Below are 69,445 nucleotides of genomic sequence, written 5' to 3'. Positions count from 1 at the left end.
TATAGGAGGTTATAAAAGCGCTTTAATATCTACTACTATAGCTTAGAGGGCGACTTTAGCTTCTTCGCCTAGAGGGCCTTATCGATGTCCGCTAAGCTAACTACGTAGACCGCTATATTAGCCGCTGCCCGGCCTTCCTCCCGCTCTAACTATCGTACGGTTCCTATAAAGATAAAAGTAAGGACTTCTTATACTAAGTATAAAGCTCGTACGCTTAGTCCTACGCCTATAGAACCGTCGTTATAGCGGACCTACTATTATATAGGCCTAAACTATAGCTTCTTTTAGTACGGAACTAAGTATAACTCCGTATATAATAACTAAGGTTTCCTAAGGATTAAGGGAAACTCTAGTTAAGGGATTATATAGGCTACGATAAGCTTATAGTAACCGTCGACCTTTATAGCTAGCTATATAATACCCTTAATTACTATACCCTTTATCGCGCCTAAGGCGCCCTTTACTTACCTTAGGGCGATCTTTTCTACTAGTACTTATATCTCTTATATAAGCGCCTCGTTAACTACGGCGTAGTACTAGTAGCCCTTATCTATAAGGGCGGCGATAGGTAAGGAGTTATTAACTATAACTTATATTAAAGTAGGCTCCTCTTTTATATAGGCGGATAATTCCTCCTTCTCCTTTACTAGTGCTAGTAATTAGGGCTCCGGAGCCCGTTTTTACTCTAGAGCTACTTTTTTTCCTCTAGGCCTAAGGGAGCGGAGTCCTCTTTATCGTTTAAGGCAAAGAGTAGTTCTATCTTCGCTACTTAAACTACTATAGGCCGCTTAGCTAAAAAGAAAGGGCATTTTAATATAAAGTATATAGACGCGCTATAATATAGGTAGCGGCCGTTAGCCTTCCTTTTCCCGATTTCCTCGCTTATTACTTACTTCGCCTACTACTTAGAGAGCGGGATAATATAGGGGATATTTAAAGACGACTTCCTACCGCGTTTAGCTTAGTCTATATAAGTAGCTAATATTAGGGTATCTCCGTTAGTATTAATAGTCGGCTATTCTTCTTATAAAGGGGCGGTAATCCCGTTACCGCTATACGGCATGCGCTTATAAAGCTTCTAGAAACGCGGCGTCTATTTATAGCCCTATACTACCTTTATTAACCGGCTTACGTACTCGCCGTAGTTAGTAGGTATAATTATAAGGATAAGTAGCTCCTATAAGGCCAGCGTAATCGAGTTCCGTAACTATATAAGCTTCGCGCTATCTTCTTATACTATAGTTCCCGTTACTCGTAAGAGCGTCTCTTTAAAGTTAAGGAGGAATTCGCTAAAGGTCTACCCGTCCCTCTACTTAAGGGTCTATAGCCTATCCTACGCTTTCTCCCGCTCCTATACGTTGCCGAACGTATATATAAGGTGTTAGAAGAAGTCTTATAGGTCGCGTCTACCTTTAGGGCCGCCCTTATCTTAGAATCTAGAGATCCGCTATATCTAGGGCTCCGGCAGCGTATAAAAGAGCGAATACTACGCTATATTATAATAGCCGTTTAGGCCCTATTTCTCGTCTATTATAAACTTTATTTATAGCCGGCTAAGGAAGAAGTAGAAGGACTTAGGCTTACTATCCTAAGTCGGCTAGGAAAGCGGCTTTTATATTAGTAGTACCGCCGCTATAACCGGTATTACTAAGGTTATAGGGGTTAACGCTAGTCTTATAGACGGCTCCCTTAGTATAGCGAGAACCTCGTTCTTCTCGCTAGCCGTCGCGCTTCTAATCGCTTCTAGGATAGCTATAATACTTCCTATCCGCCTAGGGGGTAGCGGGGTGCTCCCTTAAGGAAGCGGCACCCTTTTTAAGGAGATATCTATTAAATCTATTAGTTAATAGCTTATACTATTACGGAGTAAGTAGAAGTATATATATAGGTGCCGTCCGTAGGATAATATTAATAAGCTATATAGAGCTCTTTTATACGCGGCTAGCCCGCCCTTATACTTATAAGATCCGGCCCTTTATATATAACTATATAGCTTAGGCCGCGGCCTAAGCCTATTACCTATAATAGTTAAAGACTCTTATACTTATCGCTTACTTTAAACCTTTCTACTAAGGCTCTCCTTTAGTTCGCTATCTCCTTTTATCTTACCTACGCCGCGATAATAGTAGTTTATAGGAAGTCGGTTACCTTTTTTATCCTTTAAGCGAGCTCCCTTACCCCTTTTACTTCTAGCGCTAGCGGCCCCTCCTCCCTTACTATTTAGACTAGCTTAATATTATATCTATATATTGTAAAGAATAAGCTTATACTTATTATCGACGCTATATAGTTATTTAGTATAGCTTATATATATAGTAGCTATGCTCCTTAGTTATCCTAGCTATAGTAAACGTATACCTAAAGGTATACCTATACTTCTTAGTTCGCGCGCTTAGTCGACCTATCTATTTATAGGTAGTATACTAAACTTAACTTCCTTTATACTCTTATTTATCTATAAAACTCCCTTTAAAAGCTTCTTATTTAGTTCGTCCTTTTATTTAATATAATCGACCTTAGTATCTTATAGAAGCGGAAGTAAGCTTAAAGGAACCTCGTTGCGTATACTACTACCCCTATTATTAGTATTACTTTAAGCGTTACCGCCTTCGTTAGCCGGTCTATAATTACCTAAAAGTACTTCGCGCTTTTTATCTTAGTTAGTAGTAGTTCGACTATAAAGTTTATCGATAGGTATATAAATAGTTAAGATAGCGGTAGTAGGGGCTTTAAGAGTCTCTTTTAAAGTTACTTTTATATATACCCCTTCTTATATAGTTCGTAGTTTATAACGAGCCGCCTTACTATCGCTAACTAGCTAGGCTAAAAGAATTCTTAGGCTAGTATTACTAAGGTCCCCTCTCTCCCTAGGTATCTTACTACTATTAAGTTATATATCTATTAGGCTATCTATACCTAAAGTATATTTTATTCCTTAGCCCCCTTTCCTTTATTATACTTTAGTTTCCTTAGTACTTATAGCCTCTCTTAAAAGTATAACCGTCTCTTAATATCGATTATATATTTACTTAGCTATACTTTTAGTTATTATTTTAGTACTAGCGATCTCTCCCTTTTATATACTACTTAGAATACCGCTTAGTATTCCTTATCTTTCCTTAATGCTTTTATTTATTCCTTTTATAGCTCTTAGTCGTTAAATACTAGTATAAGGTTAGCCTATTCTTAGGGTATATTTTAGCCTAAGTTTAGGTCGAGTTCTAGTCGGTTATCGCCCTTATTCGCCTCCTCCTTAGGTCGTCTAATAGGCCTCCTTACTCTATTAACGTACGCTATCGCGCCTACCCCTCCTCTACCTACCTATAGCGCCGCTACTACCGCCCTATCTTAGGCTAAGCGTCCTAGTAAGTTAGCGTATTAGCTCCTAGCGGGGACTAAGCGGCCCTATAAGTATATAGTCTCTAGAATTATCTAGACTACCCACCCTATCTCCCTTTTATCTATTTCGCCCGCCGGCTAATCCTACTCTTAGTAGGATAGCGTATTAAGCACCGCTACTAGCCTCCCTAGCTAGAACTTTAGTATAAAGTTATAAGATATAAGCTCTATCGCTTATTAGCTTTATCTCTTATTTAACTTCTTCTTTATTATAAAGTACCTTAGGTTATTATAGTTAGTTAATACTATAAAGGTAGGTATATTCTAGAGTTTTACTCCTTAGAAGTCTAAGTACTATATAACTATAAGTATCTACTTATTATAGATTAAGTAGTTATACTCCGCTAGGTTTAGTCTTTTTAAAAAGAATCCTACTAAATATTATATACTATTTAGCCCTACCTATATTAGCGCCCCCTTTATTATATATCTAAAATAGTCTGCCTCTAAGTATATTTCTCTCTTTAGGTTATAGAGTTATAGTACTAAGGCGTTATAAAAGGCGTTTTAAATAAACTTAAACGCTACTTAGTACTTATCTATTTACTTAAAGATCGCGCCTTTCTTATAAAAGCTATCTAAGTATACTAATACTTTTACGTAGAGTAGTATAAAGGCCTAGTAGTAGTTTACGAAGCTAAGGAAGCTCTAGACTCCTTTTACGTTTTAGGGTACCCGCTACGTCCGTATTACTTAGATCTTCTCTAGGTTATATTAAACCTTACCCCTTACTTATACGATAAAGCCTAGGTACTTAACCTCCTTTATTACGAAGTTATACTTCCTTAGGTCTAATATTAGGCCCGCCTTTTATAGCTTCTAGAGTACCCTTACTACCTTCTCTTAGTAGTCTTAGAAAGACCTTAATAAGTAAATTAAGACGTCGTTTATATATACTATAACGAACTTATATAGATATTCCCTTAGTACCTTATTAATATATCGTTAGAAAGTAGCTAGCGTCCTTATTAAGCTAAATAAGTATACCTACTACTTAAATAGTTAGAACCTTATTTAAAAGGCTATCTTAAACTTATAGCCCTTTACTATTTAGATCTTATAGAACGCTGCTATAACGTCGAGCTTTATAAACTACTTTACCTTTATAAGTATCTATAGTATCTTTATAATTAAAGGTAGCGCGTACCTATTTCTCTTTATAATCGCGTTTAGGGCCTAGTAATTATAGTAAAATCATAAGCGACTATTTAACTTTTAGGTAAAGAGTACTAGGGCCGCGGCTAAAGAGCTATTTAAGCGGATTAGGTTTACCTCTATTAGCTTGCTTAAGGTCTTCCTTAGCACTAAGAGTTCCTCCCTTAATATATTATAGAGGGGTCCCTATAGTAAGGGGGGCTCTACCCTATCTTTATCTAGTATTAGGTTAATCTTATAGTCTACCCCTAGCCTATATAAGGGTATCTCTAAAGCCTTCTTTAGTATAAAGAGGTCTAGGTATATATTTAGCGCTTACTTTAAGACGTAGTCCGCTAGGTCTACCGCTGTTTTTAGCTAGAGTGCTCTCTTTATATCCTTTATCGTAATCGCCTAAATATCGACTATCCTTTACTTTCCCTTATTATCCCTTACCGCCCTCTCCCTTTAATATTCCGCTATAAATACTACCGCGCTAACGATCTTTGCCCCTTAAATCTATTCTACCCTCCTTATTACTTCCGATCCTTATAGGCCTATCTAGAACTTAGCCTTACTATACTAAATCTAATCCCCCGCTATATTATATATTACTTAGTTCTTCTTTATTTATAGCCTTCCTAGGAATATATCGTAGCTTAGCCTAGGGACTATATATATAAAGGTCTACTTTATATAGCCGTTAATATCTATCTTAAATACTATAATTCCTTTCGTTTATAGGGCTAGAGTATCTTTTAAGAATAGCCCTAGTTATCTTCTCCTTTTATCGGCGAGAAGTATCTATAGCTTCTTTACTACCCTCTCGCTTACTATAGTATAGTAATTATAGCTAGTATCTACGAGCGTATTAAGTCCCTTCTTCCTATTAATACTTACCCTTAGCGTTACTAAGCCTAGTATAAGATAGTCCCTCGTTAACTTTTAAGCTTCTTACTATTTCTCTTTTACCCTTAGCGCCCGACTTTATACTAGGGTTCCCCTTTTTCTAAGTTATTATTATCCTCGGCGTCCCTCTCTTCTTTTATTACGCCCGCCCTCTAAGGTTCCTATCTCCTCTTTTTATAATAGAGCGCGATATATCCTCTAACTCCGTAGTTAAAGTACGTTTAGTTCTCTAGCTAGCTCTACCCCTCCCTTTATCTATCTAGGGCGTTAATACCGGTTATTAAGGTATCCCTATCTTTATCCTTCCTTTCCTAGGGGTATATATCCGCTAGTCTCCTTTAGTTTAAGGGGGGTTATTTTATTTACTAGACCCTCTTTAGCTTAGCCGCTATTTACGCTACCTAATTAGTATAAGCGGCGAAGCTTAATATAGGGAGGTCGACTATAGCTAACGCCTTATAGAGCTAGATTCCTAGAGCCCCTTCTAGGAAGACGATCTAAACGTTATATAGCTAAGACCTACCTCTAGCTTTAAAGAGTCTTTACTTAAACTTTAAGAGGAACGCTATAAACGTTTAACTTTCCCCTTATTTTATTATCTAGATCGCCGCTACCGCGTATAACTAGATATCTATATTAAGGTAGATTAAGTCGAGGTACTTTAGGAATTCCTTTTAATTATAGCCCCTCTCCGCCCCTATTCTATAGTATATAGCGACCGTTTATTATAGCCCGGCGTCTAAGTAGTTATAGATAAGGTAGAAGATTTCCCTTAAGCTTAAGAAGAATTCTTCGTTAATCTCGTACTTTTCTTATATATATTATACCTATAAGGTATAGTACCGTCGTTATCCATCGAATTTTCCTAGGCTTAAGAGAGGCTTCCTATAGCTATTCTTCCTTACTACCTCCCCCTTAGTCGTAGGCGTCGCTGCCCCCCCTATCGCCCCTAAGGGCAGTATTAAACTACCTACTCCGCCCCTAGCCCCCTCCTATATACCTATCTATATTAGTTTATCTATCCTTTAGTATATCCTCTTAATCTAGCTAATTAGTTCCTATATCTATAGTTAGCTTTATATTACTTAATGCCTTATCTCTACCTCTCCTACCTATAGCGAGAGTATCGCTTACTCTATTATTAGCCGGGCGTCTAGCCCTCCCGTTACTACTTCTTACCGTCCTTAGGCCTATTCTCCCTCCTCTAGGTCGTTAGGATATTTATATTATATCCTTTTAGTCCGATCTCTCTCTAGGCTTTATAGCTTTATTTAAAAGGAGCTTTAGATATATTAAGGGCCGGCGTATACTTAGTATAGTAGTATAGGGCCGAATAATTATTTATCTAAAGCTAAGGAGAAAGGAGGAAAACTCTATCTTAGTCGCGACGGTTATCTATCTTCCTTAGTCCCTAGCTTAACCCGTGTTCGGGTGCTATTTAGCCTAAGTTCGGGTCGAGCTCTACCCGTACGTAGGTCTACTTCGGCCCGACTTCGGTGCGGTCGCTATAGTATAACCTTAGCCTTCTATAGGCGTAGCCCGTAATAGTTAGCTTCCTTAAGGATTTCTTCTTACTTAGCTAGCTATAAAGAAGCTAGTAGGTTCCTAGTAGAAAGGGCTCCTAGGTAGGCCGTATAGGTCTTCCTAATACGGTTAGTTATATATCCCCTCGAGGGAGCTATTAAGGTCTCGAGCTTTAAAAGCTACTGCCTAGGAGTCTCTTCCTCTTAAAGAGAGATTAGCTTTACGGCACTAACACATTCCGTTATTGCCGTATAAGTAGTAGTTAGTAGCTTCGTCTCGTAAAGGTATTCCTTATAGTAACTCTCGTAGTTACCTAAGGTAGTAGAAAAAGCTCTCTATTATACAGAGGTTAGCTCTAAGAAGAGGGAAGCTCCTTCTATAAATTCCGTTGCTCTAGGATAAAGAGGGGGCTCGAGAGGGTCCTACTTATTAAAGAAGACTAAATTATAGATAGTTCTATCTATACAAGCCCGTAGCTCCTTTACCTACTTATCTTAATCTTAGGGCTCTATAAGAATTATCCTACGGACCGTAGGGGCGGTAGAGGAATCGTTTTTCGATATTATTACGGGGGAAGGGTAGAAAAGTTAGTTAAAAATCGGCTTTTTTAGTAAGAGGGGTAAAAGGAAGCTATAAGGGATATAAGAAAGGTGCCTTTTATAGCAGCCGGAAGGTATAGGAATACTATTCCTCCTAGGCTTATAACTATCTATCGCGAAGCGTAGCTTAATTTCGTAGTTCTCGGAGATATCCCTTAGTAAGAGGGACTAAGGAAGCTAAAAAATAGGTTTTAAAGAAGGAGCTAAAAGGAGGTATAGAGAGGAGGGTAGGGGTAAGAGGGGAAGTAAAAGTAGCGATAGCTTCTTATAGAGGTAGCGAAAGATAAGACGGATATACTAGTAACGGCTAAAAAAAAAGGGAAAACCTAGTAAAAAAGCTCGGTAGTTAAAAGGATATTAGTAGCTTCTTTAAGTAAGATCTTCTTTATTAATTAAGATACTAGATAGGTATAAAGAGGGGCGTTAGATAGAGGAAAGAAGGAGAATTAAGAAAATATAATAATTACTCCCTTACCGTAATTACTACCCCTATAAGAATTAAATATCTCTGCCCTACCTATCCGACCCCTTACTTTTAATTTTACCTTTATGCATTTTTATATACTTCTTATATCTCTCTTCGCGAGAGTTATAAGCCTAGGCGGAGGGGTTACCCCTCTAGGAACTTCCTAGTAACTACGTACATACTTCTTCTAGCTAGCTTAGCGCGCACTACCTAAAAGGCCCGAGGTTTAAGTCCCGCCGGAGCAATTACGCGGTATTAGCATAGGGCCTGCCTATATAAAAATTCCCTCTATAGTCTAGGATATCTAGGTATCCTAGGACGAATTAACCCGGCATCCCTAAGGGGGTGTATCGCGTACTCTATATACGTTAATTAACGCTATCGCTTATATCTAATAGGCGGCTATTGCTTTTTTCGTGATAAATATAGTATATTATTTTCTTTTATCTAGGTCTACTAACGCTTATATAGGCTCTACTAGCTATAATTATATAATTCGAAGGGTATTATATTAAGTAGGTATACTACTATATAGTATATCTCTAGCTATAGCTCTTTTAAAAGCTTTAAGTTAAGCTTTATAACCCTTACTTTTTCCTTTACTATTACCCTTAATCTCTTTATATAACTATTTTACGTAGGTATTAAAGGGGCTAACTATATAACTTATATCCCTCTATTAGTTATATAATCTATTTATTTTATTATTAAAAGAGCCCTTTCCCTATTAGTTACTAATAACGTTATTTTAACTTTATACTAGGTCTTAAGTAACGCTATAAAGTTATTAAAGATATCCTTAATACCTATTATTCTTTCTATTAGGTAATAGAACCTTATAGATATATCTATATAAGTAAATAAAGCGAAGTTCTTTTCCTTATTATATACTATTATAAGGCTAAGGTAAAGGTTAAAGCTAACTTATACCCCTAGACCTTTAGGCCTTAGTAATAGTATTTTTCTTAAAACTTCCCTCTTAGCTTTCTCTATTACGTATATTTAATAGCTATATATTATAGGGCCTTAAAGCTTAGTACCTAGGCAGGCTTCTAATAGCTTCTCTAGTAATCTTAGACTAGGATGCCTAAGGCGGCGATACTATAGGTTACCTACCCCCTTAGTTAGCGGCTTAGGCGCTTATATAACTATAAATACCCGCTTCTTATACTATAGGAGTATTCCTATTATAAATTAACCTTCGAAGTCGGTTAGTTTAATATAAACCTCCTTCGTAGGTTCTAACTAGAAGTATCCTAGGAGCTAGTTCTAGAATATCCTTACCGTTATCTATAGCCTAGCTAAAAAGACGCTTATTAGTATTTCTAAGATAAAGTAGGTATCTAGTAGAGTTATCTTTCTACCGTTAATTATAAGGATAACTACTATTCCTATTCCTTATACCTTAAAGGCTTAGTCTCCGACCTAGACTTTATTATTAGAACCCTACTTAAAGGTTCCTTCCTAGAATAATCCTAGGTTATTAAAGAGGTTAATATCGGCCCTTAAGTTATATATTAATTTATCGGTAAGTAACGGCGTTCCCTTAATAGCTATATTTACCCTAGATAGAGTAACTATATTAATAGTCTTTCCTAGCCCGTTATTACTAATAATAGTATCTACTAGCTCTCTTCCTTTAGGGTAGGAATTAAGGGTCTAGGCTAGGCATTTTACTTTCTCGTCTAGATAGTCCTTTAGCTATTTTTCGATATTCTATTTAGCTAGATTACTATATTTTTAGCTTAATAAGGGTTTCTTATTATATATTACCTATAGTAAGTAGCAATTTTCCTACTAGCTTATTAAGCTATTAACGTGCTACTTATAGCTAACGTACTTAGCTTAGGTATCTACTTTCCTAGAGATTTAATTAGCGCTTCCCCTTTTTATAAGTAGTTATAACTTCTTCCTATAGGTATATTCTTATTTAAAGTTAGCGATTAGGTTCCTTAGGAGAAGTTAATCTTTACTATATCTTTTATTATAGAGGTCGAGAGCCCTTATTATTATAGACTAATAAAGGTCCTACTCGTTTACTACTATAAGAAAATCCTATCTAATTCTTATATTATTAAGTATATTAACCTTAAGGTCTCGTAAATCTATAATAATTTAGTCGAGCTATTCTACCTACGCTTTTTAGTCTTATATACCTCTTTTATTAATAGAGGTCGTATATCTCTTATAAATTAGCTTTTTCTCCTTTACCTCTAAAGGCAGGGCTTACTTCTTTAATTCCCTAATTTTCTCTCTTAGGCTATTATATATTAAGGTTATCCCCTAAAGCCCTTTACTAATCGTTTTCTTAATTAATTCTTTAAGTACGATTAGGGCTTTCTACTAGACCTTATAGCGATCGAATTATAGCTAGAACCTTTTCTCGAGGTTACGAAAGGAGTCCTTTATATCTTAGTATCGTTCGTTATATCCTATTCGCCTCGTAAGGAACGTAGCCTCGGTTTTATCTTCTCGTTAGGAAGGTCTCCCTCTAAGGTTAATAATAAATTGCTCTTAGTCCGGCTATTAGGGCTATTTAAGCTCCTTTATGCCGTCTAGGTTAGTATATTCCTAAATCTTATAAGTCTAGGCCTACGATTTAATCCCCTTAATCTATAGGGTCTAATCGAGGCTTTCCTTTAGTCTTATAATATAATTATCCCCTCTTACTTCCTTTAACGTTATCTTAGGAAAATTAAGGGTTCTAGCTTAATAAATAATATCCTTCTTTAAGGGATACGTAATTCGTATATTTCTAGTATTACCCCTTAGTATAGCTAGGTTCCTTGCCTTAATACTACGATTTAAGCGTTATAATAGCGTTAATAGCTCGTAAATAGCTTTAAAGGTAATATCGGCGGGCAAAAGATAATCTAGCCGTATAGGCCGGGCTTATAACTCTTAAGCAGGGGCTTAAGAGCATAGTAAAAGAAATAGGGGCATAGAAAGGTAAATTTAGTAATTTATATCCTAGTCTATCTATTAGGATAAGGGAGGGGCTTATATAGGTATAGTGACCACATATAGCTAGCTAAAAGAGGCATTGAGATATTCCTATACCTAAGTCAGGCCTGCATAATGTCCTTGGGCTAGGGGAGTCATGTTGGTCAGGCAGGCTTCCTTGTGCATGACTATTGGGTCCATTGGGCATGACTGTGGCCTCTTATGCCCACTCTCCTCAACAGTAGTATAAGTAGAGTTAGACTCGGAATCTTCGCCTCAACCTGTTCTGCTATATACTTACTGACTGATAATTCTCGCAAGATGATATGATTATATTTGGACAGGCCAGCAAGGCATCCTTTAAGTAGAAGTGCATTCTCTCATTGAAGAAAGCTTAAGCGAATTTCGCGACCATAACTGACGTCTAACTCCGGACGTCTGGCCAACTGTCGAACATTGGCGCGTTTAAATCAAGGATCAGCTGCATTAGCGACACATAATCATACTGCCCACTTCTATAAAAACTTGGGCATCTCTGTGAAGTCTGTTAAACTCGTTCAGGAGAGAACGCTTAGCAAGGATGCTGCAGTCAGGGAATCACAGGCCCATAACGGAATTTATATTGTGATGACGTGTCTACGTCCTTACGAGTGCCGAGGAGTTAAACCTATACCTGGGGGCATATCCCTGCTGTCCATTTCTACTAGAAATGGTCATTTCACTCCACTCACTCATCCTTAATAGCAAGTCGAAAAAGGTGGCATAGCGGCTATCTTGGCACTACTTCGCCATTTCACTCAGACTCAGCGTCTATGTCGAGTTTGCCAGATCTATGTGGCTCCTTTGCCAACACAACTTAACCAAACTCATTTGAAGTGAGCTTCCCGGCCTATTCCAATGCCCGCATACCCCAGAGGACGTCAATGGACACCCCGGTTGGCATCCAAATCACCTTATATTCGATGGATCCATTCGATGCGTCTAATACCTCTCCCAAAGGTTAGCACTTGTGTTTCTGACTGCTGGTAGTCAAAACGCGTTTCTTCTGCGCACAATATGTAGCAATGACAGCAGCACAAACGTCCTCTTCTCTTGGCTCCGGCGTGGCCGATGAGAACACGAGTGAACCCGTTGAACCCGTCACACGCTGCGTTTTCTCTTGCACCATCTGCGGATGTCTCATTTTTGATTACGAGAATTTAGACTCTCCGACTGGGTTGAATCAGTCTCGCATTCGTGAGGGTTTCGTCGTGACTGCTGTTGGACGGACGGGAGCTAATCGCACATGAACAGTCTTGTCGGGCCGCAAGGGCATCGCAGTTACGGGAGTCGGCTTTTACAATGACGCCGACGCCGGCGATTTTATAGCCCCTCCCATCTTCACCTCCCGCTGGAATGACAAGTGATACACGTCTCCAAGTCGTGACAGCATCTGTGTGGTCTGTCAGCCTGCGTTCCGCGGTCAACACGACTTTCCCATTCATGAAGCCTGCTGGTCGCTTCTGGAGATTGCCTATGCTCCTCGGCCTGCCCCCACCAGGCACTCTTTGATCTTTGCAAGTCGCCACCCTTTCTATCTGAAGGGACCGGGCTTAACTGGGGTCTCGATTACGACGGCCTGCTCTCTGTCAACAACCAAGGCATCGGCGATACCCTTGGGAGAACCGCATTGCCGACCCAGACGCCTTCTCGGATCCTGTCAAACTTGCTTACCATGTCCCAGTCATCCGTCAGCTCCCCTCTGAACCAACAGGTCCAGGGAATACTGTCATGGCATGGATCGAGCCATCTGACCACTCACCTTCCAGCCCTGACACAGCCAGGTTGAGGTGGCCAGAGACAACGGGCGATTTGCGGCCAGAAATCCGCATCGGGCCGTACACTGGCTTTGAGTGCCTGATTGCGCACTGATTTCGGCCATGATGCTGATTGTGGAAGCATTGCAGCATCGTAATCGGTTGACGGCGCCGGGGGCAATCTCGGAGACGATTGAAGCATGACATGTCCATGTTGGCGCGGTTTGTCCCACTGCCATGATCGTCCAAGGGCGGAAATATAAGAAGCCAGATCGCCGGACGGCTGGTTGGGTTCTTCAGCCGTCGACGCATCGTGGCGCCAGTTCAAAGACCGACCCAGCCAGTCCCGCCAGGACCCCCGAGCAGGGACGGACGGACGGCTGCGCGGCGAGGGCCGAGGGGTCAGAAGGTTCGAGGGGTGGGTGCGGGTGCGGGTGCTCTGTGCATTGGCACTGGCTGTCGCTGTGACTGGAATCGAATGTCGGTGGCCTGAGGGTGAAGAGGGTGAAGGGGGCAGCCAATGCAAAGACAGCGCATCGTCCGATGGGGGCTTGATTCTGCAGTGGCTCCAATAGCGGCCTACAGCGGGCCGGCTGTTTTAGCTCGGCCGCTGAAAATGCTCTGCAAGACCCCGAGAATCAGCTGGTCAGTCCGGGGCTACGAACCCTGACGGTACGCCCCTGAGCCCCCCTGTCGTGTTAGTGTTTTAGGGGGCGCCTGCAAACCTTCAGGTCCCTGTCCAGTGCGTTTTGAGTATCACATAAGCATCAGGCGTCGTCGGCTGATCGCCATCAGACAGCGTGGCTTCTTCTTTGTCCTCGTCTCGACCTCTCGCTCCTCGTCCCTTCATTGACATACCTAGCCAGCCAGCTAGCTGCTCCTCCAGAGCCCACCACCACATACTCTGTGCCGGCAGCTCAAGGGCTTTTTTTGCGTTCCGTCGATAATCTCGAGACGTCTTCTCCGCGACCCAGCACCTCCCACGGCATTGAACTCGTCTCCCCGTCACCATGAAGTCGGCCAGCAGGCTGTTCTATCTCTCCGTCTTTGCTCTCTGGGCAGCGCCCTCGGGCTGCTCCACGCCCCAGGCCGACTGCGCGGTACGATGCGCTTTGCCCCTGAAACCCCTCCTTGCCCTCGGCTGACGCAGCTCCAGATCTCCCCCAAATCCATTGTCAACGACGCCTGCGCCTCGTATGCCACGCTCGAAAAGCTCAATGGCCAGGTCAAGCCCGCCCTCGACAACCTCGTCTCCTCGACCGACTTCTTCTCCCACTACCGCCTCAACCTCTTCCACAAGCGATGTCCCTTCTGGAACGACGAGAACGGCATGTGCGGCAACATAGGATGCGCCGTGGAGACGCTCGACAACGAAGAGGACATCCCCGAGGTCTGGCGCGCCAGCGAGCTTAGCAAGCTCGAGGGGCCTCGCGCCCGCCACCCCGGCAAGAAGGAACGGCGGCAACACCCGGACCGCCCGCTCAAGGGCGAGCTCGGCGAAGGGGTGGGCGAGAGCTGCGTCGTCGAGTACGACGATGAATGCGACGATCGCGACTACTGCGTGCCCGAGGACGAGAGCGCCGCCTCAAAGGGCGACTACGTCAGCCTCTTGCGCAACCCCGAGCGCTTCACCGGCTACGGCGGCGAGAGCTCCAAGCAGATCTGGGACGCCATCTACCGCGAAAACTGCTTCCAGCGCAACTCGTTCCCGCACTCGGCCAACCTCGGAATCTCCCCACGGGCCCCCGGCCCCGCTGCCCAGGACTTCAAGCATGTCCTGGACGCCGCCGGTCGACAGGCACAGCTCGAGGCCAAGCGCCTGCAGCGCCCCAACGTGCCCTTTGTCGCGCACACAGGCTACGAGGTCGAGGACGAGTGCCTCGAGAAGCGCGTCTTCTACAGGGTCGTGTCGGGCATGCACGCCAGCATTAGCGCCCACCTGTGCTGGAGCTTCCTCGACCAGATGACGGGCGAGTGGCAGCCCAACCTCTCGTGCTACCTCGAACGGCTGCACGGCCACCCGGAGCGCATCAGCAACCTCTACTTCAACTACGCCCTCGTTACCCGGGCCGTGGTCAAGCTCGGGCCCCACATCCGCAGGCCGCAGTACACCTTCTGCACGGGCGACCCGTCCGAGGACGAGGCCACGCGGGCCAAGGTGCTCGAGGTGACGCAGCAGGCCGGCGGCGTGCCGCAAATCTTTGACGAGAGCCTCATGTTTGTCAACGGCGAGGGCCCATCTCTCAAGGAGGACTTTCGCAACCGCTTCCGCAACGTCAGCCGCCTCATGGACTGCGTCGGCTGCGACAAGTGCCGCCTCTGGGGCAAGATCCAGACCAACGGCTACGGCACGGCCCTCAAGGTCCTGTTTGAGTTTGAGAACAACAGCGGCGAGATCCCCGTCCTCAAGCGCACCGAGCTCGTCGCCCTCTTCAACACGTATGCCCGCCTCAGCGAGTCGCTCAGGGCGGTTGGCAAGTTTAGACAGATGGTGGCGGAGCGAGATGGGGGAGTCTCGCCGGCCGTTGCTACGTCGCCCGGCCCTGACACGGTCGCGAAACCAGACAAGGCAGCCCACAGCGTCAAGTCTGAGAGGGAAGAGAAGCCCGCGAGGGAAGAGAGGGAAGGGAAGGGAAAATCCGAATACCTGGAGGACGAGGAGGACGAGGCGGTGCGCGAGTTTATTGCGCTGCGGCTGCGGGGTCCCAAGAGCGACTCGTTTGGCGACCGGGTCGTGCACGAGATTGAGCGGCTCCGCGTGGCCGTCAAGATCGTCGTCAACGGCTGGCTGCGGGCACCCAAGACCTTGTAAGTGCTCTGCTCTTTCGCGCCATGTGACTCGGTGACCAAAGGTGATGGCACTGTGCTAACCTGTCCACAGCTGGCACATCATCTCGACAGAGACGGTGCGCCTGTGGCAATTTTGGGTCGGCCTGCCCGTGAGCCCGCGGCAGTGGAAGATTGAGTTTCCAGACGTAAACCGGGATGAGCTGTGAAAGGAGACGGTAGGTTGGAAGCAGGGCGTATGCATCTCACCGGAGTTGGCTGTTTTTCTCTCGCATTCTTGTATCCTATCCTCGATGGACTTTGCATATAGGTGGGAGGATACCTGGATGATGGTTATTTCTTCGCTTCGGACACGACTTGGTGTTGTGCGTGGGTCCCCCAGGGGTCAATGTGACGCCGTCTTTGCTCGTCTTTGTCGGGACCGAGGAGGGCGGCTGTGCTCCTCCGATGTGTGTCGCATCCCTGGGTCATGGTTTCTATTTTGCTTCCAAGGTATGTTGTCTGGGGCTGGCTGACCGACTACCGAACTTGTCTCACGGCAGAGCGGGAACGACGACAGGCCTGGTTCGTCACTTGCTCGGCGTCGGTTCGCTCCTCTTCCTGTGGCAGGCCATTGTGTTGAGCCCCGTCCACTCATGTCCACGCCCCTTTCTGACGCCGCACCGCTTTCTGTTTTGTCCCGTCATGGATGACCTCGTGCTGTCCACGTGTAGCCGCCCGCATCGTCCCTGAGCAGGTCACATCTGGATCGTGCACTGATTCAAGGATATCCTGTCCTGCAGTCTGTCTTCTGAACCCGCTTTGTTTAGCCAAGGCCACAATGGCGAAGCCGTGGCACTGATCGTGATTCAAGGACTGGCCAGCAAGTGGCCCTCGCTCCCGCCATTGTCCTCGTCGTGCTCTCGTCCTTTGGAACTGCGCTGGAACTCGGACAGGCTGGGTAGCTCGGAGCAACGCCCTGGTCTAGACGACGTGATTCTGTTGACCGACGGCGGGTATAAAGAGCCAGCTCCCTCCCGCCAGACTTGCCGATTTTTTTTTGCTCCTTACCTTCTTCACATCAAGGTCCAGTCGGGAGGAGAGGGGATATGGGACCGGCCAAACATATCAAAAGGTCGGTTTCCTTTACTGGCGACAGAGGCTGCATTGGGTTTCCGGTATGCGAATCCCATCGCCACGCCCTGTTGTCGCCGCCCTTCCCAATCCCGGCTGTCTTCGCCAGCCCGCATCTACGGGCTCCCCACCGCCGCTTTCGGGAACACCATCGACGCCCGAAGGAGCGGGTGGGAGGTTTCGGGCGTGTCTCCCCCCAATCTTGAGCGAGTTTCGTCGGCTGCCTCGACAACGGATGAAGGCAAACTCGCGACGACACGCCCTCGCTCTATTCAGAGAGGGCACTGGGGCTTGACCGGTCCCGATCCTGCTGCTGATATACAGCTCAGCGATACAGACCCTACAGCTATGAATGGCCGCGCCGACGTCCAAGGATATCAAACTTGCCAGCCCCGACGCCACACACATACACGCACGGCGGCGCCTCGGTGTCGACAAGGCCTCAAGCGACTGCAACGGAGCATTTATACGGACCTCCGCGCCGCGCCCTCACTCGAGGAACGTCTCAAGGGGCTTGTTTCCTTGGAGCTGATGCGGAACTGGCCACTCGATATTGGTCCTGGCATCGTCAAGGGTGAGGAAGTCGAGGAGAAGACGAACCACCCCGGCCGTGGGAAGGGATGCCGACAAGGGAGAGAGGGGCGTAACAGCAGCAGCATCCGCCGCCGCCTGTTGACTTCCTCGTCTCGCACCGTCGTTCGTCTTCCCGGTTGTGCCGGATGATGGAAGGGGGCAGGGTGCGGAGGCGACGACGGTCGCCACCAATGACTCATGGTCGAGACGACGCTCCTGTCTGAGGCCACGGGAACGAGCTATCCTATAGACGACACCGATATGTCGGAGGTGATGACGGTCGCTAAACGCGACTCATAATCGAGATGGCGCACTTATCGGAGGTGATGACGGTCACGATATAGGACTTACGGTCGAGACGGCGCTCCTGTCTAAGGCCACGGGAACGAGCTATCCTATAGACGACACCGATATGTCGGAGGTGATGACGGTCGCCAAACGCGACTCATAATCGAGATGGCGCACTTATCGGAGGTGATGACGGTCGCGATATACGACTTACGGTCGAGACGGCGCTCCTATCTAAGGCCACGGGAACGAGCTATCCTATAGACGACACCGATATATCGGAGGTGATAACGGTCGCTAAACGCGACTTATAATCGAGATAGCGCACTTATCGGAGGTGATGACGGTTACGATATAGGACTTACGGTCGAGACGGCGCTCCTATCTAAGGCCACGGGAACGAGCTATCCTATAGACGACACCGATATATCGGAGGTGATGACGGTCGCCAAACGCGACTTATAATCGAGATGGCGCACTTATCGGAGGTGATGACGGTCGCGACATACGACTTACGGTCGAGACGGCGCTCCTGTCTGAGGCCACGGGAACGAGCTATCCTATAGACGACACCGATATGTCGGAGGTGATGACAGTCGCCAAACGCGACTTATAATCGAGATGGCGCACTTGTCGGAGGTGATGACGGTCGCGACATACGACTTACGGTCGAGGCGGCGCACTTTTCGGAGGCCCCAAAAGGATGAAGTAGACGAAGCCGATGTGGAAATGTCGGCAAGTCTTGTTGTCCGATGGACGCGAGAACCTGCCGCCGCACTCGGCCTGGAACTCAGGCAAGACAGCCAGCACCTGGGCCGCCACCATCTTGACAATCTTGACAATCTAATTGAATCACCGCCTCGTGCGCTGCAAAAACCGCAGTGAATATTTCATGGGTTTCATTCACAAGCCACCAACCATATGGCGCGCTGCAAACACTGCAACAAAAACTTTGGGAGTTATGGTTAACGCAGCAAAAGCCATGGCTGCTCCGGCTTGGGACCCTAGATACCCAAACACGCACCAGAAAGGGCAGCTTGGTCGGTGCGGAATACAGCATCCTCGCCACCAGCAGATTCTTCTTCAAAATAACATGGGCACTAAATACTCGGGATCCATCTCGATACACAAGTCGAACAAAATTCAAAATCTGCCGGTTCGCGGCATTCAAGAAGCACCTCGCCGTCGGTTGCTCCTGGTCGCGAAACCGTCTTTGTGATCTTGGCGTGGCAGAAGCCAATGCCAAGATCGCATCGCCGCTTCGAAAGCACAATTAACAGACGTACAACAAAAGTACCATTTCCTCCGGGATAACTCAGTCAGGTTAGAGAGACACGGCCTCATGGTTCTGCGAGTTATCAAGGTCAGGGCCAACTGCAAGCGAATTGGTCTATAGGAAACAAACACAAGAGGTTGTTGTCTATTTAAGATGGAAATTATACTCAAAAGCATCAATAAACGGCCAAACCGCGTATAATTATTGAAGGTTCTAAATATATGCGCACTTCGTACGGATACTGCTCTACAAGGGGCCGGGAAGCAAAAGTGATAGTGTCTATGTCATGTCGACAAAAAGAATGATACCTGAGGGATTCGAACCCTCGCCTATTACTAGACCGCGAAAGATGCGAAGTGGGTGTTACCCACTCCTGCCACCTGAACACGGCGCCTTAGACCACTCGGCCAAAGTACCATTTCATCTTGTATGTATAGGCTCTAAATAAATGGTACTATATACTCTTCCGCTATTTCGCTTCCTCGCTAGTATAGGCCCCGATATTAGTCGCATTCTCAACGGTGTTAGTTAATATTTGCCAAGTCCAGTATTTACATGACGACTACTCCGGAGCATGTTCAGAGTACAAATTCCATGGTCCTACCTTTCCCGGTGCCTCTTTCCACGCATCGCCGAGGCCTTGTGGACGCTCGTCACCCGGCTCGACATGTCTCTGTGTCATTCCCACCTCGATAGCACGAACAAGGCAGCCGGCGACAAGACATACCAACCGAATGCCGCTTAGTCAGTAACTTGATCACATGACCTCTTACGCAGTGCGGATCTGACTTGATCCTTGCTCCCGCCGGGCCTGACAGTTTCCGCGGCCGATTTGGTGGGGCCCCCGCCCACTTCTACCGGTCTGCTCTGTACGTACCTACAGAACGGTAGACCAACCCTTCGTCATCTACCCATGTCTTCATCCGACCGAGGCAGCTGTTGCAACTCGTGCGCAACCTCTGCGACTATTAACAGGACCGCCCGGCCGGCGAGTTGGCCGCCGTACCCAAATTTTCCGAGGTCAGGCCCGCCCTTACCGCGCCAGCTGATGATGGTATGCCCATGGACGAGTGAAGAAAACGAATCTGCTTGGCCGAGACGATCGAAGCGTTTTAGACGAGGAACATGCACTCCAACTGGCGCTCAACGCCCTCTTGTTTCCGCCTGTACGTGAACCTGTGCCCTAGGGACATATAATCGCTAACGGTAGCGTAGATTTCTTCGCACCTGGTCACGCGGGCTCAGCCAAGCAGCCTTCTGCCACCACCACCCAGTGTACACGCAAGCGAGGCCGCGACTCCCGACAGTCTGGCTGGATGGATGATGGTGGCGACGGTGAAGATGACAACCATTCTCCATCGGGGGATCGCCTGATCAGTCGCAGCCGGAAGGAAGCTAAGAGGTGCCGACAACGCGATGGTGAACGATGCATCATCACTCGGATATTCGGACAAGGCGTGGAACATCACTTCACAAGTGGTGGTCAAATCCCTACTTTAGGCTCAAGTATTCCCGTTGCGCGGCGGCAGACTTCTTCCCGCCCAATCGGGGGACCGTCTGTTCGGGCCATACGTTGTAGGTCCACATGGAGGAGAGCGAATGGCTGGAAAGCACCATACCGTGAGGATTGAAAAAGGGAGATGCTGTAGGGTAGCTGTCGGCAAGAGGAGGATATATTCCGCACCAATGAATGCATCGGTTGGAGCGTTCCACTTTTGCCTCGTCAAGCGGATGATTCCCGACATCGGTAATTACCGTCTTGGCGGTTTAGGGCAGTGGGGGCCCCCACCAAACAATCCGCCGCCAGATGTGCCGACCAACGTGTAGGGATAACCTGTGGGCTCAACACTAAAGGGTGCGCCGCCTAAAGGTGGGAGGATTATAGTGACTGAGGCGGCTAAAGGCGCCAAGGCCTGCAGTCAATATGTAAGACCTACAAGAATTACGGAGTACGTTTTCGTATCCGTACATGTATTACTTGGCCATGGCTAACAAGCGCACTGCTTACGCTAACAGGCTCACAAAAGTGGAGAGATGTGGCTGTAAATACAGTACTGTGCTGTACCTACTACGTATCTAGATAATCCTGATGACCTTCCCTTTAGGCGTGTGCGCCACAGCTCTCCACCCTTTGTGCGCCTGTTAGCGTAAGCAGTGCGCTTGTTAACCAAGGCCCATGAGTTCTTGTCAGACTAAGAAACTAACCCCTGAATGATTTTCCTAGCAGCAAGACGTATAAAGGGCATGGCTTATATATAGGGACATTTTAATAATGCCTCGTTTTAGCTGGGTAGTAATAACCCAAGCCTATATTAGCCCCTCGCATGTCTTACAAGATAGGCCAAGACATGCATTTGCTGTTTTCACCTATGTATGGCCCCTTTCCTCTGTTGAGAGTTCCTAATATCTATTTCCGACCAATTTTATAAGGAAATCTAGTAGTCTAGGCATATTATATCTTATAGTACCATCCAAGCAACATTAAGCCATCAAGAAAAGCAGACAGAGTCAAGCAAGGGGTCCGGTTAAACTGGCCAGGTCGAGGGGTCCAATTTTGCCTCACTTGGCTGATGGACACACTGTCCCACAGCGTCCATATTGTCGTCCCTGGTATTGAACGGGAAAAGGACTACCCGGCTGACATCCAAGCTGGCGATGCTAAACTGTAGGCATGAATCGCACTCGCAAGCTCGATGGCCGGCCGCAGACTCGTGACGGCAGTGACGCTTCTGCGCTTGAGCTCGCTCGTGTGAGGACAAAGGCATCCGAGGTAGGTCGTAGAGAGCCGTCGATATAGACGGCATGTTAATGGCACTAACCCTATAATGTCACCAGATTCGACTTGAAGGCCGCGCCAACCAGACCATGCCTATTTCTAAGCGCCTTAAATCATCCATAGAAAGAGAGATGCGTAAAAACTCACCACTTCTGGGCAGACTTGGCAGCGGGACACTCCGAAAATTGGATGCTCTTCGATAGCCGAAATTGACGACATGCTAAAAATGAGCAATATGAGTGGCCAAGACGAGAGAATAAGATCGCCGCCAGGTGATCTTGTCCCTCAATACCCTAATTCAGACGCTGGGTTATGCGTGCCAAGTTCGTCCGGATTTCGCCAATTTTTCGGCAGGACCTATATATAGTTCAACAAAATGGTCCGTTGGTGGCTTGCGGTGTACAAAGGTTGACGTATGGTTGGCGATGTGCTGTTGCAGCTACGGCAGTGCTCCACATTCCCTTGAAAGTTTCATTGTGAATGTTGGCAGCGTGGTCCAGAGCAGTCCATAGGCCCAGGACGAAGGGTTGGCAAAGTTTGACAATGCTACTGCCAAGGGTTGCGTCACGGCAGCGATGCCGTTGTGTGGAGCCGATATGATATCTACAACAATGATGGTCACGATGATTCCCGTCTCGGTGACGAGAAGAAGTGTATTCTTCCTTCATGATCTGTACGACATGTGGTTCCCTAGAGTCTGGGCTGGACAGGACGACGCTACAATCCTTTTGCTTTGCGTCTTGTTCATCGACACGACTCTCCTCACGCTCGGCGCTCTGTGTAGAGAGCGATCGAATCGATGGAAAAGTCGGTCTCCGGCCTGTAACCTCTCTAGTCTACAGTCTTCATCGTCATCTTCTGGTAGTTGAGCTTCACGTTCTTCTCCACCACAACCCCCATCTGCGGGAAGTTTAGTTTCCGTAGTGCCAGGATTTTGTAAAGTAGAGCGAGACCTAGAAGACGATACTATGGCCCTCAAGGCTTATACAGCTGACTCCTGTACAGTACTGTGGACAAGGCGAGCCGTGTTGAGCTCTCCCCCCGTCACGATATAACATAGCCTGAATGCCAAATCGACAGAAAGCGAAGACGAGAGCGGGGCCCAAGGCGAAGCTCGCAAGAGCAGCAGCCAGAGTAGGGGCAGAGGGCGGGTAAAGCCGTCGAGCATACAGTTAAGTCAATGCATCCGGCCCAATGCGATAATTGAGGCGAGTTATGCTCTAATGCATAGATGATCCTTTATATGATCCTGAGTCTATTCTGTTGAAGACGAAGTCTTAGGTAAAGAATACGGCTCGGCGTGCGCGCCGAGCTAAGAGGAATTCGAGTAATTCTACTAATAGGCCGGCCCTTGAAGGCCAGGAACCGCAAGGCCGCTGTCGATACTCCGCGGGACGACAACCGGCTCGCCTGGTGGTCGGTCCGAAACTTATATCACCATTCTTACGCATCTTTACTGGACGTAGGAGGCCCTCACGATGAATGCCCGAGGATAACGTTCGAGAGCAGTCGTATTAGCAGACCATCCCTAGAATGCCTGACCTTGGTCTAAGCAAGGGTCTAATAAATATGCATACCGTCAAGCCGGCAAATATACCGCTACATCCGGAAAGGCAGGGTCCCGATAGAGGTGTTAATGCGTATTACAAGCCTCTCCTTGTCCTGACACATGCATACATTCCCCGCATAACTCAACTCTTTTGAAAAGCCTTGGCTTGCTCAACCACGGAAAGCTAAGCTTCTTTAGGGAGTATTAGAGCCATCGGCGAATCCAACTGTTTATTCCGTCTTGGCCACTAAAAAGCCTCAATGCTCGTACGCCTCTGGGTAATCTCACGTATCGAATCCTCCTCTTATAGAGTGCCCGGCTGAGTTTCGTAGGCCAATAGGCAATGCTACCTTTCCCTCGTCAATATGACCTCCAGTATGCCTATGGCCGGCCGGGGTATCTTGACGAGTCAGCCGGGCTTGGGAATCATCCATACTCGGAAGCGGTGCGAGTGCTGGTTTATGCAGCATCGTCTGTTCTTGGCCCGCCTCCACTCCAGCGGATTTCGCAGGCTTACAGGAAGAAGGCATCGAAACTTCCAGTTCTCTATATATACCCGCGTCTTCATCTTCATGGTCCAGACGCTCCCTCATCAGTCTCATCTGCCTGGCACTTCTTTCGACGCCAACCTCCCTCTATAAATAAGAGTCTTGCCTCCTGGCGACGAGTTGGCCAATTCTTACCACGAGTCTTCACCACCGTCCTCTGCCGACCGACGTCCTTTATAAGCAACAATATGGTTTTCACTACCCAGTTCCTCACGGCGGCGCTAGCCTTGCTGGCTTCGGGTGTCCGTGGCGAAGTCGGATGCATTGCTGGCATAGACCAGTCCTATTACATCTCCCCGTCTGGAGAATGTTGTACCACTGACTACGCTGTGGCCGGGATCGACGGTGCAGGTCAGGCATCTAACATCCAATGCGGTGACAAGCTTGGTACTCCTGGATATTTCGAGGGCGTGCCAATGTGCAACGGAGTTTCTGCCTTCGAATTCCAATGCTCTAATGGGATTCATGCCAGTCTAGAAGCTTTCCCTCAGTCGGGCAGATGCGGTGCTGAAATGGAGGCGCCAGCTTCGGGTGACCGTCCCAACGACGAGGTCGGATGCTACAGTGGCCGGGTCTACGTCAACGCTGGGGGATGCTGCAGCACCGACTACGCTGTGGCCGAGCGCGACGATCAAGGCCGCGTACTGAAGGCTTCATGCGGCAACACGGCCAGCATTCTGGCCCCCGACAACCTAGAGCCTGAACATCTCAAGGGCGTGCCGAAATGCAACGGAGCCGTCGACAAAAGCTGGTGCCCTGGTGGGATGCATGCCACTGAGAATGCTCTGATGAGATCGGACGTGTGCAGCGGCACAGGATGCTGTCCCCGATTCAGGGAGGCCCGCGATCACGACGGCGTTTGCCGGTGGAACCCTCTCAACTTCAGTAACAAGAAGACGTCTAAAGCGTTCTGGGAGGCACGGGACCGTGACGGTTGCACGCGGGAAGGGGAACTCGGCGCCTGCTGTCCCGACCCAAAGCACTTTAGGAACGCCAAAGGAGTGTGCAGCACGAGGAACTCCCGTGGAAGAGAGGTGGAAGAGCGGTTGGTTGCCCAGTGGCGCCGCTCGGATGGGTGCGATGATGAGTAGTTGGCTGGTATACACCGGCGAGACTCCTAAAAGCCAAGATTATTACTATTTATATAGATAGGAGTCTCTATCCGCACCAAGCCTCTACTGCTTGTTTTGCACGCGCCCCCGCCCGCTGACCAGTAGGATTCGTGATTGTCCTTGGCAGATAATATCGAGTTCGACAACTGCACCCGTAGTTGTGGTCCGGGGAGGCCGACTGTGAAGGAGGGGATGAATGACGGACTTGTCGAAGATTCTGCTACAGAAAGGGGTGGAAGGCTAGGTTACTTCATCTCTTTCCGAGCCTACCGGTCTATCTCCTTTTCTCCCTTTCCAGCCGCTTTCTCTCTATTCCCGCCTCCGGTTGCCTTGGACTCTTCCTTCGTATTATCCGTAAGTTAATACCCGTCCGTTTATTGGCGTCTGCGATGCTGACAGGCTACCCTACAGCGCCTGCATATTCTGGCAGACCATCGAAAGCACAACTCTCCCCTGTAAAAATTCTGTCCCCTGGAGGGCTGTTAGCGGCTTGCTAGCTGGGGCCAGATTTGCAGGCGACCCGACCGCGCTTCAGCTGCGGGGTCCATCGTGACCCTAACAACACAGAGGAAGACCTTAGGAGAGTTCATATTCCTCTGCGAAGCCGGTCTCGACAACACGTCCACTCGGACCTCATGGCTCTCTTCGGAACCAAGGAGCTGTGGGTATTGGAAGGTCCGCCCTTCTAAACAACGGTGGCCGGTCGCGGAGGTTTTCTCCCTGAAGGCAAGCTGCGCGACAGCCTCTGATTCCTTCTGAGGTTTTTCCTGCCGCCGCTCCTCGCTATTTCCATCGCTTGGTTACTGGAGCATGGACTGCGACAGCAGCCTTAGCAAAGGGCGAGAGAATTCTGACCGGAAAAACCAAGGGTTGACCATTGTGGCGATTGCCACGCGCCTGGAAGTCCCGCTGACGGGAGACAGGCTTCGACAAGGAGCGCCAAAGAGCCTGAAATGCTGGATGGACATCTGGGAGGACTGGCCGCGGGGGCCCTGGTGGGTGGCCTTTCGGTGGCAGGAATTCTAGATAGTCTAGCTCAGCACGTCCTGTGCCCCGTCTCGGGGACCTGAGCGGCCTAAAGGCCGCTGGACGAAAAATACAACACACACACACAGACCATCGAAAGCAAGCGTCACAGGCAACCGGATCCAGAACCCTGACCGTGAATGACGACGTAGCCATGGCCATGTCGGATGCGTGCGCGGCGGAAGGCCGCCTCGGGAGGGATGATGGACGAGGAGGGTCCTCATCGTTATCACTTATGCTGTCATGCGGATACTGATTCACGGTAGATTCCGAAGAGAGCCTGGCTTGTACGAGACTGATGGATGCTTCGAGAAGAGAGCACTCGCTGTTCATCATTTGTGCTGTCGTGAGGAGGTAGAGTTCCGGCGGTGTTTGGCTGTGCCTTGTGCGATGATGCATGGACGGACGAGGACAAATAAATGATTCAGAAGAGAGCGCTCGTCCTCTGCCTCCTGTCCTGTCGTCGGGATAATACCGAGTCACTGCAGAGCTTCAACCGTGTTTCAAGGCACCACCATTGTCCGCTGGGAATCTCAACCGTCAGTATATATACCGCACCAGCGTTCTACTTGGAGCGGTTGATGCTTTCGACATGAACCCTTGAGTACCATCGGCATCCGTCCCTCCCGATTCGCCCTGCAAACATTGCCGAGTCCGGTTTTCTCGTGCAACAAGACCGAGAAGGGAAAGAGGAAAGCAACGCAAAGCAAGTGAAGAATGGCAGCTCGCATCGGCGTCTCCGTCATCATCCGCAGCACCAGGGGCGAGTTTCTTGTCGGCCAACGTGTCGGCGGCTATGGAGCAGGTGAGCAAGCACACACGCAGTGCAGAGACAGCGGTTCCTGAAGATCCCTCAGGCTCGTGGCAGCTGCCCGGCGGATACGTGGGCGCGGGCGAGGGCCTGCTCGCCGCTGCCGTCCGAGCGACCAAGGAGGAGACGGGCGTCGACGTGGAAGCTCTCTGGGTCGTCGACACCACCTATGGCCTCTTGACGCAGGAAAGCGAGGAGTACTTGACCTTCTTTGTCTACTGCACCATCCAATACGTCAGGGCTGTGTCCGAGGTGAGCCGGCCACCAGAGCCCCCCCAAGACCGAGTTGCTGACGCCCGCAAAGGCCAACGAGCCCGAAAAGCGCGTCGGGTGGGTTTGGAGGAGCGTCGATGAACTGCAGAGCCTCCCCCTGTTCCTCCCGCTCTCTCGTCTCCTCGAGCACTCGCACAACCTGACCGAGAGCAGGGGCCTCAGCGTCAGGCTCCCTCCAGACAGCGTGGCAGACCGGCCCGTCATCACCATCAAATGGGATCATGCCGCTCGGGGCGGCTGGAAGCTGGATGGTCTGCGTGCCACCTTGACGCTCCCTGCGAGACGCGACGTGACCATTGTTGACGCGGCCGTCGACGCCAACCGCCGCCTCGACGCCGTCGTAGTCGTCCGCGGCTCCGAAGGCCAGGGCAGGCAGAAGATGGCGGTGCCGTTTGCAACCGACCTTGTTTTTTCCAACTTCAAGGACCGCCACGGCCAAGGCTTCTGCGATCAGTATTTGCTCGAGGCCGTCAACACCGACGTCGAGGGAAACTACAAGCTTTGGCTTCGGTACTGAGTAACGGGATTTATGCAGTTATCGCTGTATGCGTATATCGATACCCCAGGCCTCGCCCGAGCTCCCCTCCAACCTCGACGGCGCCTTTCTTCATTAATAGCACTCCATAATAACGAGCCATCTTCACCAATATCGCCTTCTGCTTCTCTTCGTGTAGATTCATACTGCGCAACTCTTGCTCCTTCTCCTCGCCGTCGCTGCCTGTGTCCGACTCTCCTCCCTCCGCCGCCGCTCCATCCGCCACCTCGCGCCATCATCGTCATTCTCTGACATGCCACGACCGACGAGGACACCCTCGCCGAGATAACCACTGTCATCGCCGACATCGGCCCAGCAGCATGCCCGCGTCGCCATGTCCGCCCTCTCCGAGCCCCGCCGACCGCGTCTCCTCCCCCAGAACCGCAAGCTGCGCCATCTCAAGGGCCTCTCCCTGCGCAACCTTTGCTTTGCGCCTGCCAACCGCTGCACCGCCGACGACGCCGCTCTGCCCCCGAGCCCCAGCGCGCTTGGAACACTGCGCAGGTCGGGATCGCTGCAGCCGTCGCGCTCCACCGACAGCCTGCGCCTCGAGAGCTTGCGCTCCGACAAGCGCTGGCGCCCGCCCCAGACCCGCAAGATCAGCTTGAACCTGGCGCATGCGAGCCCGGCCTCGCGCCAGAAGAAGCTCGAGGCCTTGGTCAATGGCTCCCTAGGCCATGTCTTCTTGTCGCTCCACGTCGGCCGCGACCCTGAGCCTGTCTACGTGAGCGAGATGCGTCAGAGGTCGGCTGTACGTGCAATCTCGAGATTGCGCCCTTGTCCCGTCTCTAACCCTTCGAGACAGAACTTCAACTTCCAATTCTTCGACCTTGCCACTCAGGGCCCTCGCGTCTCCAGATCCTGCTCCGTCACAGTCCGCGTCTGGTCAAGGCGCCCCAATCAGAGCGCCTGGGTCTTTGTCCTCGACGAATTTGTCGACCTGCGCCAGCTCAACTTCATCGGCACGCTCCTAGACCGGCGATTCCCGCCCAATGCCCTCATCTTCCACCTCGAGGATGGCCTCTATTCCCTCGACTTTCCTACCAGGGCTGCCGACCCCAAGCAGGCCCCGCCGGCCGCCACCTCGTCGTACAACTCGCTGATGAAGCTGGCCAACCTCGAGAGCTCCATACAAGATGCACTCGAGACGCAAGAAAATTTGATGGCGCAGATAAACTCGATACTCGAGCACTCCCCGCCCAGCGCCACCGAGGCGGCTCAGGAAGAGGTTGCCCGGGCCGAAAAGTACCTTGCGAGGCAACGGCGCGCCAACCGGCTGGCCGAGGAACAGCGGAACGAGCTGCGCGCCTCGCTCAGCAGCCGGCGAGCGGCCATCCTCGCGGGCAGAGAGGCGCAGGCCAAGGTGGAGGCGGACATTGCCAGCAACCGGGAGAAGCTCGAGGCCTCGGCGCAACTGCTCGAGCAGACGGAGCAGCAGATCCACGGGCAGCGCCGGCGCATCTGCTCGGAGCTGTCCGAAATCTTCCCCATCACGCCGGTGCCCGATGCGCCGCCCCTCTCCTTTCGCATCTGCAACCTGCCCCTGCCCAACTCGACCTACGACGCCGCGACGGCCAAGACGATGGACGAGGACGCCCTCTCGGCCGCCCTGGGCCTGGTGACGCTGCTCACGCGCCACCTCCAGCTCTACCTGTCGTCGCCGCTGCCCTACCCGCTCCACGCCTTTGGGTCGCGCTCGCTGGCGCGCGACGACATCTCCCATCTGCCGGACAGGCCGACGCCGCGGCGCGAGTTCCCGCTGTACCTGCCGCGCGGGGGCTCGACGACGGGCCAGTGGCGCTTCGAGTACGGCTGGTTCCTGCTCAACAAAGACATCGAGGCTCTCTGCTCGTCGCAGGGGCTCCGCGTCGTCGACATCCGTCACTCGCTCCCCAACCTCAAGTACCTCCTCTACGTCTGCAGCGCGGGAACCCACGACGTGCCCGAGCGCAAAAAGGGCGGCGTCCGCGGCCTCTGGGCCGGCAAGCTGCGCGGGCGCATGCCCGTCACCCCGCCCGTCGACGCCGAGAGCAGCAGCAGCGCGGCGGGCACCCCCCCGCCTGCTGGGAGCGTGGACGGCGGCGGCGGCGGCGGAGCCTGGAACGGGCTGTCCAAGCAGAGCGGCTGGGGTGACGTGGGCGACGCCGACTTGCCGTTTGGCAGCGGCGAGGCCAAGTTTACCCTGCGGACAAAGGGGCTGCGCGAGAATGTGGCGGGGTAGGGAGAAGGGTGCCCTCTTCTCTCTGTATATATGTGTGTGTGTGGGTGTGTGTTGTACGAGCTGTATACGAGGAGTGGTCTGCGTGGACAATGCGAGCGATGTGAGAGATTTATCTTTTTTTTTGTCCCTGACCCTGTTTCTCCTTTCTTCCTTTACCCCCAACCCCCTTTCGACCGAGATACCCGGCGCAGGACTGGAGCCCAGCAAATAACGTGCCATTGTCCTCCGCAGCTCTCAGCACGAAGTAGCAAGCGCCAGCCCCCTTCGTTGGGCGTTTGTATCGAATACCACGTATCGACTCGACGGCCGCGCACTCGCTGCAGATGCTTTTCCGCGCCCCGTACCTGAAAAGACGCCGTGCTGCCATATGCTACCTCCAAGATGAAAGAAAGTGAAGAAGAGTTTGCGTAAAAAGTAGTGTACTAGGTGTGGTGTAAGAAAGGGGCGGATCGAACTTGGGCGCCCCCGACATGCACCGTGTGGTCGGTCCCTCTTCGTGCCGTAAACGACCGGGCACGACCGGGGCACGTCGAGTAAATTAGACTCCCAACATACCCAGGAAGACATGGGGAGTAGACGGGATCGACAAGGGCAGCGGACGAGCCCGCGCTCAACCCCCCTCGGGCCTCGCAAACTTGACGCTCTTGCGCCTCTCGCGATCGAGCGGCGCGCTGGCGGGCCGGCACGAGGGGCTTGAGCCGAGGATGCCGCCGCCGCTCTCGCTCACACTGCCAGGGCCGCGAGAGAGCAGGGACTCGCGCGCGGCGCCGACGGCCTTGCTCTGGGGCACCACGTCGTGCGCATCGCCGCGGACGCTGGCCGCGCGGGCGTGCGGGCTGGCGCGCCTGCCAGGGCCGTGTACGTGGGCGGCGGCGGCGGCGGATGCGCGCTGCTGGTGCTGATGATGAGGCTGTGGCGGCGGGTGGCGAACGGACAGCGGGGAGAGAGGAGACGGGGGCAGCGGAGCGTGTGACGAAGAAGACGAAGCGGCGGCGGGGCCGGGCGGGTGGAGAGACAGAGGCGCAGGAAGAAGCGTGGGAGGCGGCGGGGGCGGCGTCTGCGCCGAGGCCGACGCAGGGGCGGGAGCGGGAGCGGGCCCGGGCAGCGAGCGGAGCGGGTCGTCGCGGACGCGCGCGGCCTCGAGGGCGGCGCGGGCGTGCTCGTCGGCGCGGGCCGTCATGGTCTCGCCGCGGTACTTGCCCGGCAGGCAGGCGTGGCCGCACCCATCGAGAGGACAGCAGCCGTCGCTGAACTTGGCCGCGGGCGATGAAGAAGCTGCTGCTGCTGCTGCTGCCTTGTCGGGTGACGCCGTGACGGCGGCGTGCCACGTCTGCAGGCACGAGGCGTGGCCGCCGTGGGCGCACCAGGGGCAGCACCACCACTCGGACAGCCACGCGGCGCCGTTGTCGGCGCCATCGGCACCGGCGGCGACAATCTCGTCGGGGACCTGCGCCGGTCGTTCGAGCTCGCGGTGGCCGCACACGGCACACGGCGCCATGACACACCGGCAGCGCTCGCACGTCCACACGGCCTCGGCACCGGCCGCCGGGTTCACCTCGCGTGGCTTGCGGCAGTCGGGACACACGAGACCGACCTTGACGCCTTGCTGCGCCGGTGAAAAGATGGCCGCGTAGGGACCACCGCCGCCGCCGCTGCCGGCGCCCCAGTCGGGCAGCCCCGCGGGCCAGCCGCCGACGCACAGGTTGCGCAGCAGCGCGGCCTCGACAAAAAGGCCCATGCGCGTCAGGCGCGCGTGCTGCTGCTGCACGACGGCGCTGGCCTGGGCCTCGTCGACGGCCGATGGGGGCACCAGCGGCCGAAGCAGGAGCACCATGGCCGAGGCGTTGAGCGCCGACCGCTGCGTCTCAAAGGCCAGCGCCCGCGTCACCAGGGCGATGGGGTCCAGCGGCGGCGGCGGCACCGCTTTGCCCCGGTCCGGCTGCAGTGGGTGCGGGTACGGCGGGTCGTCATCCCAGGGGAGGTAGTCGCTCTCGACGATGTGAGGCCGCGGGTCGTGTCTCGGCAACGTCGACGTCGCCGGCGTTGGCTTGGCGGGCGGCGGACTGGAGACGTGGGTGACTTCCATGCCGGGAACAGCGTTGCCTGCGGTTGGTGACTCCGTGTCGGCAGGGGACGCGTCGGCGTCAGATGAGAGTGGCTGGGAGGGATACGTGTCGGCCGTTGTCTGTGAAATCATAAAGACTTCTTCGGGCGTGTTGGCGCCCGCCGCCTGGTGCCCGCCGTTCCTGCTGGGCGCCGTGTAGGTCCGCGATGCGGTGGGTGCTTCTTGCTCGCCCACGGCCTCGCCGCGGATCCGGCTGTCGTACTCGACGCTGGACGCGGCGCTCGACCTGTCCGTGTCCGATGCCTGCCTTGCCATGATGCTGGGCCGGGCAAAGGCGCCGCCGCTCGACGAGCTCCTCGCCGCGGAGCGTTTGGTGCCGTCCGACACTGAAAACATGTTTCCGAAGCTCTCGCCCGAGTCTTGCCTCGGGTCTTGTCCTCGACGCGTCTGGTCCTGGGACCCCCACTCCATACTCCTCTTCTTCGGCAAGGGGACGTCGATGGCTTTCGCCAGCACATCGGTGTCGTAAAAGTCGTATCCCTCGGTGCTCGACAGCTGGGATGGGTCGCTGCTCTCGTTGCTCGCCCCTGACACGGGGTCCGGGTCGAGACGGTGCCGGGGGCTGATGCCCTCTTCTTGGTATGATCCATGGGCGGCGGGCCCCAGGTGCAGGCTCTCCGGCTCGACAATGGGCGTGAGCCGTCGGCCGTACTGGTACGCGCCGTCATCGTTCCCGCCACTCGTGTCTGGCAGCCCAGCGTCGGCCGGTCTGGCAACGGGGGTCGGCACGTTCGACGTGCTTTCGATTTCCTCGGCCAGCAGCGAGCGGGAAGGCATCCGGCCGTCGACGCTGCCCCGTTGGACCGAGGGCCGGCGGGGGGTGTCTTCGCCGTTGCTGTGGCTGTTTCCGCCGGCCTCAGGAGCCTTGAGCCTTGCGCTACCCTTGGCGTCGTCGGAGTGCATCTTTTGAAACTGTCCCACTCTGAGCTCGAGGTGGTACTGCGCGCGGCGGTTCAGGAGGAGAGCCATAGAATAGGCCAGGATTCTCCACGTCTGCGCGAGTCGGTACTGATTGGCGTTCTCGGCGGCGCGGGCAAACTGCTCCATGATGTCGTCGACGCGCTCGGCGAGCGAGTCGCCTCCTTGCACGTATGGCAGCTCCCTCTCCAGCGTCTCGAGGTAGGTGCTGGAGAGATACTGGTAGACGTGCACCGACTTTGCCGCGGGGATGCGGCCCGAGGCCATGGCCTGCTGGGGCTTGAAGACACCCGTCACGGCGACCGACTGCTCGAGGTTGAGCGTCTGCTTGGGGTCATCTGGGAAGGCCGGCCCAGACGGCGGCGTCGTGCTCAGGGGCGCGCCGGAGCGGCCGCCGGGCCGCCGGTTGCCGACGACGCGACGGCGGGGCCCGAGAAAGGTGCTCATAACCTCCTCCTCCGAGTCGCTGCGGCTGACGCTCAGCATGGGGGCGCCGGGGCTGGAGCCGTAGGTGTGGCGATGGCTGACCTGGGGCTCATGGGTGACCGAGGGCCGTGGGCGGTGGGACTGGGGGCGCTCGTCGAGGAACACGAGAGCCTCGCCGCGGGGAGAAAAGGCCATGGCCGAGGTGGACTGGCGGTCGAGGGCCTTGGGGGCAAAGGCGACGTCGCACTGGTTGAAGAGGCCGTCCTGGCCGACGGTCCACAGCAGGTCCTGGTCCTGCCACAGGAGGGCCGTCGGGGAGCTGTCGAAGCGCTCAATCTCCTTGTAGGGCATGGTGGGGCGGGCCAGGTCCCAGACGTGGACGGCCGAGGTGCCGTAGCGGCGGTTGGTCGTCTCGTCGTAGGCGACGGCGACCTGGGCGACGCGGCGGGTCTGGGTGGTGGCGGACCAGAGGCCCGGACGCCAGGCGATGGCGGAGACGGGGGCCGGGGTGGAGATGGTCCACTTTGGCTTCTGCCTCTTGTCGGCCGTCTTGCCGAGGTCCCAGGTGTGCAGCTTGGTGTCCCAGCCGGCGCTCATGAGGTGGATGCCGTCTGGGTGCCAGGCGATGGCGGAGCAGGCCTTTTCGTGGGCGTTTATGCGGAGGAGCGGGCGGGCGGGATGGCGGACGTCCCACTTGAGGACGACGCCGGCCTCGGTGCAGCAGGCCATCTCGTGGCCGGCGCCGGGAGACCAGGCGACCTGGCGGACGGCGTCGATGCAGCGCAGCGGGGCGAAGCGCTGGCGGAAGGTGAGCAGGCCGGCGCGGCTCTGCAGGGGGGTCGAGGTGTCGAAGACGCGGGCGGTGCCGTCCTGGCTGCCCGACAGCAGCCAGCTCTTGAGATGGGGGTTGACGTCGAGCGAGTTGACCTGGCGCGAGTCCTCGTGCATCTGGACGCACTCGAGGGGCTCCGCGGCGCCGGCGCCGAGGCGGGCCAGGTCGTAGGCAAAGATGTTGCCGCTGGCGCAGGCGGTGAAGATGGTCGAGTGGCCGTGCCACTTGACGTCGCGGATGTTGAGCTGGTCGGCGACGACGCTGGCACGCAGGCCGGCCGACTGGCGCGAGGCGATGGCGGCGCGGACGTCGATGCCGTCGCCGAGGCCGAAGCGGGCGGCGGAGCCCTTTGCGTCGAGGACGACCGTCTTGAGGATGTGCGGGCCGGCCAGGACGGCGGCGCGTCTGTCGGGGGCCACGTCGAAGCACGAGATGGGCACGCCGGCCGGGTAGACGGCGTTTTGCGACTTGGAGGGGCGGTAGGCGGAGCCGGGGCCAGCGGAGGCGCCGGGGACGGGCGTGGTCGAGGCGGCGGCGGCGACGGCGGCGAGGTCGCCGGTCGAGGCATCGGCGGCCGTCTTGCCGAGGAGCTTGCGCATGATCTTGGAGTCGCGGTTATACATGGTGGCGACGGGCCGGCGACACCCGAGGCGCCATGTCCTCGCGGCGCGGCGGCGGCAGCAGGCGGCGACGGATCAGTGGGTGCGCGGGAGGCGCAACGATGGCGACGTGGCTTTGGCCGTGGTGGTGGAGGTGGTGGAGGTGGAGGTGGAGGTGGTGGTGACGGTGGTGGTGACGGTGGTGGTGACGGTGGTGGTGAGGAACGGGGAGCTGATTTGCTATTGTTCTCTCGTCAGCCGCACGCATGGGACGACGCAATTGGCCACTCCAATCCCATACCATGGACCAAGGCGTGGATTGAGGCGGAGGCGCGCGTCGTGAACGAGCAGAGGGAGTCGGGAGGTGAAGCGGTGAAGGCCAAGCAGTGGTGGGCCAGAGTGACGTGGGTGGGGGTGAAGGCGGACTGACCAGTGGAGCGCATGGAAACGCTATACAAATAATAAATCTGGGGCACTTTCTGCCCCCCCCTTCTTTTGCCGCTTCGTCCCAACCCCCTTTCCCAGCAGGACTGCGGCACCTCGTCGGCCATGGTGTTGAATTTGATTATCGGCTGATAGAGCTCCAGGGCCTCGGAAACTGGGCCCCAACGACGTCCAGATTGATTCGAGAGCCCCACGTAGGCCTCGACTTTCGCGCAAGAAGACGACCAAGCAAGCACAGTCGAAACTCGTCGCCATGGTCAACATGTCATGGTGGCAATGGGCGTCGTCCTCACTGGCCTGGCATGCGCCAAGTTCTCAGACGACGTCAGTCTCCACGAGGCTGCAACCCTGCTGTGCGTCTACATGATGTGCCTTCAGGGGCTGCGGAATGCCGGCCGGCTTCAAAAGGGGCAGGCAAGTCGACTCTCCACACTCTTCAAAGGCGTCAAATGCTCACGGGCCTGGTGGGCGAGACGAATGGCCGAGGCGTCGACCTTGTCCTCAACTTGCTTTCCGGCAAGCCCCCTCACACATCCTGGAGTTGCATTGGCGAGTTTGGTAATATGGTCCAAGTCGGCAAGCCCGACCTCGTCGACCCTGCACGGCTAGACATTCCCTTCCATGGCCTCGTTGCTGCTGAATTTGTCCCTGACAGACGGGACGGGCATCGCCATCCACCACACCAAGGTTGCCGCAGACTTGGTCATGAGCTATGCCCTGTGACCGTCCATCTTTCAGGACCACCACGACCCGCCTTGTCTCGCCCGTCATGGAAATGTGCCTCGTCTACCTGCTTATACTGGTTTCTAATCGGGCAGCCATACAGCGAGTTGGAAGCTCATGGACTTGCCCGCCGTCCGCCCCGGCTGGCCTTTGATGAGCATGCAACTCGTGGACATGTGTTGCTTCGAGCTCCGGCTGCCCTGGCAAGTCACAATTCCCCCCTTGATGACCAGAGTCGAGTTGGCCCTGGCCCCTCTTCAGATATAATGTTATTCCCGAGACGAGGGCAGGCAAGTACAACGACACCTCCTAGCACGCCGCCGACAATGGCACTGATATTCATTGCCTTGGACCGCTGTGCGCCTGTCGACGCGTCGTTTGCGTGCCAGAGTGCCCCCATCGCGTCGCTTGCGCCCAGAGCATTGCTGTCGGCAACCTCGACGCTCGACTCGATTGTGCCGTTGCCAGGGAGGGCCTTTGGAATGGGTCTTTCGACGGGGAGCTGGCGGGAGAGGTTGAGCGAGTAAAGCGACGCAGCTGCACGAGGATTGGCCTCCCCCTTTCTCACCCGCATGAACCCTGCAGCGGTCCATCGGGCGGTTTGCCAGACGCTTTGATTCGCCCGGCCATGTTAACCCTGTAATATGCAGCATCACCTATTGTTAGGCACCCATGGACGAAGCTGCAGGCGCATTAACTAGACGGCTAGACCCTTGGGACTTATAGCCTACTGTGTAAGGGGGACATGCCACCAACAGAAGATGATTTTCGAGGTCATTGTCACATGAGTCGGGCTCGTTAATGAGCATGTAGGGTAACTTGTCAAGCTCAGAATAACAACTACATTGGATAAGTGAAGTGGTGGTCGAGAGCCGGGAGAACTTGGCGAAGCCCCGAAGTTTCAGCCATTTCACGGATAAGGAGGACCGTAAACTGCATGGCCAAATGCACGCCGCCGAGAAGCCTCACTTTCTGGCTTGCCGTGGCTGACGACGGGTGGTTTGCCGCGGAATTGGCCCGCGGTACTTTCTCTCTCAGCTCAACCCCAGGCGGCTCAGCTTCAGCTCATGCGTCATGCGGGAGCCCTGCATCTCACGCGACCTCTTCTGCTCACAGACTCACAGAGATGTACAGTATGTATAAGCTCCGCCAGCCATATAGAGCGCTCACCGGAGACGGGGAGAAAGATGCACTCGCACACACATCTGGCTCCACGGTAGCGTGGGCGGGCGGCCTTTCCTCTCCGCCTCCTCCTCCTCCTCCTCCTCCTCCTCCTCTTCTTCTTCCCCCTCCCCCTCTTCCTCCCCCTCTTCCTCCTCCATCATGAACCTCACCATGAGAGACTACCAATACCAACCTCTCCAGCATGGCGAGATCCGCCTCCTCCGCCTCGACCCCGTCACCAGTCCCGGCCAAGCCCTCTCCGGTTCCATCCTCCACCACCGCCTGACCAACCCCACCTACCGCCCAGGCACCGACGGCCAGCCCGCCTACCTGGAGCAGCCGCGGCGCTACGAGGCCATCTCATACCACTGGGGCGCCGACGCGAGCACGCCCCATCGGCTGTGCATCGTCGACGACGACCGCGGACCGTCCGTCATCCGCCTCACCGCCGCCCTGCGCGCCGTCCTCGACCGCCTCGCCCTGCCCGACCGCCACCGCGTCCTGTGGGCCGACGCCATCTGCATCAACCAGGTCACCAGCCGCGACAACGAGGAAAAGGGTGCTCAGATCAAGCTCATGCCCGACATCTACCGCGTCGCCGCCGCCCTCGACCTGCTCACCACCATTGCCGACCACTCCGAGTACCTCGACGACTCGCAGCAGCAGTATCCAGCCGCCCAGGACCCTGCGCTTGTCGAAAGCGAGACCGCCATTGCCCTCGCCCGCCGTCGCCGCGCTGAGCTTGCCCTGCCGCCCCCGACCGACGCCCGCTGGGCCGCCCTGCGAGCCTTTCTGCGCCGCCCCTGGTTCCGCCGCGTCTGGGTCATCCAAGAGTTCGTCTACGCAGCCGACGTCGCTGTCGTCTGCGGCGCCCACGACGTCGACTGGCGCAGGCTGTGCCTCGCCGCCAAGGCCTACTGCGACAACCGCAGCCTCATCTTTGCCGGCTTCAAGCCCGATCCGCTCAGCGGCACCCGGACGCGAGACGAGTTCCGCGAGGCCCACGAGGGTGCCCGCGCCCTTCATGTCATCGCCGACCTGCGCATGCGCGCCTGGGGCTACATGTCGACGCAGTACATGGTGCTTAGCCTCGACCACGACCACGGGCCGGCCTCGTCCCCCTCTGGCCTCTCGGTCCGCAAGAACTTTGACGCCATCAGGAGCTTCGAGGACCTGATGCGCGACAAGCTGCTCATGGACCGCGCATCCGGCGATACGTTTCCCTTTGGCCAGCCAGATCTACTCGAGCTGCTGCACCGCACCAGCAACTTCCTCGCCAGCCAGCCCGTCGACCGACTCTATGCGCTCCTCGGCCTGGCCGACGACACGGGCCACCTCGAGCCCATCTACTCGGACCGGCAGACCTTGCCCGTCGTCACCACCCGTTTCGCCGCGTCATTTATCCGAAAGGGGCGCCTTGCCGACGTCCTGGCCACCGCGGGCATCAGGTCGGAGACGCCCTCGGCCGGTGATCCGCCATCGTGGGTCCCCGACTGGACAAAGGTCGAATACGCGCAGGATCACGCCGTCGGCTTCAACCGCTTCTCCAGCATTCAAAAGGAACCCGCAGACCACTCCGACGCCCGCTCCGCAACGAGGGACGTGCCAGAAGGGAGGGACGCGCCAGAAGGCAGCAAACCCGTCGGCCAAGAGGCAGTCGAGTCCGAGGGTAGCGGGGCTCGCAGGAAGCTGTACAATGCGGCGCTGAATACCGAGCAGGCCTTTACTCTGGACGAGGCCCAAGGCACGCTGACCATTAGAGCCATAGCCGTGGACAAGGTCCTGTTGGTCCTGCCGGGCAGACTGCTCCTCGGCACACCAATGTACGCCGGCATGGCTCAGAGGTTGGGACAAGTTTACTCCACCGGCGAGCCCATTGAAGAGGCCGTTTGGAGGACGCTGATTGCGAACCGCACGTATCACGGCGAGAGACCTCCGCCCGACTTTGAGGTGCAGTATCAAAACCTCAAACGACACGAGATGGCGCTGTTGACGCGGGCCATTATCATTTTGGGCGTAGGCTGTCTTCTTGCGCTGCCTTTCGCGACGCTCGGAATCCGGTACATGCCCGTCATCGTTCAAGTTACCGTCGTAACCGGGTTGATGGCTACTCGCAAGGTCCCGGCTGTACCCGGCGTCGTCTTTCTCGTTCTCCTTCCAGTCTTCCGCTGGCTCTGGGTCATTGTCCTGGTACCGGTCTTGATGGGGCTGACATGGTACTGCGGGGCCAAGGCATACCCGCTGCAATTCCTCGAGGTCCTCAAGGGCATGGGCGTCACCACGGCCGTCACGACTGGCTCGATGCCGGCCGACTGCGCGGGCTACCTGACGAGCTTCAGCGTCATGGGGAACCGTCATGCCCTGTGCTTTACCGAGCATCGCCTCATGGGCTTACTGCCCCTCTTGACCAAGGTGGGCGACATTGTAGCCGTCTTCCACGGCTGCGACGTGCCGTTTGTAGTGCGGCCGACGGAGCGCCAAGGCTACTACCGTTTGGTCGGCGAGTGTTATGTGCACGGTGTTATGAACGGAGACTGCGTGGCCGGACAGCCGAGTGACATTGTCCTGTGCTAGGGTAAGCTCGCCAGGAATAGAACTTGTCAGGAGAGCCGGCATGGTATCCGGACCAGCCCGAGTAGCAAGGCGTCCGTGATGGGATCCGAGAAGGGCACTAGACGGTGATCCTGCATTCGCATGTCTATAGGAGAGCTTTTCGCTGCCACGTTCGCCTCTTGACTATGCAACCACGCCATGGGGCTAGATCGTGCATGCTGGCCTCTATCACACATACTCAAGGCTCTCTAACGGAGGCTGTGATTTATAGCAAGCCTTTCCCCAAGTCTGGGACGCGTTAGCTCTCTGCGTTTCTCGCGCGTCCAGTGCAATGCCTACCTCGATAGCCAAGCTTGCACGCGCCGACGTACAATGGCCGGTAGGGCAGTACATCGGCCGCCTCATCACAGACTCCCAGCTTCTTCGTGCGGATCCATGTTCAATCCGCGCCGTCCTTTGCCTCGGGGCTTCTGCTACGGCTGCGGCCTCGCCTCCCTCCCGCGCCAGCCCGGCCTCCTCGTCCTGCCTTGCCCGGCGGCGGCCTGACGAATGCAAAGTCCACCTGCACCGTCTGCTCGAGCAGCTTCGTGTCGTGGGCGCCGTCGATGGCGGCCCTGGCCTCTTCCAGGGTGGTGTATTCAATCAGCGCGTAGCCCTGCGGGACGATAGCAGTCAGCATCATCCGCGCCGCCCACGTCTCGGCGTGCTTCGGACCTTGACGTAGCCACTTCTGCGGTCGAGGTTCAGGTGCATGTTTTTGATCTCGCCGTATTCGCCGAATTTGTCGTGCAGCGCCTCCTCGTCGGCCTCCTCGTGGACGTTTGTCACGACGATGATCCAGCCTTCGATGGAGCGCACGGCCGTGGCTTTCGTGTGCGTCTGCATCTCGGACTCGTTGCGCGCCGGGGGCGACGCCGGCCGGTCGATGTCCATTTCTGCGTCCGCCATGGCTGCTCTGTGCGTGCGGGGCGCGTGCGAGTCGGAATGTGTAGAGGTCGAAGCAGTCGTGGGTGATCTGGGCCCGCTGTGAAAATAAGCGCCGTTGGGAGCTAGCCAAAGGAAAAGCTTACGGTCACGTGACATGTATGTTTGCCGACATGCATCGTCGATTGAAGCGAGCATCCTGGACAGGATGATGATGCCTGGCCAGTTTGCTTTCGTTTTACGGATGCAGAGGGCATCATCTTCTACTGTGCCGTTGCAACAGGCTGCTTAGCCACCAAGACCGTGGTCTGCACCATCATCCGTTACCACATAGACTCCAGATCACGCAGCAATTTCACGTGGCGACACAACAAGTATGGCCCGTGGATGACTCCTCGTATTGACGAACGACACCGGACGCCGTGTAAAGTCGTTGCGCTTCGTCGCACCTCGTCTCGCAGAGGGTGCTCAGCCTAGCGACCGACCCGACTGAACCCACATTCCGCCACGCGCGCGGATCTGCCCTATCCGTCTTCGTGGTCCATCCCCCTAAGCAATCCTGTCCATTGTTCTTTAAGTGCCGGGGTTGGGGTTCATCTGGTGGCGTCGTCAGCAATCTCCGTCCTGCGCAGTCAGTGTCGCGCGTCAAGCCGCTGCTCACCTTCCGCTTGCCGCCCGTCAGGGTGACGTTGACGAATCGTCGGGTGTATTTGAGGCGCTTGAGAGCGCGGCCCTTGGGGACCTTGGGCTTCTCCTGGGGCTCGACCTGTAGGGGAGGGGCGGATGGTTAGTCGTCGTCATCGGTCGGTGGGCGGGTCGGGGAGTCGTACTTTGGGAGTCTGAGACTTGACCTTGCCTGGGTGTCGGGTCAGTACTCGAGATTTCGACGCGAAATGCTGCGGGAGAGCGTGAGGACGTACCGGCACGGGCAAGAGATCCGTGAACTTTACCCATGATGATGGATTTGGATGTGATGAGGTGGATGGTGGAAACGGCGTGGAGCGCTGGGAATTTTGGGAATTTGGCGAGTGGTTGTGGGCGGGAGGCGCAGCTCACGTGAGGAGAAGGAAAGGGTGCCCTGCCGGATAAACATTGTAGCGATTGGCCGTTGGCCCCGTTTGAGTCGGTTCAAGGCTCCTTTGAGTCAGCTGCAGATTTCCTGGAGATTATCTAAGCAACTTACCTGCCTGGATTCATCAATCGTGGTCCATGTTTCTGTCGTTGCAAGAAGCTAGCTACTCAAGCCCTATGCAATCAAGACATTCACTGTGACTACCACCTGCTCTTCTCTTCCTGCAAACCTGGTCTCGTGCACTGGTCTACTGTACCTTGTTTCTGGTCCTCAGTTCGTTCACCCAAGCTTTACCGCTTGCCGGATGACGTTTCGGGCCTCGTGCAAGAAGCTTTTGAGACGCCGGGTTGGAAACAAAAGACATATCACCGAATACGCATGGAATACCAAGGCGTTTCCAGTCAGAGGCTAGCCCTGCCGATGATCCACGTCGCGCTTTGATGGCTATATTAAGAATACGAGTCTCCAGGCGCAGTGGTGGGATCCCATCCTTGCACCTCGCATCCTCCTGCCCAGGCTTTGTGATGATTCGGGCTTGTTTGTTTGGATGGTGCCAATTTTGTAACGACATCGCTGCACGTAGCCATGGTTATCACTGGCCGAAACGGACGAGAATATGCAACAGCGACTCCTCCAGCCGACCCAGAAAGCCGGCGTGTATTTCTGGCACGGCTTGACCTGGACGAGGATGAGGCGGAAGGACGCATTCCAGGGCGAATTCTGGACACGAGAGGCGAAGTCTGTTGAGTTGGCTTGACGTACTGGGCTCTCGTTGCCACGACAGGATGGCTGGGCCGCGTCACCAGACGAACGCCCATGAACGGATCACGTACTCGGGTGCGTATCATGTGAACTTTGACCAAAAAAAGGGCGATTCCGCATCAAGTCGAACCCACGGGCTACCCTACGGAGAAGCAGCTACGGTTCAAGTCTGCTGCCGTGATTAGCTTCCGGGGTTGGTGCAAGGCGTCAAACTCGCCGTGAGCTGTCATTGGGGAGTCGGTGTGGAGGTGCTGGCGGCTACGATGGCGTCTAAAGTTTTAGCCGACGTTGGAAGCTTCTGTCATTCGCAAATGTCCAGTAGCGACGGTAGATGGAACCTATAAGCCCGGGCAAATGGAGGCGATGGCGGGTGGATAACATTCCGAGGGGCAATGAACACTGTATTTGGGGGAGAGAGAGGATGGACCGGATGAAGCGGAAGGCAAAAATGCTATTTCCATACAAGTAGCAACGGAGACGCAGTGGCGGAGCGGATGGCGCGTGGATGAGTTCAATAAAGAGGAAGCAAGCGACTTGGTTATGCGGGAGTTCGCCACGGCTTCACCTGCGTACGGATTAACAAATCGGGGGCTGCGATGCGGCGGCTTGATTATTCAAGGTACGTACTGGGGAATAACAAGGGCATGGGAGAGACATGAGTAACAGCCCCCGTCGAGATTGCCGAGGACACGTGGACGAATGACGATTGTCACTGGGCCGTGCTCTGCTGTGCCGTCGACGAGGGGAGAAGGGCATTTGGGGCAAAGGAATAATACGGTACACCCTTGGCCGCCTGAAACGACGCACTTCGTATACGATATGCACTCACTGGCGGTTGGCTGCGAGACGGTAGGCGGGCGGTACGGGACAAATGGCGTAGCGGACCTACTCGTGCATCGAAAATGGGCCGATGGCCTGCATTGTGGTGGTGGCAAGAGCTGGACAGCCGTTGCAGGGCCAAAGTACGAGCCTTTGATGCGCACCCGTGGCTTTCCGCAAGCGATTGGAAACATGGTGATTAAGTTGCAAACCATGGAGAGGCTGTTCTGTTCCCAAAGGCAAACCGACGCCTTGCGATTGGCGGGAGGGATGGAATGGGTTCAGAAGCCCTGCCCCCTGCAAGCGCAAGGGCTGTGGGCACGGAGAACTACCTGCAGTACGTAGTAACTATCAACTATCACGATTCCTGCCCCTGTATCCGTGCGTACCTGTACCTCTGTACTACCTACCTGTACGTACTACCTACCTGCACCGGAGGCGCTATAACTGACTTCACTCCAAGCCTGAGAGACGCCCGGCCAAGCAGCCGGATACAGTAGGCATGCCGTCCCTCGGCACGCCATAGATACCTACCTTGGGTACACACACACGCACGCGCACACCAGACGGCACTTCTCTTCCTTTGAACCAGTTTCTTTCTCGTCGTGCCAGAAAAACCCGTGCCGCAGCCGGCCCCCCCCCTTCCCCCCCCTTGGCGGGGATTTGCGGCGCAGCGGAGTGGTTGACGAACGATCCCCCCCGCCTCCCCGCCCTGCAGGTTTCCCGGTGATGAAAGGTGGCGGGCAGCCTGGTCTGTACAGGCCCCTGATGTACAGACTTTGTTTTCTTTCTTTTCCTTTCATCATTTTCTCTTTCCTTGTTTCTTTTTCCTTGTTCGTTGTCGGTGGCCGGAAACGTCCGGATGACAGCCGGGCGGGCCCAAGGTGCCGCGTAGAGTAAAAGGCGAGGAGCCGGAAGAGGAAGAGGGCAAAGCGCTAAAGAGCCGGCCTAGGCCCAAGTACAGCACGGAATGCCTGCCGTGTGTTCGGAGGCTTTGCAAAATGCGGACGAGGCGGCAGTGTGGAGAAGCGGGAGTGGTGACTGACTGGCAAACGGTGGGAAGCCGTGTGGGAAGCCTTGTGTCAGGTCTCGCCAGTCGCACACTGGGAACCCCGGGCGAGCAGGATGCTTGTAGGTGAGTCGGGCGATTAACACATGCGCACCCGGCCAAGGCCCGTGTTTTTTTGGTTTAATTATTCTTTTAAATGCTGCCTTGGTCGAGGCACATGCCTGAAGCAGACTTGCCAATCTAGAGACACCACCCCTTTCTTTGTCGTCGTCGACGCTGTCTTGTCTCTCGGCGGCCACAAGCTGCAGGAACAAGACAGTGCCGTGACACCATTGACTCTTGTAGGCCTCGTAGGTGCCCGATTAGGTTTCGGGGTGCTGGGTACGGAGTACCGTTACATGCATCCAGGATGACGGGACGCCAGAAGGAAGATCATGGCCTAGCCTGTAGCGGCAGCCTCTTCATTATTACATGCTCCATGGCCCTGCTCCATGGCCGCGACCCTGCTCCTTTTTCTTCTTCCTCCTCCCTCCCCCCTGCCCTTCTCGTCTTTTTCCGCAGCCTCGTTTGCTTTCTCTCTTCCTCTCTTCCTCTCAACTCCCTCCAACCCAGTGCCCGTCACCCAGCGCCCGTCTCACCCAGCGCCCGTCTCACCCAGCGCTTCCATCCTCGTCCAAAAACAGGAAACAAGGAAAAGACAAATAAAAAACTGCCTGCCCGTTGTCGGTCGTCTCTTTGTCCTCGTCGAGAGCAATACCTCCCCCCCCCGCCGCTGCCACAGGCAGAACCCCTTGCTTTGTTCCCGCGAGCCAGCTTGACCGCTCCAGTTTGTTCGTCCCCAAAGTACACCTTTTATTTTTCACCGGCCCAGACAACCTCTTTTCTATCCTCTTGCTTTCTGCCCTTTTATTTATTAATGCACACGGGCTTGCGCTGCCCGACACCGGCCTCTGTACAACCCCCCCCTTCTCCCCAGCCATGGCCGACGTCGAGAAGCAATCCGGTCGCTCAAACAGCTTCCGCCGCATGCTGGAGCTCGAGAGGGCATACATGGTATGGAAGCTCCCGTTGCTGTCCAACTTTGCTCCTCTGTGGCTGCTCTGTGTGAGGTGGCGTCATGCCTTGCTCACCGGGCCGTTGTCTCCCCTCGCGTCCCTGGACTTCTTGCACTAACCCCGGCCTTGCTTGCTACACCGTTTTAGATTGAGCGACTCCAAGCCAGCAGACCCCCCCGTCAATCTACATCAGCTGCCCACAAGCCTGAGGGCGCCAGCCTCCAGACGCGCCGCGCCAAGACTCGCTCTCCAGAGACGGCCGACGCCCTCCGTCGCGCCTCGTCTCCCATCAAGCGAAGCTCGCCTCTTGTCGTCGACACCGACTCTGGTCCCCGCCACCAGAGGGCATCCGCGCCCGTCAACCTCGCCGAAAAGATGACCCCCCGGGTCGTCACCCGTCCCGTTTCCCCCAAGACCAAGGATGTCGATGAGCAGTCCATCTGCGTGTCGCCCAGCTGGGAAGCCCACGGCCGCCGCCGCAAGGAGAAGAAGATGGAGAAGCGCGAGAAGGAAGAGGCCGCAAAGACGGCTCAGGCAAAGGCCAAGAAGACCCGGCTTAGCAAGCAGCCCCCGCCAGCCAGCTCGACAGATCCCCTGAGGAGGGCAGAGGGCGCCGTGCCGGAGCCTCGTGGCCGCCGTGTCGACGCTGGCATCAAGAGTCCCGACAAGGAACGTGCGCCGCGCAAGTCCCGAAGCCGCTCGAGCTCCTTTGCCTCCCTCATCAGGTCGCCCTTGGGCTTCCGTCGGCAGTCTGTCGACCCACCCGTCGAGCCCGAGTTTGTCGGCGGCATCAAGCTTGAGCTGCAGAGGCACCTCGCCAACGACAGGGTCCTCGATCAGCAGGCAAAGGGAGATGAGTCCGCCACTCACCCTGCACTCCGCCATGACAAGGCCAACAATTCCATGACCGAGCCCCTCCGGTCGCCGCCCCCGCCGAATCGTCCTTCGGGCGAGCCCAAGGGTTCTGTCACGCGATCTTACCCGCCAATCACCCGACATGAGAAACACACGAGGAAACGGCCGCTAGTCTCGCCGACGGCACCCGCCGTGCCTGATCTTAGCAAGATTGGCCGGTGGCGCGCTCGTGTTGGTCTGAAGCCGTCAACTCAGCCGATCAGTCCGACGTCTGCGGCGCCAGAAACACAGTCCAGCGAGGTCGAGGATGCGGGGGAGCCTGAGAGACACCAGAATCACCAGCCTCGGACAAACGAGACGGTGGCGGAGTCTCAGGTCAACGAGGAAGCCGTCGAGAAGCCAGCACCGGGTGCGGATAGGTGGACCGCCGAAGAGCGTTCCATGGAGCAGGCTCACCACATTGCTTTTGCGGGCATCTCGCCCGCCCACGATGATTTCAGCGAGGCTACAGACGGTCAAGAATACGAGTACATCCGCCCCAACTCTCGAGGCAACGCTTCAACCGGATATCGAACCGCTCCGTCCACACCGCCCGACCCGCCTCGTCGCAGCCCTCGTCGCAGCTCGCTGCTGCACGCGGACGATGCCGTGCCTGTCCCCCCGCTTCCCGCCGAGGCTGCCGAACCGCTCCGCGCCTCTTCCAAAGCGGAAGCGTCGGCGCCAGGGCAGTCGGCTCGTAACATGGAGGCTAGGAAATCGACGATGCCCCCAGATGGTATCGCTCCTCAAGCTGCCGATAAACTTGACGCGTCCCGCGAGGCGGTCCGGCGCTCTCTGTCCCCGATGCTGCGGTTGGCCGAGGCCAAGGCACTGAAGTCGCCCACTTGGACGACTCGCACAAAGAGCCTACCCGTCAGCTCCCCGGACGAGTCGTGCTCGGACGAGTTCCACTCGCCTTCTCCACCGAGCACGCCGGCCACATCGCGATCCGTGTCTGACAAAGGGTTGCCCACACCGGGCCACGGCGCCAAGGGCTTCTCGTTTGACTCGACGGCGACCAAGGTGTCCCACGATGACGCTCGTCCTGCCGCGCGGATCAGTGAAACGGTGGATGGCAAGGGAAACCACGAGTTCAAAGACCAGGTTCTTGCGTCCTACCACGAGGCTACGGCGCCAAGTCCAAGCATTGAACGCCGCGGCGACCATGAAATGGGGGGGCTCGTGGCACACCGCACTTTTATCCCGGTGCCGAACCATCAGTCCATGGTTACCAAGGACAAGGGCGCGTCGCGTTTTCCGCGCCTATCGATGGTGCCTGGGAACCAGTCCTGGAGAGCACCGCAACTAAGGGCCATATCGCCACGACCCGAGGCGGCCAACTACCTCGAGGAGGCGCGCCGACTGCCCCCCGCCCCCTCGGCTCGGGGCCTGAAGACGCGACTGGGTCCTCCTGCGTCGTTTGCGCTGCCTGGGGACCTGCCATCTCCTGCTACTACACGCTCGGAAGGATCGCGACCGTCGGATGCCAGCCAACACGCGCAGTATACAACGACACCGGGCCTAACCTCCCGGGACCGCGACCCGATAGCCAAGATGTTTGTCGAGTGCTGTCGCTGCAAGTTCTACCATGACATGCCGAGCAACCTGTACGAGGCCATGGCGAGTCCCGAGTCGGCGCTGAGCGGCCGGGACACGATGGGGTACGCGGGGGCCATCTCGATGACGGTCAAGTGCCCGTGGTGCAAACACGAGATGAGCACCAGATGCTGCGCGGGCTTGGCGGCCATGGTATACGTGACGGAACGACTACACTGAGGTGGAGAATGGAATCATGTTACGCTGGCTTGGGAGACTCTAATGGCGGATGGATGACAGTCCTGCTCTCGCTACACGGCCTTTTGTGCCACACAGCGTGGGCTTTAATGCGCTGGGAAGGCTCATCGGCAGTGGTGAGGCGGCCACGATGATTGTGGTCCTGGCCCATGACCAACATGCGCCTCGGTTCTTGCTGAAGAGGCAAGGGAGTTTAGGACGGTGGAGTCGATTTGCTTGCTATTTAATCTTGCTGGGTATGAATGCTCCGCTGTACCTAGTCATGACGCTGCTGAATCCGCGACTGGAAAGGCTTGCGCAGCCCAAAGCATGGGGGCAGTCTCTTTTCTACACATTAATGCGTGTCCTATTCTCGTTGGTGAGCAGACGATGAAGATGAAGATGCTGCTGCTGATAGCTAGGGGCTTATGGGTTTGCTGCGATTGTCCTCTAATCGCTGCTGCAGCTCGGACAGCCTGGTGGCGAGCTTGTGGTTCTCCTCGAGTGTCCTTTCTCTGCGCTCCTCGAGGTGCTGCTTCTCGCGGATGGCCCGATCGAGCTCTCGGCGGAGGATCTCAATTCGAGCAAGCAGCTGCGACCTGTCAAGTAGGCTGTCGTCATCCTCGTCCTCGTCGGGGGCGAAGAGAGCTCGGGGCAGAGGTGGAGAGGAAGATGCATACGCGGGATGGGCCGTGCTGGATGCGGACGCCTTATCGTCGGCTGGGTAGGAGGGAGAGCCCTGGCGCGCGTCGTCGGAACAGATGATGGGGTCGACGATAGTCGAGGGGACGAATGGTGCGAGGCCGACAGACCGCGCGGCTTCGGCGAGCATGTCTTGGTAAGGGGTCTGGGAGGCGTATGGCGAGACCCGCGGGACGTCGGGTAGCTCTTGGGACGGGGATCGCGAGGCTCGGGGACTGGAGTTGGCTGGGCGAGGGTCGGATTCGTCGTCGGCGTCGGCGTCGGCGTCGTCGTCGAGCTCCATGGTCTGAGGATAGTGCAGCTTTGGAGGCCGGGGGGTGTCGGATCGCTGTGGCGATGTGGGAGCCATGGTTCCACAGGACGAGGGCTTTGCGGACTGGGGTAAAGAAGGAAGAGATTGGCCTTGGGCCGAGCTTGAATTAGCGGAGAGAGATTTGCTTTGCGGCTCTGCGTGGCGCGCGGGTTTCTGTCGAGATGCTGTGTTGGGGGGCGTTGTCTGCAGTCCTTGACGACTGCGGACCAGAATGTGACGAGAAACGCATGTGGGAGCGGGAGAAGAACAGCAGGCGGACGGGATCAGAGTTGGAAGAAGAAGAAGAAGAAGAAGAGGGAAGCGCGCACACGCACACGCACACGCACGCGTCGCAAAGCATTGCCGTGAACAGGGGCGTCGCGGGAAGGAACATTGAGGCGCGCCGTTCGTTGTCCATGGCGACGACGGGAGACAAGAGGGTGAGCATTGGGTGTTTGGAAGAGAGGGAAAGGGCAACGAATTGCGCAGGCAATGCGGACTGGAGTCTTTCTGGAAGCGCTCTTGTTTGCAGCTGGAGAATGCCAGGGCGCGTGCATTGGGGAGGAGAGCAAGGTGAGGAGAGTAAGGTGAAGAGAGCAAGGTGAGGAGAGCAAGGTGAGGAGAGCAAGGTGAGGAGAGCAAGGTGAGGCTCAAGCAAGTGGTGGAAGGGAGCTGAGGGTTGAGCCGGGTGGCTTGGTTGGCTGTGTAACCGGCACCCGGGCAGAGGATGAGTCGAACCCGTCTTTTCGAGTTGATCCAGGGTTCAGTTTGCCGTTCAAATGCATGTCCGTTTTTATGTAAGTCAGTCGACGTCGACAGCGGCGTCTTGACCAAGCAGGCGGCGGCCTTTGACGGCCGAGCCGAGCCGTTTTCCGACGTCGGCGAAAGAGAGAGATACCTATGTCGTTTCTAAAAGTCAGCTGTTTCCGACATGGCTTTGAGATGCAACTCAACTGCCGAACCGATGCTGCAGAATCGAAAAAAGCCGCGCCGTCTCCCCCGCGTTTCGGCATGGGCATCGTGGCCCGCAGCCGACGCCCCGGTTTTATTTTCCTTTTGGGGACCGCTGCATTCTTCAAGAGAGGGGGCGTGGTTCTAGAAGCCGCGTGGACCACGGGCGACTCTCCATGCGCATCCCCATCGGCGTCCTCGGAACCGACAGACTCGACAACAGCGGAGAGGCGGGTGGGCCGGCCATGGCGAACAAGAAAAACACGGGCTGCAGCACCTGCACGCGGCGCCGCATCAGGTGCGACCTGGCGCAGCCCGCGTGCAAGAAGTGCAACAAGAGGGGGCTCGAGTGCCCGGGCTACGGGCCGCGGCTGCGCTGGGCGGGGGGCGTCGCCGTGCGCGGGAGGCTCAAGGGCCGCAACGTGCCGATTCCGGGGCACGACACGGGCGGGGCAGGAGGAGGAGGAGAGGCCGCCGGGGCCGAGGCCGAAACTAAGCCGGGGCCGGGGCCGAGGCCGGAGGACGGTGGCCGGGCGGAGCGGCCTGCGGCCGAGGCCGCCGTCGCCGCCGACGACGACGCCGACGGCGGCCGCAGCCTCGGCCGCAGCCCCGACCTGACGCTGCGCAAGTCGGCGCGGGCCTTTATCGAATACTACGACCGCAACATTGCCGGCCTCATGGTCTGGTTCGACACCGAGGACAACGACTACCGGCGGCGCGTGCTCCCGCTGGCGGCCAACACGCCGGGCCTGCGGCTCGCCGTCGCCGCCATCTCGGCGCACCACGGCGGCATGACGTTTGGCCAGGCCGTGCCGCGCTTCTCCGAGGAGGCGCGCGACGCCTGCCTGGGCCTGATCCAGCGCCGCGTGCGCGACATGACGGGCCGCCTGATGACGGGCGGGTCGGCGGCGCTGACGGGCGAGGCCGACATTGCCGATGCCGAGTGGATGCTGGCCGCCATCCTCATCATATCCACGTACGAGATGGCCAATGCCCAGGCGGCGGCGGCCGAGAGCCATCGCATGGCGGCGCGGACCATTGTCAACGTCTTTGGCCATCACGACGCCTGCGCCGCGCGCGTCTTCGACTTTCTGCGCAACCAAATGTCCATCCTCGACATTCTCTGCTCCACCACCTCCTTCGACCTGGCCGACGTCGAGCGCGCCGTCCTGCCGCCTCGGAGCATGGCCGACGGCCTGTTTACCCAGTTCCTCGAGGCCCTGCACCACGTCACCCTCGTCTCGCGCCGCCCGGGCTCCTCGGCACCCCCCGACGACAGCGACGACGACGACGACGACGACGACAGCGACGCCAACTGGCGCAGCGCCACGGCCATCCGCTCACGCTTCGAGCAGGCCACGCGCGCCACCATGCTCGCCGCGGGCCGTCTGCAGGTGCCGGCGACGGCCGTGGGGCGCGATTTCGTGCGCCTCGTCAACATCTACCACGACGCCGCCGTGCTCTACGCGTACCGGTGCCTGGGCCACGTGGCCGCCGAGCACAACGACCGGCGGGCGGCGCTGGCGCGGCTGTTTGCGCAGCTGGCGGCGCTCGAGGACGCGACGCTGTGCGCCCAGAACCTGCCCTGGCCGGCCTTTGTCGCGGGCACCGAGTGCTACGGCGACGCGGGCCGGCAGGCAGCCATTGCGGCCCTGCTGGACCTGATGACGCGCGCCACGGGCTTCCGCCACTTTCTCGACATCCTGCGCTTCCTGCGCATGTTCTGGGCGGGCCCGTTGCCTGACTGGCGGCCGTTGGCGAGGGACTTGCAGCAGAGGGGGTTTCGCATCTTGGCCGTCTAGAGGGGGCGGATGGAAACATGGAAGAGTTGTTTTGGGGAGCAAGGCATGCAAGTTGAAAGGGGGCAATATGGTGGTGCTGGAGACGACTGGGTCTGGACAGAGAGACGCTGCCAGAGCACACAAGACGAAATCATGGGCGTTTGATGGCGAGGATCATGTAGAAGAGTGGATTGGAGAGACGACACGATGATGAATTCTGGACCAGCATGAGTATGGAGTTGTTTACCAGCACTGGACTTGGTCGAACAGCAGGCTCTTATGCTTCTGCCAGGTCTCGATCTGAGGCGTCCGGTGAAGCTCGCTGCCCCCGATCGATAGACGTCAATGAATAGAGGCTGAGGCTCATGAGTTCCCGATTAGCCTGATGTGGTAATTGCACGCGGATCAGATGGATGAGCCAAGAAGAGGCCCTGGAGGATGTGCGATTGTGCGGGTGAACAAAGAAGAGTCCCCAGGGTCCTATCACGTGACCTCCACTGCTTAGATCTGACACGATTCAACAGCACCGTTTCCACGACGCCTCTTTCGCCCACACAATCGAAACAAAGCTAGCTCGAGGCTAGTCGGAAGTCGTTTCTTTTTCTATTCCTCCCACACCTCGAGTCAGGGATCCGAAGTATGCCACCAGAAAGCCATTACTGACATCGTTCCTACCCGTCACTGATGACGGTGGACCCATTGCAAACATGCTTGAGCCGCTTCTGGTCCTCTCACATAGCAACCAAAAGAGGTTAACTGGCATTTTGGCCGAGTGGTCTAAGGCGCCGTGTTCAGGTGGATGAAGAGGGTGGGTCGCATCACTCTCTCCACTTCACTCGCGGTCTAGTAATAGGCGAGGGTTCGAATCCCTCAGATGTCATTTTTTTTAATTCCCTTAGATCTATATTTTTCTTTTACTTAATTTAATTAGGTTACTATCACGACCTAACAAAGGTCCTAGTAGGCTATAGACTAATATATAGCTATTAAAGGTTAGGCTTATATACTAATAGGCGCGCTCTTTATTCTTAAAAGTTTAGATAATACTATCGCTATATCTAGAAGTACTAAATATAGTAGTTAACTAGGACCCCTTTTAAACGTCCTATACGCTTAAATTATCCTCCCTATATCTAATCTATATTAAGTAAGGCTATAGTAATAAATATATAGTACCTTAGCGTAAGCGTAATTAATATATATAAATATATATATAATAGGTCGGCCCTATAAGGGCTAAAGTAGTAGTTATACTACTATTCGTTACTATAGGGCAGCTATTTAATTAGACTACTACGTTATAACGGTAGTAGAGGGTAAAAGAAGATAAATTAACTAAGCTACCTAGCTAGTTAATTAACTATGCCTATTAATAGTCGGTTATATAAGTTTAGCTAGGGCGTATAGTATAGCCTAGCCTATAATAATATATAAGCTATTACTATATATAGCTAGTAATACTATAGTTAAGTACTAAAAGTTCTAGCTAACCTTACTTATATAGAAAATTACTACCTTAAGGCACCCTTTTTAATAGCGTATTATAATATTAATAGAAGGTTAATTATAAAGCTAAAAAATAGACTATATATAATAGTAAGAGGAGATTCTTAGTATTATAGCTAGTACTTAGTATACTAGCTATAAGTAGTAATAAGGGCTTAAAGTACTAAGGTATTAATTCTATAAGATAATTAAGGATATTATCTTTAAGCTCTTCTTATACCTTAACTACTATATAAGAGAGCTTTTACTTAGAGGTATAGTTCTATAAAAGGCTTAAGAGCTTAAGGTAACTCTCTATAATAATCTTTTTAAGTAGCTTCTATATTTTTTTTATAAGGTTAAGGTTAAGTAAGTGTAGTAGCTAGTTAATTAACTCTACCTTATTTTTCTATACCTACTATCTAAGCTATACTTATATAATACCTACTATATAAGTTAAGGCGTTATCTTAAATAAATATATAACTAAGATCTATAATTATAAGTAGGCTTTCTTATAGTATTTTAAGTATATAGCGTATAGTAACGCCGCTATACTTTAAGTTAAGGTCCTTAAGTATTAGTATAAGAGAAGTCCGCCGATTAAAGGAGAAGCTACTTTAAAATATCTAGGAGTATTAAGTAGGCTTTCCCTTACTTAGATATTCTCTAAAGTTAATCTATCTCCCTATTTATCTTATAAAGAGAAATATAAGAAGTATATATAAAATACCTAAAAGTAAAATTAAAAGTAAGGGATTAAATATATTACGAAGTATAGCTTAATTTATATTCTTAGAGATATCTTATAGTAAGAGGGACCTAGGAAGCTAAAAATACCTAGTATAAAAAACGGAAGAAGGAGCTAAAAAGAGGTATAGAAAAGAGGGTAGGGGTATAAGGGGAAGTAAAAGTAGTAATAGCTTCCTATAAAGGTAGTATAAGATAAGATAGATATACTAGTAATAGCTAGAAAAGAGGAGAAAAACTAGTAAAAAGCTTAGTAATTAAGAGGATATTAGTAGCTTCTTTAAGTAGGATCTTCTTTATTAGTCGAGATATTAAATAGGTATAAAGAGGGGCGTTAAATAAAAGAAAGAAGGATAATAAAGGTAATATAATAATTACTCCCTTACTATAATTATTACCTTAGTAAGAATTAAATATCTTTGCCTTACTTATCTAACCCCTTACTTTTAATATTACCTTTATATATTTTATATATATTTCTTTTATCTCTCTTTAGGAAAGTTATAAGCCTAGGAGGAATAGAATTCTTATACCTTCCGGCTACTATAAAAGGCACCTTTCTTATATTCCTCGTAGCTTCCTTTTAACCTTCTTATTAGAAAAGCCGATTTTTAACTAACTTTTCTACCCCTTCTTTTATAACGATATTAAAAAATAACTCTACCGCCTCTATAGTCTATAAGACGATTCTTATAAAGCCCTAAGATTAGGATAAGTAGGTAAAGGAGCTACGGGCTTATATAGATAAAACTATCTATAATTTAGTCTTTTTTAATAAGTAGGACCCTCTTAAGCCCCCTCTTTATCTTAGGGTAACGGAATTTATAGAGGGAGCTTCCCTCTTCTCTAAGCTAACCTCTATATAATAAAGAGCTTTTTCTACTACCTTAGGTAATTATAAGAGTTACTATAAGGAATACCTCTATAAGATAAAGATACTAACTATTATATATATAGTAATAATAGAATATATTAGTACTATAAAGCTAATCTCTTTTTAAGAGAAAGAGACTCTTAAGTAATAGCTTTTAAAGCTTAAGACCTTAATAGCTCCCTTAAGGGGCTATATAACTAACCGTATTAAAAAGACCTATATAGTATACTTAGGAGCCTTTTTTACTAGGAACCTACTAGCTTCTTCGTAGTTAGCTAAGTAAGAAGAGATCCTTAAGGAGGCTAACTAATACTTCTTAATAAAAGCTCTTTCCGGCTAATAGCTATAGGATATATCTCTACTAATAAAGCCTATTAATAATAGTTACTTAACTATCTTTTAAGAAGCTAGCTAGGAACTAAATAAAGAAGCTACTAAAGTATAATAATAAGTAGTCTTATTCCTATATAGCTAGCACTCGACCTAGATAGCTCGACCTACTACCGTTATAGCTACTATAGCCCTTCTTACTATAGCCCTTACTACTATTACTATAGCTGCCCCTTTAGCTCCTCCTCCCTTAAGAGCCTAGACCCTATCTTTAACGGCTGCCCTTATCCCGGCCCTAGCTTTACCTACTACTCTAAGCCCGGCCCCGTTAGTCCGTCTAGCCTAACCAGTCCCTTAATAGACCTTTTAGTCCGTTGGTCGAAAAATTAAGGAACTAGTCGAAATCGAGCCTTTTTATTAAAACTAGTAATAAGGGGTAAAAAGGGGGGGTTTTTAAGTAGATCTTCTAGACTAAGATAAGGATTCCTTAAAGAAATAAAAGACTAAACGAAACGGCTACTTAGCCTATAAATCCCTAGGCTATTAGTTATTATAATACTAGTAGGTCTTTTAAGAAAACCGACCTAAAGGATTTAACCTTTTAAAGAGGTTATAAAAATAATATAATAGTCTCTTAAGGAGGACCCCTCGTTATAGAAGAAGATAGATAAGATTTAGGTTACTAAGAAATAATAACTAACGATACCGCTACCTTTATTCGAGCTATAAATTTAAGGAAAAATTATTAGTATAGTAAATCTAGCCTTTATCTTCCTTATAGATTAATAAGACTACTTATTAGGACCCTCTAACTATCCCTTATAAAAATTAGCGATCCTTAACTCTAGTACTTCCCTTAATATCTATAATACCCTTTTATAATTCCGGTCCTTTAAGAAAGTATAAAGAGAATACCTTATTACTAGGGAATTAACTATTTAAATAAAGGGGTATTCTCGCGAAGAGAGATATAAGAAGTATATAAAAATACACGAAGGTGAAATTAAAAGTAAGGGGTCGGATAGGCAGGGCAGAGAGATTTGATTCTTATAGGAGCAGCAATTGCGGCAGGGGAGTAATTATTATATTGCCTTTATTGTCCTTCTTTCCTCTATCTAACGCCCCTCTTTATACCTATCTAGCATCTTAATTAACAAAGAAGATCCTGCTTAAAGAAGCTACTAATGTCCTTTCGACTACCGAGCTTTTTGCCGGTTTTTTCCCCTCCTTTCTAGCCGTTGCCGGCATATCCGTCTTATCTCTCGCTACCTCTATAGGAAGCTATCGCTACTTTTGCTTCCCCTCTTGCCCCTACTCTCCTCTCTATACCTCCTTTTAGCTCCTTCCTTAAAACCTGTTTTTTAGCTTCCTAGGTCCCTCGTGCCAAGGGATATCTCCGAGAACTACGAAATCAGGCTACGCTTCGCGACACACCCCCTTAGCTATAGCCTGCCCCTTAAGGGCATAGCTAATACGGCTTCGGGCTAGTAAGCGTATAGAGGAGGTTCTTAGCTCTGCACTTCTCCCTTTACTCGAGGAAAGCAGGGGCCCTTTCGGGTCCCTAGGCTCTTTTAGACCTACTTAAGGAATAGGGGCCTAAAGAGGGGAAAGTCCTATAAGAAAGGGGGCCTTCTTAGAAGGGAAAAACCTAATTAAATAGGGGGCCCTTTAAAGGGAAAAACCTCTTCCTTTTCTTCGGCTATAGACGTTACCTTCTTATACGGGCTATTAGCTCCTCTCGTAGACTCTTAAGGCAGGCCTCTAAGGATAGCTTCTCTCGAACGTCTTCTAGCTTAATTTACTATAAAAAGACAGCTAGCTTCTACTTTAGTAGGGGCTTCGTAAGACCGTCGGCTTTTATTAATACCGTTAGAACCTAACGGACGGAAATAAGTCCCCTTTAGACCTCTTAGCGTAACTAATGCTAGTAGATATCGATATACCGTAGCCGGGTCGATAACTTACTATTTTCTATAAGAATTCGTATAGTCTATATATTATCGCATTCTATAGTTAATAGGGTCGGAATTTATAGTTATAACGATATTAGTAGCCGGCTAAGGAAAATCGCTTCTTTTAACGCTTTTAAAAGAGCTAGTAGCTCTACCTCTATACTAGAAGTCGTAACGGTAGCCTACTTCGAAGCTCTCTAAGTAATAGTTCCTCTAAAAAGGGATATAATATACCCTTATAAGCTCTTTCTATCTAAGGAATTATCTATAAAGGACGAATCGCTTAAATAAAGGAAGATTTCGGTAGCTTATTTCCTTCCTTGCCCTCCTAGGCGTAGACTATATAATCTCGTTAAATAGAGATAAAGGATAGCTCTATCTACTACTTCTTAATGCCTAGGGCTAGGATTCTAGTTATACCTAGCTAGCTAGGAGACCGTAAAAGAGATATCCGGTCTAGTAGAAATAGCTAAAAAAAGCAGGGAGCCTACCTTCTATTAATATTAGTGTTTCTCTTACTCCCTAGCTTAAAAGGACGGATTAGGTAAAAGCTCTTTATCTAATATAAGCGTAGAGGGAAGCTTCTTATCGAGGGAATTAGGGAGGAATTTATAAGCGACCTTATCGATATAGGTATCCTAGGTAAGCTAGATAGTCCGTTAGGACCTATTCCGAAAGATTTATATCCCTAGGAACTACTTTAGCTCCCTTAGCTTAGTTATCTTATACCTTTATTATAGGCCTCGTATAGCCTCCCTAGTAGCAGCTTCTTCCTCTTTCGGGTAGGCCTAGATAATATCGTCGACGTAGAAGAAGACCGTAAGTTTACCCTTCTATATTATACACGGTTCCTAAGGGACTTTCGTAAAGCCTAGGGCTTTAAAGGAACCTATTAAATACTATTGCTAAAGAAGGGGTAATCTTCGTAGTCCGTATAGAGCTTTCCTAAGCTATAGAACCTTTCCTAGTTATTAGAAACTAGGAGGAAGTCGTATATAGATAACTTCTTCTTCCTTAAGTAGGCAGTTAATAAAGGCGTTAACTATATCTATCTATTCGAGCTCGAGGTCGAATTCTACTACTATAGCTATAAGGGTCTAAAAAGACATCCCTACTAAGGTGGTTGCCCTAGTAGGTAGATCCCCTTTTTCCTATTAATTCCTATAGATAACTAGCCGGGCTTTATACTTTTAAAGGAAGCTATATTTATTAGTCTTATAGATAAAGACCTACTTATAGCTAAGGACCTATTTTCCTCTTGCCTTTTCCTTAAGGACCTCTTCGAAAGACCCTATCTCCTCGTATAAGGCTAGGTGGTCTTTCTAGGCCTAGAAAAACTAGTCTCTAAAAGAGTGTTTTTCTAGCTGCTTTTAGTTTGCTAGTAGGTCCGGGAGGTCTCTTTTATATACCTTCCTTGCTAATAACTATAGCTTAAAGAGCCGGCCTACTATAAACGCTCTATAGGAACCGTCTTCTATTAGCGTTAGGTAGAAGTCGGAAAAACAATCGAAATAGGGGAAAGGTTAGTCTTCTTTAGTATCTATATCGGGCCCTATACCTTCCTTTACTTCTCGAAGCAGGGATAAAAAGGCAGCCGGGTAATCCTTTAAGAGAGGTGCCTTTCCTACCCCCTTAGGGGTCGAGATAGGAAGACTAATAAAGAAAGCTATTTCTAGATCTTCTTCTTATTCCGTTAGAGGAGGCATAGGGAGGTAGGCGTATTCTAGCTCTACTACTTTCTTATAGTCTCCTTCTTCGTCTAGATTATCTAATCTAGTAGCTTCCTCTTCTTCTTCTTCGAAGTCGGCGTTATCTTCGACTACTTCGACGTCGGTTTTATCTTCCGTTTCTTTATCTAGGACCTCTTCTTAAGACTGTTAGGAAGGGGGGATTTAAATCTTCTAAATTAGCTAACGTTAAGAGAGTAAGAGGGGCTATTAATCCCTCTTTCCGTCGAAGAAGCTAGATTCGTCGAAAATTATATCCCTAGTCGAAATAACCTTCCGTAGAAGAGGAATCTAGATCTAGAAGATATTCGTAGAATTATACTTAACGAGGTAACTAATAAAGGCTCTAGGATTAAGCTTTCTTTTCTTCTTCCTTTTTAGCTATACATCGGTAGTTATAGCGTATGCCTTATAGCTATAGGCATAAAGGTAGGCTAGCGAGGCCCTCTTCTTCGTAAAGAGCTTAAGGGGGGATTTCTAGTTTATTCCTTAGGTCTTAAAAAGGGTCTCTAGGTCCTTATAGTTCCTTAGTCCCTAGGGTCCCTTAGGGTCAGTTCTAAAGGTAATAGGCGGTCTTAACGACTTCCTCTAAAGGTCGTATAGAAGCTTTATAGTAAGTCTTATCATGCAGGCCTTTCTATTATAGCACCTTAATCTTTCTGCCCCTCCGTTCTAAGCCTAGGTATTCGGTGCTAACGGGAGGGGTAAAATGCCCCTTTTTCGAAGCTAATTTAAGATATCCTTCGTAAATAGCTCTCCGTTAGACTATATCTTCTTTACCTTATAGCTAAAGTAGGATTTTATCTAGTTAACGAAGTCCTAGAGGGCAAACTAGTTATACTTACTTAGGTAGGTCCGTAAGAAATAGGGGAAAACTATCCCTAAAAAGGCGTCTATAAAAAACATTACCTTAACGAAGCTTTCTTAATCCCTAGAGACGTCGGTCTAGTCGACCTAAATTTCCTTATACGGCTAGTCCGGCCGTATTAGGGTCCGTTTAGAAATTCGTCTCCTAGTCTTCCCTTAGCTATAGTATTCGCATTCGACGGTCTTTAGGCCCCTTATTCGTACGCCCTATTATTAGCCTAGCTTATATAAAGCTAGGGGGCCTAGGTAACTAAGTCGTGCGTGCTAAAAAAGACCGTCTTCTTAGGCTGCCGGAAGAGGGTCCTTTAAACCTACCCTCTTAGTAGGGAAAGCTAACTTCTTAAGAGATTCCTTCCTAAGGATAGGTCGGAATTCGAGAATAAATTAACCGAATTTCTCCTCGATAAGCTTAATAGTCTAATTCTTCTAGACTAGCCTCGTAGGCTTAGACGTCGTATCCTAGAAGATTCCTTCCTCTCGAAGAAAGCGGAAGGAAATTAGGCTCGTTAAAAATTAAGGGCAAAAAGCTACCCTTTTTCGTTAAAGAATTCGTATAGATCCCGTTAGGTAATTTCATCGTAAAATTCACCCTTCCGTACCCTTCTATCTATACGGTTAATTCCCTAGTAATAAGGTATTCCCTCTATACCTTCTTAAAGGACCGGAATTATAAGAGTATATTGTAAATATTAAGGGAAGTACTAGAGTTAAGGATAGCTGATTTTCGTAGGGGATAGTTAGAGGGCTCTAACGGTTAGTCTTAGCCTTATTAATCCGTAGGGAAGATAAAGGCCGGATTTACTATACTAACGATTTTTCCTTAAATTTATAGCTCGAATAAGGGCAGCAGCGTTAGTTGCTATTTCTTAGCAACCTAAATCTCGTCTATCTTCTTCTATAACGAGGGGTCCTCCTTAAGAGACTATTATACTATTTCTTATAGCCTCTTTAAAGGGTTAACTCCTTTAGGTCGGTTTTCCTCGAAGACCTACTAGTAGTCTTCTAGCCGATAAGGCTTTTTATATACTTAGTAGGTAGGTCGATTCCTCCTTATATATTATTTCTTCGAGGAATCCTTATCCCGATCTAGAAGGTCTGCTTAAAAACCCCCCCTTTTTACCCCTTATTACTAATTTTAACGAAGAGGTTCGATTTCGACTAGTTCCCTAATTTTTCGACTAACGGACTAAAAGGTCTATTAGGGGACTAGTCGGGCCGGTCTAACTAACGGGGCCGGGGCCGGGCCCGGAGCAAGATACGAAGCCGGGCCTAGGACCGGGGCAGCCGTTAAAGACGGTGTTAAGGCTCTCGAGGGAGGTAGAGCTAGAGGGGCAACAGCCGCAGCAGCAGCAGCGGGAACCGCAGTAATAGGGGCTGCAGCAGCTGCAGGGGCAGTAGGTCGAGCCGTCTAGGTCGAGTGCTAGCTACGAAGGAATAAGACTGCTTACTATTATACTCTAGTAGCCTCTTTATCTAGTTCCCGGCTAGCTTCTTAAAAGATAGTCGAGTAACCGTTACTAATAAGCTTTATTAGCAGAGATATATCCCGTAGCTACTAGCCGGAAAGAGCTTCTATAAGGAAGTATTAGTTAGCTTCCTCGAGGATTTCTTCCTACTTAGCTAGCTACGAAGAAGCTAGTAGGTTCCTAGTAGAAAAGGCTCCTAGGTATACCGTATAGGTCTTCCTAATACGGTTAGTTATATAGCCCCTCGAGGGAGCTATTAAGGTCTCGAGCTTTAAAAGCTACTGCCTAGGAGTCTCTTCCTCTCGAAGAGTAATTAGCTTTACGGCACTAACGGATTCCGTTATCGCCGTGCGTATAGTAGTTAGTAGCCTCGTCTCGTAAAGGTATTCCTTTCGGTAACTCTCGTAGTCGCCTAAGGTAGTAGAAAAAGCTCTCTGCTATATAGAGGTTAGCTCGGAGAAGAGGGATGCTCCCTCTATAAATTCCGTTGCTCTAAGACAAAGAGGGGGCTTAAGAGGGTCCTGCTTATTAAAGAAGACTAAATTATAGATAGTTCTATCTATACGAGCCCGTAGCTCCTTTACCTACTTATCCTAATCTTAGGACTTTATAAGAATCGTCCTATAGACCGTAGGGACGGTAGAGGAGTCGGTTTTCGTTATTATTATAGAAGAGGGGGGGTAGAAAAGTTAGGTAAAAATTAGCTTTTCTAATAAGAGGGGTAAAAGGAAGCTACGAGGGATATAAGAAAGGTGCCTTTTATAGCAGCTAGAAGGTATAGGAATTCTATTCCTCCCGGGCTTATAACTCTCGCGAAGAGAGATATAAGAAGTATATAAAAATGCACGAAGGTAAAATTAGAAGTAAGGGGTTAGATAGGCAGGGCAGAGAGATTTAATTCTTATAGGAGTAGTAATTGCGGTAGGGGAGTAATTATTATATTACCTTTATTATCCTTCTTTCCTTTATCTAACGCCCCTCTTTATACCTATCTAGTATCTTAATTAATAAAGAAGATCCTGCTTAAAGAAGCTACTAATATCCTTTCGACTACCGAGCTTTTTACCGGTTTTTCCCCTCCTTTCTAGCCGTTGCCGGTATATCCGTCTTATCTCTCGCTACCTCTATAGGAAGCTATCGCTACTTCTACTTTACCTCTTACCCTTACTCTCCTCTCTATACCTCCTTTTAGCTCCTTCCTTAAAACCTGTTTTTTAGCTTCCTAGGTCCCTTATGCTAAGGGATATCTCCGAGAACTACGAAATTAGGCTATGCTTCGCGATAGGTATAGGAGGGTAAATTTTATAATAAAATTACTTAATAGGTCTATATAAATTCTTTAACGAAAAAAGGTAGCTTTTTACCCTCGATTTTTAACGAGCTTAATTTCCTTTTACCTTCTTTAAAAGGAAGGAATCTTTTAAGATATAACGTCTAAGCCTATAAGGCTAGTTTAAACGAATTAAACGATTAAGCTTATTATTAAAAGGTATAAGTAATAAGCGTAGAATTAAGTAATTTATAATATAAGCGGAAAGAGCGGTCGACGGAGTATAGGGTAGGTTTTCGTCTAGAATTTATAAAAAGTATATAAGGGGCTAAATAATATATTAAAAGAATAGCGTTATAAAAGATACTTATAAACTTACTTATTTTATCTACTCTTTCTAAGGAAACCCTTTATCTTTTATAGACTATTACTCGCTTACTAATAGACTAATTAGTTAGCTTTCTAGTATATTCTATAGTACTTAAAAAGCTTTATCTATAGTATATCTTCTAGACTTAATAGGTAGTTTAATTATAGTATAATAGTTAACGTAAGTCTATAGGTTCTAGTATAAGTAGTAGATTTAACTAGAATGTTCTATACCCTACCTATTCTTATATCGCGGATATCTTTAAAACCGGTAAGCTAAAATAAGTAATAGGGTATCCGTTCTACTTATAATTAACTTATATATTTTATATATATTCTTATAAATTAAGATAGGCTTATCTTAACCCGCGTTTCGTAAAGGAAGCTATAGATATCTAGTAAAGGCCTTTTATCTTTAAGGGTTATTCCCTTAGACTATATTATAGAGCGTCTATTTACTAGCTTATTTTATAAAGCCTCCCTATACTTATTATTTCTTTATAATAGTAAAATAGAAATATAAGGGTATATTCTTATATATACCTAGGAAGTCTATTAGCTATAATACTAAAGTCGGTTTAAATCTAGCTAAGGGCATAGTTAACTTTTAGTTAAACTAGTAAACTACGCTAACCTACTTATTAATTAGCTAATTAGCGCTTTTAAAAGCGCTTATAAATATATTAGTAGTCTAGCCCTACTATAAGTAAGCTAGCCTAGACCTTATCTACTTAAACCTAGTAATAAATTTATTAGGACTTCCTCTAAACCTTAGTCTAGGCCCCCTAACTAGGAAAATAAAAACCTAGGGCTAATACTAGTAACTTAATAAGTATAATATAAAGCTAGTATAATAACCTAACTACCGGCCTAGCTAAAGGCTAGTACTAATAAAAAATAGCCTACTAAGCCTTATAGTAGAAAAATAAAGTAAAGCCTAGGAAGATATTATTATAAGATAAAGTTAAGGATAATTATATAATTAACTATTAACTAAAAACGCTCGTATAACTAATTAACGCTATATACCCTATATATATAAAGGAGTTACTTTCTAAGGTTACTTTATAGTAGGGCTAATATAATTCCGACTAACTAATATAATACTTATAATAGCTAGTATAAGATTCTTATATATTATAACCGCGACTTAGTATAAGGGCGGACTAGCTATAAAAGAAGGGAGGGTTTTCCTTTAAGTACTTTAGTTTCTCTTTCTTATTTAACGCTTAAGTTCTAAATACCTTTTAATAAGTTACTAGTATAATCTTAATAATAATAATATATTTTATATTTACTTTATATATCTATCTTTATAAAAGTTATAAGCTTAAGGGGATAGAATTCTTATACTTTTTAGCTATTATAAAAAGTACCTTTCTTATATCCTTTATAGCTCCCTTTTACCCCCTTTATTAAAAAAGCTAAGTTTTAACTAACTTTTCTACCTCCTTTTATAATAATATTAAAAATTAACTCTACCGCCCTTATAGTTTATAAGATAATTCTTATAAAGCCCTAAGATTAAAATAAGTAAGTAAAGGAGCTATAAGCTTAAGTAAATAAAACTATTTATAATTTAGTCCCCTTTTATAAGTAGGACCCTCTTAAGCCCCCTCTTTATCTTAAGGTAATAGAATTTATAAAGGGAGCTACCTTCTTTTTAAAGCTAATAATAATATAGTAAAAAGCCTTTTCTACTACCTTAGGTAATTTAATAAGGGTATCTATACCTTAAGGAATATATATAGCCCGCGTAGTAAAGTCTTTAGTAAGGTCCTTAATAGGATCCTTAGTAGGATCCTTAATAAAGTCTTTAACTAATCCTTTCTTTAATTAAATAATCCCTTAGCTCTTTTTTATTTAAGTAAAAAGAAAGGAAAATTTAGTCTATAAAAGAGGTCTCTTTTCCCCTTTAGCTAGTAAATAGTATCTTCTTTTATAATAATCCTCTTTATAATTATCTTCTTTATCTTCTTTTATAAATATACTTTTTTAGCTTTCTTTACCTTTACCTTTCTTTACTTAGTACTTTCTCTTTTTCTTTATTTCTCTTAAACCCCCTTATCTTTTAATATCTAGTTAGCTATATCTAGCTACTACTATTACTATTAGTATAGGTATTTTAATAAGGATAAGAGTATATACTTAAAGTATATATAGTATATAGCTAAGGATTAATAAAGTAATTAACCGCGTAATTATTTAATTATCGGTCTTATATATAGCTTTAAAGGTCTTAGGTTATTATTATTATTATTATTAAGATTATACTAAGGACCTAGCTAGAAGTATCTAGAGCTTTAATATTAAATAGGAAGGAAAAACTAAAGTACTTAAGGGAAAACCCTCCCCTCTTTTAATATAGGTCCGCCTTAAACGAGGTTATAGTAATAGTATATAGGAAATTTACGCCGGCTACTATAGGCTTCTCTTATATATTTATATTTCGGTATAGGCCCTTTTAAGCTATAGCCGCTACTATCCTAAGTAGCTATAGCCTAGGCTTACTAGCTTAGGCCTAAGGTTATAAGTAGTAGTCTCTTTTTAAGGGCCTAACTTATAAGCGCCTTTATTCTTTATAGCTCTTACGTTACTACCGCGTAGCCGCGGCCGCGTTAGCTTATTAGTCTATTAGTTAGTAAGGTAAGTATTATCCGGTTACTGGGCCGGGCACTAATATAGGTCGCTCTTAAGTAGGGCTAGCTAATCGAAATTTAGTTAGCTAGCTCCGCTAATTAAAAATCGGTTCTTATCTAGCTATATTACTTTTTAATTAAAAGCGCGGCGGCCTATATTTACTATCTATTACGTAATTACTAATTACGCGCGCCTAGCTTATATATATATATACCTACCCTCCCCCTTTAGTTTTATTCTTACTTCTTTTTACCTTTCTATCTACTATTTCTTTTATAGGCCTTAATTCCTTACTTATATTACTTTTATATCCTTAGGTCTCTTTAATACTATATTTAGTTCGTTCGCCGTTATATTATAATATTTAACTAAGAAGCTAACTTAGGTAGTAGCGGCTTACTTCTTTTAAAACCCCCTCTTTATAAGAAAGTTACTATTATAGTAAGATTAAAGCGCTCTATCTTATATTTTATATATATTAAGCGCTTTACTAGTAAGCTTACTTATAAGTCCTTTACTAGCTATTAAAACTAGTCTTATAAGTATTAGTCTTAGTCTTATCGTAAGTTAGTTTTACTTTTAATACTTTTTACTAACTTTACTAGCTATAAAAGCTAAAGTATATATTACTTATACTAACTTTAACTAGTCTTATTACTAAGTAAGTAACCCTATCTTACTATAATATAGTCTAAGTTTAGTATTAATCTATATTTTAGATTACCTTTAAAAGTAAAGAGGCTATATATACCCTTTACTAAGCTTAGTCTAAGGTTAATAGCCCCTCCTTTATTAAGGGCTTAGTATAAGAGCGCTTTTATTACGCTACTTTAAAAACTTATATTTACGCTAGTTAATAGGCCCTTACTACTAAGGGTAAGGGCGCGTTAAGTAAGTCCGCCCTTAGTTTAGCTATAATTACTAAGAATATTAAGACGCTTACCTTAGCTTTTACTTATTTTATAGATAATACCTACTATATATATAAGTCCTTAAAGAAGTACTTAAGTAAGTTTAGCGATAATATTAAGACCTTAGCTTAAATTAAGCTTAAGTTATATTTAGTTATTAAAAAGACTCTTATAGTAGTTAACGATCTCGCTAACTATTTCTATCTTATTACTAGTAATAACTATAATAGTAAGGATAATAGTTTTAATCTTACTAGGCCTAGTTTAGCCTTAGCCCTTTTTAATAAAAAGAAAGGTAAAGGTAAAAGTAAAGGTAAGGCGGCTATTATATTTAAGGCTTTATTTAAGGCTAAGGCTAAGGAGTTTACTACTATCCTTATACCTACGGTTATCTTAAAGCTAGTATAAGATCCTATTATATTACCCTTTATTAGCTTTAACGCTAAGCTATAGCTTAGTAGTTCTCTTATTACTAAGCCTACCTTAAAGCGTCCTTATTTTATATCGCTTACTAACCTTACTAATACTCTTAACTTTATTTAGTAGCGTTTTTATAGCTATTATAGTTCGGTCTTAGCTAAGATTATTACTAGTCTTAACCTTAATTAAATCTAAGGTTATAGTATAAGCTATAGTAAACGCCTTTACGCTATTACTAATATAGGTCCTACCTTAGTATAGACCTTAGTTATTACTTTATCTTATAAGCTAGCCGTTTAAGCTAGCTTTAGTTTAGGTTTAAGGTTAAGCCTAGCTAGCTATTATTAAGCTTCTTATAATAGTAATAGTCCTTATACTCCTTATAAGTCTTAGGTTACTCTTTCTTTTACCTTATATATTACTTTAAAGGGGTCCTATTACTCCTACTATAATAGTAAGGTAGATATTACTATTAATAAGTTAAGCTAAGGTTATAGTTTAAGGGCTAGTTATAAGCTTTATCTTAGTTTAATTTTAAGTTAGGTCTTATTTAATTATAATCTTTTAATAGTAGGTCTTACTTTATAGCTATTAAGGCTAGCTTAGTTAGGTCTTATTAGTTTTATTTAGTCTATAGTTTAAGTAATAAGGTTTATACTTAGTTTAGGTCTAGTTTAGTTAATACTATAGTTTTATTATTATAAGTCCTCTCCTTTTATTAGGTTGCTTTAATAAGGAAAGTAGTTAGTTAAGGTAGTCTTAGTTAAGGCCGCTTTATTTTTAGCGCGACCTTAGTCTTATTATCTAGTATATCTATATATAGCCTCTAAGCTAGGTCGAACTAATAAAGCCTACTTAAGTAAAGGAACTATTATACTAGTAGTACTACTATCTTTTCCCTTTAAAGGCCTACTCTTATATTACCTATATCTTAGGCTTATATTAAAAGGGACTCCCTTACCTTTACTATTAATAAATAGTTAATTATTATATAATAGATAGTATCTTATTTTTATTTAAAGGTATATATTAATAAGACTATACTAAGGACCTATTAGTTAAAGAGGAAGTTATTAAGCTTAATCTTTCTTATATATATTTAAGTAATTACTATACTAATATACTTAAGGAAGCTTTTATAATAGTTTAGCGTTATTACTTTATTAAACTATAATAGGATATTAATAAGGTAAAGGGTAGTTTAGTATTATTAAATTATACCTTTCTTAGTATTTTATTAAGCGGCCTATTCTTTATTTAGCCTTTTAAGCGACTTAGCTTTATCTAAGAGGTCGTTTAATCTTATTTAGCTCTAGACCCTTTTTATCCCTTTTATAAAAGGGGGCCTACTAAGTAGTAGCGCCGCTAAGGGCTTACTCTTTCTTTAATATCGCTTCCTTTTAAGTATATCTATAACTATATTAAACGCGCGTTAAATTTAGCTTAAGAGCCCTAAGTCCTTTAACCTTTAAAGGGTATCTATTATTCTTTAGTTTAAGTAAAGGTTAATTAAAAGCACTTATACTTTTACTTTTACTTAATAAACTAAGGTTATATAGTAAGCGCCTATTACTACTTAAAGGTAAGCTAACTAGTCCTATACTAAGTCTTATATAATCTTATATAGTTTCCTCCTTATAAGTATTATCTTATAAAATATAACTATAGTATAAGAGATTAAGGACTAGATTACCTTACTATAGACTTCCTTAGCGTATAGTAAGGTATAGCCTTATATAAACGCTATAAGCTTAGTTAAGGCTATAGTTTAGTACTTTATCTTTACTTAAAGCTATTTTAAGTATACCTTTTAATATAATTTTTAGTATACTTAAACTATTAATAAGTAGGCCTCTTAAACTAGTATTACTATATTAGCCTTAAAGTAAACTAGCGTTATTATTGCCTATCTCTTTTATATAAAGTATATTAACTTACTCTTTAATAGTTTAAAAGTAACTATAAACTTAATTACTTACTTTATATATACCTTCTAAGCCTCCTTTAAGTATACTACTATAATAGCCTTATTAAGTTTAATACTAACTATATTTATATTATTAGTAAAGCCTATAGTATAAATACTATATATTATATTAAGCTTCTTATATAGAAGGGTTATATAGTATAGAAATAAAATTAAGGATAAAAGGGAGCCTTAAGGGACTCTTATTAATACTTAAGTTAGCTTTAAAGTCTTTTTATTAAAGTAAAAGGTCGATCTTTTATTACTTATAAAGCTTTATATTAAGCTTATAAGCTATCTAAGGTATCTCTTAAGCCTTAGTTCCTTATAAGCTTATTATAGTTAACTATATTAAATATACCTTTAATATCTAGCTATAAAAATAATATAATGCCCTTTTAGTCTTAAGTTATATATATTAATTTTATTATTAGTAAGATCGCTGCCTTTATAAAGCGTTCCTTCTTATTCCTTATTTATTTATTTAGTAGGATACTATTTACCTTTACTACTCTTATAATCCTATAAGCTAATATCTACTTAAGTACTTTCCTTACTATAAGTAGGAGGGAAATTAGTCTCTATCCCCTTACTATATAGTAAGCTTCTAGCCTCTTACTTAGCTTTTAGATTACTATTACGTTCGTATTATAAAACCGATATAGGAAATATAAAAAATAAGTATAAGTATTAAAGATTATAGCTAGTTACTAAACTAAGGCTAGTTTATACTTCTTAATAAACCTTAAGAGGATATTATTTAAACTTATTACTTTCTATCTTACTATCTTACCTAGCGCTACTATAATATTAGCTAGCTAGATCTATTAGTTAACTATAAAGGTCGCCTTAGCTATAAGCTAAGGTAGCCCTTAAGTTATACTAGCCTTTAGTAAGAAGAACTTAGTAGCTAATATTTAAGCCTTCCCTTTAAAGGTTTCTA

The 69,445-nt window shown here is 49.8% G+C and overlaps 11 protein-coding genes and 2 non-coding genes across 13 annotated transcripts; 8 read left to right on the top strand and 5 right to left on the bottom strand.

The window, feature by feature from the left end:
- Positions 1–13,780: 13,780 nt before the first annotated feature.
- On the top strand, positions 13,781–15,766 carry HRG_09689 (endoplasmic reticulum oxidoreductin 1 (ERO1) domain-containing protein; the record flags this gene model as incomplete). The annotated part of the gene is made up of 4 exons (XM_044868160.1): positions 13,781–13,870; positions 13,927–15,244; positions 15,335–15,578; positions 15,652–15,766. The coding sequence occupies 4 exons, from the start codon at positions 13,781–13,783 to the stop codon at positions 15,764–15,766; spliced, it is 1,767 nt and encodes a 588-aa protein (XP_044716741.1).
- A 3,343-nt stretch (positions 15,767–19,109) lies between these two features.
- HRG_12125 lies at positions 19,110–19,224 on the bottom strand. The gene has a single exon. It is a non-coding gene; the product is annotated as a tRNA-Leu (tRNA).
- A 4,644-nt stretch (positions 19,225–23,868) lies between these two features.
- Positions 23,869–24,771, top strand: HRG_09688 (uncharacterized protein; the record flags this gene model as incomplete). Its single annotated transcript, XM_044868159.1, has 1 exon — positions 23,869–24,771. The coding sequence occupies one exon, from the start codon at positions 23,869–23,871 to the stop codon at positions 24,769–24,771; it is 903 nt and encodes a 300-aa protein (XP_044716740.1).
- Positions 24,772–26,535: 1,764 nt separating this feature from the next.
- On the top strand, positions 26,536–27,419 carry HRG_09687 (NUDIX domain-containing protein; the record flags this gene model as incomplete). The annotated part of the gene is made up of 3 exons (XM_044868158.1): positions 26,536–26,623; positions 26,676–26,881; positions 26,934–27,419. 3 exons carry the CDS (start codon positions 26,536–26,538, stop codon positions 27,417–27,419), a joined length of 780 nt encoding a protein of 259 aa, XP_044716739.1.
- A 352-nt stretch (positions 27,420–27,771) lies between these two features.
- On the top strand, positions 27,772–29,658 carry HRG_09686 (vacuolar sorting and autophagy-related subunit; the record flags this gene model as incomplete). The annotated part of the gene is made up of 2 exons (XM_044868157.1): positions 27,772–28,188; positions 28,243–29,658. The coding sequence occupies 2 exons, from the start codon at positions 27,772–27,774 to the stop codon at positions 29,656–29,658; spliced, it is 1,833 nt and encodes a 610-aa protein (XP_044716738.1).
- A 610-nt stretch (positions 29,659–30,268) lies between these two features.
- On the bottom strand, positions 30,269–34,582 carry HRG_09685 (WD repeat-containing protein; the record flags this gene model as incomplete). Its single annotated transcript, XM_044868156.1, has 1 exon — positions 30,269–34,582. The coding sequence occupies one exon, from the start codon at positions 34,580–34,582 to the stop codon at positions 30,269–30,271; it is 4,314 nt and encodes a 1,437-aa protein (XP_044716737.1).
- A 2,466-nt stretch (positions 34,583–37,048) lies between these two features.
- HRG_09684 (heterokaryon incompatibility protein (HET) domain-containing protein) lies at positions 37,049–39,463 on the top strand (the record flags this gene model as incomplete). Its single annotated transcript, XM_044868155.1, has 2 exons — positions 37,049–37,722; positions 37,783–39,463. 2 exons carry the CDS (start codon positions 37,049–37,051, stop codon positions 39,461–39,463), a joined length of 2,355 nt encoding a protein of 784 aa, XP_044716736.1.
- Positions 39,464–39,881: 418 nt separating this feature from the next.
- Positions 39,882–40,390, bottom strand: HRG_09683 (RNA recognition motif domain-containing protein; the record flags this gene model as incomplete). Its single annotated transcript, XM_044868154.1, has 2 exons — positions 39,882–40,097; positions 40,157–40,390. 2 exons carry the CDS (start codon positions 40,388–40,390, stop codon positions 39,882–39,884), a joined length of 450 nt encoding a protein of 149 aa, XP_044716735.1.
- Positions 40,391–40,939: 549 nt separating this feature from the next.
- On the bottom strand, positions 40,940–41,320 carry HRG_09682 (ribosomal protein s30 domain-containing protein; the record flags this gene model as incomplete). The annotated part of the gene is made up of 4 exons (XM_044868153.1): positions 40,940–40,963; positions 41,028–41,132; positions 41,197–41,222; positions 41,287–41,320. 4 exons carry the CDS (start codon positions 41,318–41,320, stop codon positions 40,940–40,942), a joined length of 189 nt encoding a protein of 62 aa, XP_044716734.1.
- Positions 41,321–45,006: 3,686 nt separating this feature from the next.
- HRG_09681 (uncharacterized protein) lies at positions 45,007–47,753 on the top strand (the record flags this gene model as incomplete). Its single annotated transcript, XM_044868152.1, has 2 exons — positions 45,007–45,132; positions 45,231–47,753. 2 exons carry the CDS (start codon positions 45,007–45,009, stop codon positions 47,751–47,753), a joined length of 2,649 nt encoding a protein of 882 aa, XP_044716733.1.
- A 415-nt stretch (positions 47,754–48,168) lies between these two features.
- On the bottom strand, positions 48,169–48,801 carry HRG_09680 (uncharacterized protein; the record flags this gene model as incomplete). The annotated part of the gene is made up of 1 exon (XM_044868151.1): positions 48,169–48,801. The coding sequence occupies one exon, from the start codon at positions 48,799–48,801 to the stop codon at positions 48,169–48,171; it is 633 nt and encodes a 210-aa protein (XP_044716732.1).
- Positions 48,802–49,871: 1,070 nt separating this feature from the next.
- Positions 49,872–51,497, top strand: HRG_09679 (fungal specific transcription factor domain-containing protein; the record flags this gene model as incomplete). The annotated part of the gene is made up of 1 exon (XM_044868150.1): positions 49,872–51,497. The coding sequence occupies one exon, from the start codon at positions 49,872–49,874 to the stop codon at positions 51,495–51,497; it is 1,626 nt and encodes a 541-aa protein (XP_044716731.1).
- Positions 51,498–52,234: 737 nt separating this feature from the next.
- Positions 52,235–52,356, top strand: HRG_12129. The gene has a single exon. It is a non-coding gene; the product is annotated as a tRNA-Leu (tRNA).
- Positions 52,357–69,445: the final 17,089 nt, after the last annotated feature.

Source organism: Hirsutella rhossiliensis (genome assembly GCF_020360975.1).
Source record: "Hirsutella rhossiliensis strain HR02 chromosome Unknown scaffold00013, whole genome shotgun sequence".
Lineage (NCBI taxonomy): Eukaryota > Fungi > Ascomycota > Sordariomycetes > Hypocreales > Ophiocordycipitaceae > Hirsutella > Hirsutella rhossiliensis.
Note: the sequence above shows the minus strand (reverse complement) of the source record. Positions and strands in the feature narration are given on the sequence as shown.